This window comes from Cibotium barometz, chromosome 52 (genome assembly GCF_041138505.1).
Source record: "Cibotium barometz isolate CiBa-2024 chromosome 52, ASM4113850v1, whole genome shotgun sequence".
NCBI classification, from domain to species: Eukaryota; Viridiplantae; Streptophyta; class Polypodiopsida; order Cyatheales; family Cibotiaceae; genus Cibotium; species Cibotium barometz.
The window spans coordinates 18,896,007-18,968,095 of NC_141097.1; the positions used below are offsets into that span (position 1 = coordinate 18,896,007).

At 42.3% G+C, this 72,089-nt stretch overlaps 1 protein-coding gene across 2 annotated transcripts; it reads right to left on the reverse strand.

Annotated features, from left to right (window-relative positions):
• Nucleotides 1–3,262: 3,262 nt before the first annotated feature.
• Nucleotides 3,263–56,442, reverse strand: LOC147608912 (flagellar radial spoke protein 5-like). 2 transcript variants are annotated; one of them, XM_086788437.1, is made up of 9 exons: nucleotides 56,313–56,442; nucleotides 24,427–24,537; nucleotides 21,049–21,141; nucleotides 20,845–20,935; nucleotides 19,874–20,027; nucleotides 9,694–9,779; nucleotides 7,180–7,312; nucleotides 6,776–7,029; nucleotides 3,263–3,566 (listed from the first exon to the last, which is right to left on the reverse strand). In XM_086788437.1, the coding sequence occupies exons 1-9, from the start codon at nucleotides 56,377–56,379 to the stop codon at nucleotides 3,551–3,553; spliced, it is 1,005 nt and encodes a 334-aa protein (XP_086644563.1). In that variant the 5' UTR covers nucleotides 56,380–56,442; the 3' UTR covers nucleotides 3,263–3,550. The 2 variants fall into 2 exon arrangements, with proteins under 2 accessions (XP_086644563.1, XP_086644564.1); XM_086788438.1 differs by lacking the exon at nucleotides 56,313–56,442 and adding an exon at nucleotides 31,883–31,934.
• Nucleotides 56,443–72,089: the final 15,647 nt, after the last annotated feature.

Here is a 72,089-nt window from a genome sequence, read left to right on the forward strand (position 1 = left end):
CCTACAAGTACTTTCATGTTTTGCGTTGATAAAGCCTCATTTACCTTTTGCTCTAATAATGAGAAGACAATTCAAGACCCCATACTAAGCAAGCTTGCTTTCGTGAGACAACACTATGGAGATGAGATGGAGATTAGCACATGGACGTTCATCTACTTCAATATCCATGTTGTTTGGTGTGGATGAGTCAACAATTTGTATAATTGTGGGTGAGTCAACATTTTGTAAGTATATGGGTATAATTGTGGATATCTTGTATACATGTGCAATGTTCGAGAGACATGGTATTAGTGTACCACATGGTGACCGTGTAGAACGTATCATATCAAAGTTCAAAGCATTGATATCTTTGCCTAATATGTGTGGTGTTGTAGATGGTTCTCACATCAAGCTTCAACAGAAGTCACCAAAAAGGTATTTCCCCACCCCAATATATGTGTAGACATGGATTCCCTACTATTATAGTACAAGGTATTGTGTACTCTAGGAAGATATTCTCGAGTATCGTATGCAATGTTCTAGGGAGGATGTATGAATCAACACACTTTAAAGAGTGTAGGTTGAAGAGACTAGAGGTACTTGATATCCCTAGGTTGTAATTGCATGGAGAATCCATACGACCGTATATTGTGACAAATTCTAAATATAAGCCCACTACTTTCTTGGTCAAACCTTATAGGTCAAAGGGCTTGTGGGAGAAGAGTTAAGGTAGAGAATAAATTGGTGTATTTTAAGAGACTTAAATGTGGCCATGTATTTTGCACCAAAAGTAGTTGCTACATGTTGTGTATTGCATAATTTTGTGCAAATGCATGGTGAAGTTGAATTGCAAGATCAACGATATCCTCAATTTTAATGGATTATTGGGCTTAGTCTTCATGGAACTATTGGGCAACCTATATGATGTTACAAAACAAAAATGATAGGAGAAGAGATTGAAGCAAGATAATGGTTGATTTAAAAGGATATTTCTAGCTTTACTCTTAGTAGAACTATCATTTATCACCAATTTCTAATAGGATGAATGTATGTGAATAATTGAGCACCAAAAGAGGCTAGTTCAAGTACAAGACTTCTCTTAGATTTCTTTGAAAAGTTTAGTATTATTTCTCTTGGGTAATTTTCTTAGTTTTTGATTTCCCATATGTGATTACATTAGGAAGATTTGGATGTACTATTTGAAGGAAATGTCTTGATCTTGTATAGCATTAATTGAAATTGAGGAAAAAACCAATATGAAGAAATTTAGAACAAAATGAGGAGGATAATTTAAGTTCCATGAATTCTTAGATTTTTTGACATAAAGTGGTTCACCAAAGTGGATGATTCCATTGCATGCCCACTAGGGTAAGAAACCTTTTGTTGCATACCTTGAAAGCATTTATGTGTGAATATTGTGTACATATTACAAATGATCACACAACCAAGTTAGATCCCAAAGGGCACAAATGTTTCTTCTTGGGTTACATCATGGATATAAAGGGTTACTGGATTTATGATCTTTAGATAAAGAAGATTGGAGGTGATGTGATATATAAAGATTAGCTTTGTCAAATTCCTAGGGAGGAAAGCTTGGGCCATTTCTTCTAAAATGGATTTTCTAAAAATGCATCAAAAGGTTATGACATTCTTTAAGTGGTACAAATAACTTTTAGTTGGAGAAGAATCTATGGCTATCCATCAATGATTAACCTCAAGATGTTTTTGAATCTTGTAGATTAGAGAAGAAAACAAAGGATTGAGATTTTTGTGTATTATACTTCTTATATTAAAGGCAGTCAATGTTCAAGAGTCCACAACCCTTCCGAAAGTGCAAGGAAACTAGAATTGGACAACAACCATGCACAAACTCCAATGTCCTCAAAAACCACACTTGGAACCTTATGGATTGCCTTCTAAAATGCAAGGTAATTACCACTAGAGTACTTTGGAAAGTAGATCATTAAAAACTTTACATAGATTGGAATATTTAACTTTAACAAGACTTTTTTTCCCATGGTTAAGACTAATCATAATCTACATTTCTTTGGTATCACATCATGTACTACCTATCCATAAATGGACATTAAATAGACTATCATCAATAACACCCTTGAGGAGGAGCAATATGTAGAGCAAGCACTAGGCTTATGTGGTTTTTGGATTTTTTAAAGAAACATATGCATATTACAAAAGGCACTATATGTGATTAAATGGGACAAACCAGATTGTCACCAAAGAATTCACATAGATTGAAGGAATTAATCATTGTTCTCTATGTGCATGAGCTCATCTTCATAAGAGATTACCAAACACAAGTACTAAGTGTAACAATGGGGTACCTTGACAAGGGTTGACATGAAGTTTTTTTTTAGCCCTTCAAACAAATCTCATTTAGATGGTTGAAGTCAGATCATGGGACACATGCTTGTTTCTCACATGAGTAAATAGCAAAAAGTTGTATGCATTCATGTTTGTGGGCTTTTAATCCTTTTAATCTCTTAGAATCTTAAAAAGTGTTGGTTGTAAAAATACTTATGTCCTTCACATAAAAAAACCTAAAAGTAAAGTTGTAAATGTACTTTTAAGGCACAAAACTCTAGAAGGCAATGTATTAAATCCAAGGTTGTAAATCCTTTGATCCCAACACTCATGGATCTGGTACTATTGCATAAAAAAACAAACACATCACAATATAAGATCATCCCCAAAGTAAAGGAATATACCTATGAAATGACTTGAGTATGCTTGGATAGCATGCATCTACATGGCAAGAGTTTTAGAAGAAATGTCATTTTAAAAAATAATAGAGGTGGCTAAAAAGTTGATGCTTTGAATTGTGTAAGCACGTATGTCCTCCAATTGATGGAAGGTGCATGCTACCAATTTGCATGTATATGAGAAATTACATTGTGGTTGTTGCATGCTTACATACTATTTAATGCAAAACTTTGAAAATAACTTTTTTTACAAAAGTGTTTTAAGTATAACTTTTTTTACAAAAGTGTTTTAAGTATTGACTATTGAATATTTGTAAATTTCTGAAATTTTAAATTCCTATATTTTTCCACTACTATCATGTATTGAGAGCGTCTCCATAGAAGATTTTCTAACACCTTGTATTCAAAGCGAAATGATTTTAGTAACCAAAGTTTGTAAAAGCACTCCACATGGGGTGAAAATAAGAAAAATAAAAATAGAATCATAAATTACTAAAAATCATTGTGAAACAGATCCTTTGGATAAGTGCACACAGAAAGTTTCTTGTGGAGAGTGCAGAGTGTAGATCAAATTCTACCTCTATTCTAATATTACACTTATGAATCTTTGACCACAAGATATTCTTCCTTTTTAATTACTCTAGATTACAAGGAAAGAGACTCTAGATTACTCATATTTACAAATTGCCAAAAAGAGATGAAGCTGTAGACTCCACTACTATGATGCAACACAACATCTGTGTTGGCATATCAAAACAAATGTGTACAACACAACATCTGTGTTGGCATGGCATATGCTTACAACAACTTTATGCTGGCTTATGCAATGCCAAAAGAGCCTCACCTGCACCTCATCTCTTGATCATCCTGGTGAGTTAAAGCATTGGTCAAAATATAATTATAATCTCCATCAAACTGCCTCACATGCTCTTACACCACAACATACACTTTTAACATCTGAGATGTTTAAAGATTTGTTAGCCTTTTTGATTATCCATTACTAAAAGGAGCAATTTTCAAGATATTGCAATTCTCAACACATTGTAAAATCCCCTTTTTGACAGCAAGATTCATGCAGGCACACAAACGCACGCATGCACATGCGCAATTTTTGGCTCACGATGATGGGGTTTAAAGATTTGTTAGCCTTTTTGATTATCCATTACTAAAAAGAGCAATTTTCAAGATATTGCAATTCTCAACACATTGTAAAATCCCCTTTTTGACAGCAAGATTCATGCAGGCACACACACGCACGCATGCACATGCGCAATTTTTGGCTCACGATGATGGGGTTTGAACTCACACCCCCATCGAGGCAGCATGGTGCGATTGCCACGTGAAAAAACACATCATAAAAGTTTTCTTTTTTAAAAATGCCATGATTCTACCCAACACTCTTTATTCCACCCTTCGCTGGAGTGGAGGGGAGGGATAAGTCAAGATTTGAACTCGCGTCCCATGGACGGTAGCCTGGAGCTCTACTACTGGACTATTGTCCCCACCCCAAAAAAACACATCATAAGAGTTACCCAGCACCCTTGGTTCTTGCTTTCTTAGTGGTTGCTAAATGGAAAAATTGCTATTACAAATGAAGATGTACTCCATTAAATCGCAACATTCTCCGAAGTATTATAAACCCCTTAATGGACTGGAGTTATTTGTTATGTGCATGCATGCACATGGACATGCAAATCCCAGTGCTAATCCTGTAAGGGGCAGCAGATAAAGACCAGATTTTAGAGCTTCAGCAGCTAGGTAAGACATGGAAGGTATTTAGTGGACCAGGGCCTCTGTTGGTCCAGCAAGTAAGTATTTGGCAGATGTTGTCGGCAACAAAGGGGGAGGGATTTTCGAATTGGGCGACAGCAGGTCAGCCAGTTCATGTACTCTTCAAGAGCATATAAATAGCAAAGGCTGGCTCATTGTTGATCGTCTCATTCCTTGTTGGGGATAGCTCATAGACTAGGACTTTTTGGAGTCAAGATTACCTTTTTGTACTATATGAATATACTGAAAATATAGCTCTCTCTCTCTCTCTTCTCTCCACCTCTTGTTTGCGTTTTGCATCAGGTTGTTCCTATGAAAGGTGTTTAGGGGCACAGAGCTTCCGTGCATGTAACATTGGTATCAAAGCTTCAGGTTCAGCAATGTTAAACACTGATGGTGTCCTAGATGAAGGTGCATAGTCCAAGGAGAGTAACACAGGATGTGTCAAGACCCCCCGAAGCTGGTTGGTGTCAGGCAAACCCAAGGGGAGCATTTCATGAGAGTCCGTAGCCATTTGGGGCTGCCTGAGAGGCTCTTATGGAGTACTCCAAGAGATGAGATTCATCCAAGGGGTGGAGCCAAGGATGCCTGGAACCAGTCTTCAAGAAGAAGGATTCATGTTTGTGTTTAGGGACAGGGCAGGAAGGAAAGGGGGACAAAGTGGAAAAGATGCACAGATCTTCGTCAGATTTGGAGTGGATTTAGAGACCTAAGGCAAGGTTTTCAGTGAAAGGTTGCCAGGAAGGGAAGGACAACAGTGCGGGAGACCATATGTGGAGACAAGGGGATGATGATAGTCATCTAGGGTCAGAAGTTGGAATCCCACATCAAGTTTAGCAGAAGGGGATGTCATGTGCATGCACATGGACATGAAAATCCCAGTGCCTTAAGCGGCAGCAAATAAAGACCTGATTTTGGAGCTTCAGCAGCTAGCTACTTAGCATGGAAGGTCCTTGGTGGACCAGGACCTCTATCGGCCAGCAAATAAATATTTGGCAGATGACGTCAACAACAAAGAGGGATTTTCTGGTCCAAGGAACTGGCCGACAGCAGGTCAGCCAGTTCATGCACTCTTCAAGGGCCTATAAATAGCAAAGGCTGGCTCATTGTTGATCATCTCATTCCTTGTTGGGAATAGATCATAGACTAGGACTTTTGAGTCAAGGTTACCTTTTTGGGCATGCCTAGGGCAGCCAAGACATGTCCCTTTTCTACTATATACTGAAAATACAGCTATATCTCTCTCTTCTCTCCATCTCTTCCTTGCATTTTGCATCAGGTTGTTCCTATGAAAGGTGTTTAGGGCTGAAAGAAGACAGTTTCTGCTTCTGTGCATGTGACAGTACTGAACCATGCTCAATGCCTCAGAACTGGGATCCCTTACCACTGTGCTAATGTGCCATGGGTTCAGGACTTGTTCCTCTTGGTGTGGCAGTCAGTTGCACACAATAAGTCTTTGTTCAAGCAACTTCGAGTCTTTACCCCCTTCCCATCCAATGGGTGGGAGATGACGTCTTTTTAGCCCACCCAAAGAAAGATATTGAATACCATGACAATTGCACAAACACTGGTGGACGTGCAAGCAACTATGTCCTAGATACACTGTTAGAGATGCAAACAACTGTGCTAGACACTTCAGGGTTCACCGTTCCATAGAAGTATCTATACACTTTAGAATCTGAAGGTCCCCATACAACTTTCTTAGTCGACTGGTGGTAGAAGAGTAGATTGAAGTGTCTTGAAACCACTGCTGGGAGAGGAAGGAAGGGGGTGTCACCATTCAAAAACCCTATATATCACATGCATCAAAAGGGTATTTATTAATAAAATGCAACCTTCCCCACAACAAACCCCAACACCCCCCCCCCCCTCCATCCCCTCCTCCTCCTCCTCCTCTTCCCCTTTTGCTGGGCCCTTGGTTGAGTGGCCATTGCACTCCACTGCCCAGAAGGGCAACACATACACCGTAATAATAATACAGCTTACAGAAAAGGCCTCTTTTCTTAACACAACTGTCTAATTCAAATTCACTTAGAAATATCCCAGATGTAAATATATCTTCAAAACCTTATGTTGAACTAAAGTGCTATCTTACATATTCATTTAAGGACCCCTCAAGACCCTAATACAAGCACACTACTAGTAATGCACCTGCTCCTAAACAATTTGGCTTGCATTTACTTAACAGGTCTGATCGGTAACTTAGAGACCTTCCAAAAATGATTTAAATCTGCATGTAGTGCAAAAGGTGTGCTCAACTATATAAGAAAACCACTTCTAAAATGCACAGCAGACGAGCCCTCTACCTGTATTCATCTCCACAATCACCAGGCAGAGGATTGCCCTTCTGGACTACAGCATGTATTAATGACAGATCACCAGCATCTAACCCAGGAAAGGTAAAAGTTCGGAGATTGTCTGCGATATGCTCTGTTATGCTTAGTCGAGCTCCCAAGATGACGCTACTAACTGCTGGCTTGTCTGCAATGTACCTCACAGCAACATTACTGACACTAACACCATATTTATCCGCAATGCGCTTTAAAACCAATAGTAGCTCCTTCATAAATCCAATATTAGTTCAAAATTAATACAGGGGAAAAAAGAACGAAATTGTCCCTTTTTTGAAGGCAAACAAAAAACTGTGCATGATAGATTGAAACAAGATTAAGACACTGCTTATTGTTGCAAAAATGGGCAAAAAAGGGACCTGAAATAGACTCCAGCTACCCCATTGATCTATTGAGTATTTATACTTTGCAAGAGAACTTGTGTTCAGCTCAAGACGTTTAGGTTCAGGCTTTCCAATATATTTTTCTCCTAAAAATCCACCCAGCAGAGACCTGCATCCAAGTTGATAAGCATCTGATTAACAAACTCAAGACTTTTCATGTCACATGCGGAAGCCTTCGTCATACATAACCCAGTTAACTGTACAATTACTGTGGTACATCATACATTAGGTCCCAAATGAAGGGCCCCCACCTTTCAGCATATTTTCTTATATTATGGAATTGAAAATACATATCCTTGACCTTGATCACCTTTCCTTTCTTTGATGACTCTAACCTGTGGTATCCAGATTGACCAATAGCCACTCTTGCTGCTCCAAATGGTTCCTTGTCGGAACAACCTATCTACTAGGAACTCTTACCCCTGTCCTGCAGTTGTCTGTAGCAAGGCCCTTGCCTTTGTCCTCTGTTGAAGTGTTGATCTTTGATGCTTTCCTGGATGCTCCAGCTGATGTCTGTGGACCTGCTCCCTTGCTAGGAGTCCTGATTGAACTCTGATAAGAAATGAGGGGAGAGGCCTCAGCTATTTACAGGACACTTTTATACCCCTTTTGCTGGTCCGATCTGCCCATACAACTGCCGGACCACCTGCTTAGCCTGTCTCGCCACCTGCCTGAGACTGGTTAGATGGGCTCTGTGCTGTCTTGACCGGCTGCCCTATTGTCTTGACTTGGGCATTCTACCTCCTGCATGATCTACACTAATGTCTAGTGCCCAGCAGTTGGCCTAATAAGCTGCCAGACATCTGTACACACCCCTAACACCAAGTGGGTGACAAAACTGTGTAAAGTTTATGCATAGAGAATTGCCTAAACTTACCCAAGCCTACCTTGGTGGCAAATGGCTTGACATCTCCCTGGACTAGGGCTCACAACAGGGCACACTGGTCATCTCCCTAACCCAAAAAATTGGCACATAATGATGATTAGTATGTCCACATGGTACCCAAGTGCAAGGTGCACGTGACACTCACTCTTATTTAGCTTGTTGACGGAAGTCTGCCTGCTTTTGAGTGACCCGTCAACAAGGCTTACTTTTCACCAAACTATTGCAGCAATACTAAGGGCGAAACTGCATTGTACCATCCTTCTCCAGCTATAAACCTATGCCTCACTTGAAGGGCTTAGATTGCAGATGCTGACTTGCTCCTGCTATTGCTGGAAAACTTCCTTCTTCTCTCTACACCTGATTGTGCACATTTTCAAGGTATTATTTGCTCTTGGACTCTCCCTTTATCACTCCCAACAGACTCGCCCTGCCTACATTCTGAGCTCTAGCCTAGTTTAAAAAGAAACTTTTCTTTTGTTACCAATGTCACACATGGAATGCACAAGCATTGGTCTTGCCTTTTCTCTCATCTCCCTCAGGGTGTACCTAACACTCTGATATATCCAACAAGATCCTAGTTCTAACATACCTTAGTTCAGAGCCACCTCATGTGACTATTAATCACACATAGCTGAGGTAACTGTGCAATTTCTGTGCTGCAAACCCACTGAGAAGTGTGGAGGGAGAAAGAAAGGAAGAAAGGAAGAAAGAAAGTTATATTAACGTCTTCAAAACACCCAAATGGTCTATGAGACCAAAATGATGTATACAGTGTCCATGAAATCTTGTCATGGATTAAAAAAGAAAAAGCGAGAGAGAGAGAGAGAGAGAGAGAGAGAGAGAGAGAGAGAGAGAGAGAAAGAAAGAAAGATTTTATTAACGTCTTCCAAAAGACCGAACTCGGCCTATGAGACAAATCGGAGTACCTGTATGGGGTATCCTCTGTCATCCCAACAAAATGAAAAAGTACTGAATAAAAAAGCTGAATCTGGGTGTGCAGGGGATGGAGCTCTATTACTAGGAGAATGCAAAGCTATATGCATGGAGTATACAATCATGATATGCAACCTAGCTAGCTCCATCCTGTACCATACTGGGGGTATAAAATGGAAGACCCCAGGGGCCTATGAGACCAAAAGTAATACAATGGTCTCAAAAAGTATTGGAGGGCCCCCACCTTTGGTGTTTTTGAATCTCTCAATTAGGATGAGTACAGATACTGTGATTAATGAGGATCCTGTCAAGTGTGAAATGACCTCTACGCACAAAGCGTTGGCTGAGTTCCACCCTTACTTGAGGCATGACTGCTCATCCAAGCTGAACCTATGCTTGGGCGGGCTACCTGTTGATGGATCTAGAATGTTGGCACCTTGTTCAAAGACCTAACCTGACGGCGACTGGCGACCCGGTCCCTGGACTAGGATTCACAAAATGCTCATTGCTCATCACTTAACCTCAAAAGAAATCTGTAAATGTGCACTCTGTACACACGTGGCACCCTAGCGTAACACGTGCACGTGACATGGATACACATACATACACGTGTACCAGTTCGTTTTGTTATATATCATCAAATAACTGAGGCCAAACAGAGAAAGGCTTACCCATAAGCAAGAATTTTGACATTATTCTGCAAACACCATGGTACCATTTTCTTCTCAGGCCTAGTGTCAATGATTGAATATGCAACCTGCCATCAAGCAAAACAAGTACGCTAAGCAGGTTATAACATACAAGCTAAGTCCAGCAGGCCCTTGCAAGGAGAAAAAAAGAAAGTTGCAGTAAACATCATCAAAAGACCCAATGGGTCTATGCGACCAAAAATGGAAAAGTTTCATGTGGTACTGGGCCATGAAAAAAGACTAATGAAACTGAAAAAGCTCATTCAAAAAGATAGAGTAGCTGTATGTCTATCTCATCATCAGCAGCAGCAGCATGGTGTGCACTATGGTGAGCATGTGAATACATGTGAAAGACACATCTCCAAGTCACTACAAGAAAAGGAGGGTTCATGTGGGAGTGATATTATCATCCTCATCCATAATGAATATCCAGCATAGGCAGTCTATGACTACTGAGAGACTCACCAAGTCCACCCTCAGTGGGGGGGTGTCTCTATATCGCTGGAGAATCTCCCTGATCTGGAGCTACTGCATGGAGAGCTGTCGTGGACCTGGGGACAGTGGACAACGTCGAGTGCACTGTAGCTAGTGAACTGCTATCACCCGGATCTTCACCACAAGAAAAACACACAAAAGCATTCCTAGTAGCGCTCCATTTTCCAGGGTTGCCTAAGATATGACTTCCCTTTTCCATCCAATGTTGGACGCATGAAGTGGTGATGGAAGTAATACATTATTTGTGACCAACAGTGATCGGCAAACAAGGTACCGGTAGCTCATAAAGACTACATTCCAAAAGACTACTTAGGGACTCCTCCTGGTTGAGTACGTCATACTCCAGTGCCCAGATGCTGCCTCTCATCACCACCATATGAAGGCACTTGAGAGGGCCACTTGAGATAGTTTGTTGCAGGTGGAAACAACTTCCTGAAGGAGGCCAAAGGCCCAGTCCCAACCTCAGTCTCAGCAACAGCAGCAGCAGTGTTCTATTACACGGTTGTGGGCAAGGACCCCCCAAAGGGAAGTCAGCCTCACATGCACGAACTGTCCACTCTAGTCCTTCCCCCTCTTCTGCAAAACCCTTTGAAGCCCTACTCAAGGAGGAGGAGGAGGATGGTGATCCGGAAAAAACCCTTGCCTCTCCCCAAATGCTGATCCTCTTAGGAATGGCCTCCTTTCTCCATTTCTCTAGACCAACTTGCAGAGTCAAACTCATGTTATGGGATGTTGAGTGTAATAGTTGCTTGAAGGGACTCTAGATAGCCATGGACTCCTTTGGCACCCATCCCAAGACGCCGTCAATTGTCATTGTGACACACCTCACCTATTATACAGGTCAGCCAGCTTCGGCAGAATCGGACAGTGCTGGTGCCACCTGGCATGATGATGTGGCAACGATGACATAGTAGCAATGACGTGGCAATGATGGTGTGGCAACAATGGCATGGCAGGTTGGGCAGCAGGCCGCCCACAGCATTATGAGTAGGCTGACCAGCACTATGAATGTGTAATTCCATCAGTTGGTGTGGAATGTTTGGTTGAGCACAATGCTAATCAATACACTTAAATTCACTAAGATTTAATGGACAACAAGCACAATACAAGATGTAATTTACTGAATTGACAAGAGACGCACAATGAGCCGGAATGGCTGGCCCTCCCTCAAATAATGCATATTGATCTTGGGAGAATTAAGTACACAATATCATGGGCATTTCTAACCAGATTTGCATACAAATGCATATGAATACAATATTGCAAACAATATGGTTGTCGGTGAAGATCTTTAACTCACACATCCCTCTAAAGTGTCCATGTTCCCTACCATCTACTCTCTATTGTTCCACCCACACATGGTAGAAACAATCTTTAGGAGAGCACGTAGGACAAGAGACACTCCGAGTCTTGCTACTTGATTCCATAATTGATCATTACAGCTTACCAATTGCAAGTAGAGTCAATGTCAGTGGAAGTCTTCGTTATGGAAGCATTTGAAGTGTTGAAATTTTCAATTTGTCACACGATCCTTCACGACAAAAATCTTCCAGTCCCTATGGTTCAACTTGAGAAAGGAAGGGTTTTCAACGAAAAGGCCAAAAATTGCAACGAGTAAAAGGACTATTTTGCTGAATTTGAGCCATTGGGAGTGTGGAGAAGAGTGAATATGGCCTGGAAACACTCTTGAAAGCTTGGAAAACAACCTAACAAGCTCAAATATAGTGTAGGGAAGGAGAAAGTGCAAAAAATACCGCCATAAAGCCTCTTGAAGTAGGTGCCAACTTCTAGAGGGGGAAGAGAGAGATGATGAGATGTCTACCTAAGGTGTCAGTCTTCAAGTAGAGAGGGAAAGTGAGTCGAGGTCCAAGCTCGAAATGACACATGGCTGGTTGCTCGCTTTGAACAAAGGGGATAAAGTCAGGGCAGTGGACATTGAGCTTTGTCCACCTCAGGACATCAGTGTGTGCGAACATAGGGCTGGTCATAATTTATAAGTGAGTTTTGGTCTTCCCAAACTAAATAAAGTGTAGACACACTCACTTATAAATTAAGGCTAGATCCTAAGGCTCAACTATGAATGTAACTAGCCTCCTACTTTGTTCTTCAAATTGATCATTGTCTTGTATATTGAATTAATGATTGCTCAAAACTGTTCCATATGCGAGTTGGTAATTACCAGATAGCTCATGGAGCATGAATTGTGATTTGTATATCTTTTGAGTAGCTAGTTAAGCTAGAATGCTCGTTTCTATTTACATGTGGCCATTGGCCAGAACACCCAAAGTTTTCAGTTGGGTGGTCATAGACCAGATGCCGAGATGATTGGATTTAGTACTCATGTGGTCAAATTGACCCGAATGCCCAAATGAGTGATGAGTGGTTTCGAAGGCGAAACAAGATGCTCAAATCATTTGAACAAACCATGAACCGGCGAATCTTTACGATAAACCCTTCATGGACCCAAAACATGCAACTCCTAGATTTTAGGAGAGTTGCTATTTTTGGGAAAACTCCTATGGATATTCCGTTCACATCATAGTTGAACAAATGGGGACACTTGCCAAAGCATCTTCGACAAAATCTTTACTAGTTGAGATATTTTTAGAATAGAAGGTAATGGAAGAAGCACCTCTTAAATAAGGACAAGTGGCATCTAGAATGTGTGGTATCTAGAATAGGACAAGTGGCCTTCCACTTGTCAATTTAGCTAAGACTAGTCAATTAAAGTAGCCACTCGTCATTTGGAGCTTACTCTTTCCTTTCTAGAGCATCGAAGCCTCAAATCTATAAATTGGAGCACTCCCTCTTCATTTTTGGAAGCACTTCTTATCAATTTCAAGACTACATACACTTGATGCACATTGTCAACAATGGTCTACAGCGGCTGTCTTGGGTGGCCAGATTGCACCATATTTGATAAAACCAAGGTGTGGACAGAGAAGATAGCTTGCTGCTCGGAATGTGCAAAAATTAGGGTTACGGTTTCCATAGCCTAAAAATTAGAATTTTCAGATTTCACCCCACTTTATTGGATGTACCCGGCTGTGAGTATCTTTTCAGCTCTTGTTTATAGTAAAGGTTCAAGCACTTTGTGCCCGTGTTCTGACTCAATAAATTCTTGCAAAGGGAGAGGGGACTATTCCTCTCTTAGTGAGGTCTCGTTTCTCTTTTCTTTGAATCCTACTTTCTTTCATTATTTGTGATTGTTGATTAAGTGGGTTTGTTACAAGTAGTTCATCAATTTTGTCACTTTCACGTGTCCCTGTATTACATGCTATCAGAGCCATATCTTCTCTTGTGAGAACTTTCCTGGGAGACATAATTTTTGGCTAGCCCACAGATTACATTCACCATGTCAGGAGAAGGAGAGAAGAATATTCATGAACAATCTAGAGGTTCTTGACGTTCTTTGATGATGTCTTTTTCAGACTATGAGAAGATGCAAAGGTACAAAGAGCTTGAAGTAGATCCAAAGATTCAAGCTTTGATGGAGAGGAGCTGAAGCTAAAGTCTTTGAAGACTTTCTTATTGAGAAGGCTCAAAGCCTACCTCAACATAAAAGAAGTCTCCACTTCTGAAAAATCAAAGACCATGAAATTTACTTCACCCACCATCATCAAAGGAGGTAGTCAAGTTGTAACCTCAAAGTCCCACCGTACCCAAGCTACCTCATCTTGTCCTGAAAATCCTCATAAGGACAAGGAGAAAGCCAAAGAACCAGAAATGTCCATGGTGGTTGATTCGCCGAAGGTTGTAATGGCAAAAGGAGTAGCGATTCATGAAGTTGAAGCAAAGAACGCCAAATTTGATGCTTTTTATGGTATTTCATTAGGCAATTTGATGCTCCTTTTGGTGGTGAAGATTATTCAAAAAAGTCCAAGATCAAGATGGCGAGAATGCACTTGAAGGATGCTACCCTAAATTGGTGACTCAAGAGGAAGCTCTTTATAGCTTGGGGCAAGGTTGCCAATCAACATGTTCTTATCCACTTTGATACTGGTGCTACTCACCATTATATCCATCCTCAGATCATTAAAGCTCTCAAACTGCCTAAGGGGAGGTTTGGCATTCCAGAAACGTCAAGTGTTGACTTTGAAGGAATGCAATCCCAGACCACCCCAATCCTTGGAAAACTTAGGATTTGAGATAGACGAATATGTAGATCATGAGAACTTTGTTATGGGAATCTAAGCCATTGTGATGTTGTACTTGGTATGCCTTGGCATAGGAGAGTTGATGTAGCCATTGATTGGGACCGAAGTAAGTTTAGGTTCCCTTTCAAAGGCAAGAATGTATCTTTTGATGTGGGAGTTGAAGGAAACTCTATTACCATGATATTCCATGTACAAGTTTCCAAAGCTATGAAATCGTCTTTTTCTTCCTACTTGCTTTTTATAAAAGACTCTTAAAATAAAGAATCTGAGCCTAAAGAGCCCCTCTCGCATTTGGATACGGAGAGGATTGATTTCTTAAAGAGGTATGAAGATTTCTTTACCAGATGAACTACCACCACAGAGGCCATAAGATCATTAGATCGACCTCATTCCTAGGAGTTCGCCTCCAAACTTACCGCGTAAGCCTAGCCTAGCAGGAGGAGATTATGAGGCAGGTAAATGAGTTATTGAAAAAGGGTATGATTAGGCCTAGTTCTTCACCCTTTTGCTCTCCAGTATTGTTAGTCCAAAAGAAGCATGGGTCTTGGCGTATGTGCGTGGATTATAGAGCCCTCAACAAGATTACTATGAAGAACAAGTTTCCCATATCTAGAATTGATGATATACTAGACAGATTGGATGGATCCAAGGTGTTCAGCATGATAGACTTGAAGAGTGGCTATCATCAAATAAGGATTTCTCCAAAGGATGTGCACAAATTTCAAAACAACATTCATGATTACCTTTAGACTATATGAACTTCTTGTGTCACCCTTTGGTCTCACCAACGTTCCTGCCACATTTAACAGGATGATGGATGGAATCTTCACAACCCATAGAAAATTCACACGTACTTTCTTTGATGATATCTTAGTACATTCTCATAATGAGGAAGAGCATAAAAAGCATTTGGATATTGTTTTCCAAGAATTGAGAAAGAACAAGCTTTATGCAAATGGAAAGAAGAGTGAGTTCTTCCTATCAAAAATTCACTATTAAACATTGCATTCTTCATGGGCCATATAAAGTACACCTATAAGGCATGAAGTCGTTGATGGTTCCTCTCTAATTGTATGAGAGTTCATCCTCTTAGATACGTGCTCTTGTTCAACCACTTGTGGGGATACCAAGACACGTGGAATAGTTGCATTTTCTCCATATGCATCCTCATTATACGAGCCAAGTATGCACGTGTTGCATCCCTCGGTTGCATGTGCAACTCTTGAGCCATCACTGCCATGGCATGATCAATAAATGATTTAGCTTCCTTGCCCTTCAAATGATCATGTACCAATGGATCCAGGCAGTAGAGCTTGCATACAAGTAAGTCCAGCCCTTAAGGCTATGGACTCTCCTTCTTGCATTTTTCTCTTTACACAAGACAGCTGTCCCACATGTTTCTGTTCCCTAGTATGCACCACATGAGTATGTTCTCCCTATAAAGCATTGGAAGCGTGCATATCATTGTCCTTGCCTCTTGTATTGGCATCTTCAACATTCACTGTACAGCTGTCCACAGTGTTCTAAGTGTAGGGATAGCTAGTATTCGTGGGTATCGTCTTTCACGATAGAAGTCAAAGAGAACTGTATGCCTTGTCATTAGTGTAATTTCACCAGTCAGTGTGGAATGTTTGGTTGAACACAATGCTACTCAATACACTTAAATTCACTAAGATTTAATGGCCAATGAGCACAATACAAGATATAATTTGTTGAATTGACAAGAGAGACACAATGAGCCGGAACAGCTGGCCCCTTTCTCAAATAATGTATATTGATGTTGGGAGAATCAAGTACATAGTGTCATATGCATTTTTGACCAGATTTCCATACCAAGCATATGAATACAATATTGCAAACAATAAGGTTATCAGTGAAGATCTTCAACTTACACTACTCTCTTAAGTGCCCATGTTCCCTACCATCTGCTCTCTATTGTTCCACCCATACATGGTAGAAACAATCTTCATGAAATCACGTAGGACAAGAGCACACTACATAGGGTATGTGAACATGCGGGCTAGTCATAATTTATAAATAAGTTTTGGTCGCCCAAAACTTAACAAACTGTGTAGACACTCACTTATAAATTAAGGCTAGATCCTAAGGCTCAGCTATCATAAGCCACATAACCATGTCAACAGACAGCTTCACATGCACAATTCACGGGCGGGCGTCCCCTCACATGGAACTACACATTGGTCATGGGCGGGAGTCCTCAGGGAGTGCGTGGGTTGTAATTTGACAGCTTCAGTCTCAACCACATCATTTGTACTTGAATTTCACTTGTAAATACTTCTTTCTTGTACATATACAAAGTAGTAGTATAGGAGTCATGGCACAAGTGTTCTACAGTTGATATTAGAGCCTAGTGAGCTGCAATTTTGTTTTCTTTTCTCGCACCAGTGTGTGTTGACTACTTGGATAAAGTAGAGCCCCCAGGTTCCAGGAGCACAAGTCTAGGTTTGGGAAAAGTCAATATTTGGGTTCTTTTTGGTATCTTTGGTGTAAGGTTACTCCCCTTATGCCACCCACCCTTTCTTAGTACGGAAGGCTGCAACCTTCGACATCATTCTTATTCCTGGTTTCGAGCAACTTGCCATGGATTCACAGGCTTCTTAGCATGAAGGCGTCCTTGGAGGAACAAAAGGTTTGTTTGGCAAATGTGTCCTATTTGGATAGAGTTGAACGTACATCCCGAGCCCTAGTGTTCCGGATTTGGATTCTACCAAGGCTCAAATGCATGACAATTCTAAGGACGAATTGGTGAAACTTTCGAGAGAAGGGTGTTTTACTCCTTTGGATGTAGGTAAAGATGTACAGGATGAGCTTCACTCCCAGCTCGACAATCATCATTCTCCACCCACGTGTAGTCGGCAGGAGAAATGCCGTACTTGCCACCAATGGTCTCCTTCACGGAGTCCCTCAATACCGGATTCTCTAGACAATTCTTACTTGCCTCCACCAGCTCGTGACAACGGAGGACCATTGGTTTGCCGAGTTCCTCCTCCATCTCTCACGAGGAATGACCTTAGTTATTGAAGATTTTGAAGCCTCCGAAGTTCAACAGGAAGATGGACAACGAAGTTGTCACCAATTGGACCCACGAGATGGTTGCTGCCATGTTGGCGGAAGCAGGTGGTTCATATATTTTTTCATCTCCATTTGGTGCCTGACTTGCGGGATAATTGTCGCAAGGTAGCCTTGAAGTAGCCTTGAAGCAGTTTGTCCTTGTAGATTGCCAATGTGAAGTGAATATACAATGGGAGCATTTTATGCAGAAACATGGTGAATCGAAAATTGACTATCTCGTTCGTTTGTTGAAGCTTTTGCTCATGCTTTCAAGGACCGTATGATGTTCTGAGCAAGTTGAGTGTTTCGTAGATGGTTTGAAACCGTCTTTGCACCAAGATGTGCGTGTACTCCCTCCCCTTACTCCTTTGTAATAAAATATCAAGTGGGGGGGGGGGGGGGGAGGGGGGATCATCGGCCCATTCCAACCTCGTGTGGTACCCCATGTGCCAAGGCCACAGCCTCCCCATCAGCACTTTGAAAAAGCTTTTGGATACAGAATTTGAGGATGACACTACAGCCTACCTTCCAGCTTGGAAGGGGAATCTACAACAGTTTGCAGAGGCCATCAAGGTGTTTTGCCTCACTCTTTTGGAGCATAGATCAACTGGCACAAGTCGTATGGTTTTTGGTTGCCCGACTTGGCAATTGATGCTTTTTAGTGAATGCCCAGAGGCACTGATGCTACCTTGGATGCCAAGATAGCTCCCCTCCTTTTGAGCATTAGGAGAAAGTTGATGTACTAGATTTCAGCTTGCTTGTACCAGGCCAGCCATGTTTTTGTGGCCAACTAGGTTCCGTTGGCCACCGTGTGGTACATTGCATCTTGATTGGCCTCCTCTTGCTCGTGCATCCGTACAATCCAGAGGCTTATCTGTAACTTCTCATGTCCAGCAGCCATGGTTGTGCAACCAGGGCCAAGGTAGCCTAGTGAGTTTCACACACCCGGACTGACCTTAGGCCCAAGATCCTCCCCTAGTTATCATTTTTCACCACCCGTAGGCACTTTTCTATCCTCCCATAGGCAATGCTGCTGAGGAAGCACCTTGTGGGGTTTTGAACCAAGGACGACCTAGTCCTAGAAAAACACCTTTACCACTTGAGCTATCACCTCATTGGCTGCCTAGCAAGTTATTGTTCAATCCCTCCACAAAGCGGGGTATGGCATCATTAATCCGGTAGTTCATTGTAGATCCCTCATGGCAAGTTGTCAGTCCGCGGTCTCCAGCCAAGAGGAGAACCATGGAAGGATTTCCTCCTCACCTGTATCCTAGCCTGCACCCTCTCCCATGGTAGACTGTGGCCTCCTGGCACCAGATGCATCTTCTCAACAACTGACCCATAAACTTAGCACCCCCTTTGAGGATAAACCTCTTCTGTGCCTAGGAGACACTCCGCCTGGCCCTCTTCCAGACACCTCCTGCCTGTGGTCAAGAGCACCTTGGTCCGACCCTGATTTGGAACGTGCTCATCCGTCCCTCCTCCAGCCACTTCCTTGGGCCCGGAATCACATCTCCTGAGTCTGCATCTGCTCTTTTCCAGCCCAGCCGGTGGATTCCTGGCTTCACACCCCCCCCCCCCCCCCCCGCGGGGCCCGCCCACCGCAGTCCTCCGAAAAAAAAACCCGGCAGTAGCAGAGGCTTGCAGGTCTAAAGGGAGGGACCCACCTTAGTTTCAACATCAGCTCTCCCATTCCTCCAGAGTGGCATACTTCAGTGGCCTAGCCTAGACTCCATTTATCTAGCCTCATTTATGGAGTCAAATTTGATTCAGTGTAGCTCAAGTTATGGGCTTTTGAGTATACTAGTTGCTTAAAGGGCTTATTGACCTGTCTGTGCTCCATTAACTTGGCCAGTCCTGTCCTTGATCTTTTTCCACTGGAGGAAGCTGCTATTCACACAACTTCTGCCTACTGTTGTGTATCTACGTTTGCAATCATTTATGTATGTAGAACTTAATTTTTGGGACACTTCATCTCAGGAACTTCACAAAAAGATGAAGTTTTTTGAGTGGTTTAATAGATAAGCCTCTGAGTTAGTTGAATTCAATAGATAAGCACACAGGTGTGAGCAAGAGATTAGTTGATGAATGTAAAGGTTGCAGTGTGAAATTTGAATAAGAGTTTTTTTTTTTTCGGGAATAAGAGTTAGTTGGAGCAGCACCATAATGGCAATGGCACAGCCATGCTTGAAGGTGACATCACCTCTTTACCGACAATTTCCCTGAGACAAAGCTTAATGCGAAGGGGCCTGTGGCCTCTCCAAATTTGCCAACCAATCCTTTCCAGTGTTGTTGCTAATGACGCTTGAAAGGAATGGCTGGAAAGCTGTAATACAAACACATTGAAGGATTGCAGAGAGGTATCTAGTCTAAAAACACTGCATACTTTGAAACAACAAAGGGATGTAGCTGTGTAGCTTTATGAGGTTGAGATTTACCTGATTGGATACGACAGGGCAGCCTGAGGTTAGAATTTTATCCATGTAATGTGTGTCAAAATTTGTCAGTGCCACTTCAGCAATTTTCCCCATTTCTTTAAGCCGAGTCAAAGCCTTTGTTGCATCAAGATATCTTTCATCTTCATAATCCCACCTGTACAAAACAGGAAACAAAACTTTTATATATATATATACCTAGATGAATCCAGGAACATGCCCAAATTCACCTTTTAGGAACGCGCATTTTATATACTCATGGTAGTCAACCCACAAGACTATATAACTATCAACTCCATTATGCATAGTATGGACTAGATACAACATCCCCACTAATGTCATCAGTGCCCAATAGTGGGTGTAGAACTTTGTATCAAGATATGCTCTCACACGCGCACTCCACAAACACACACAAAGCATATATCTTACGTGTCTCGCTCCTTACAACCAAAATACTTTTCTGTACCATGGAGTTGATTGGCTCGACTTATCACTAACTACTTATTTATTAACTAAATAGGGGTTGGTCCCCTATGTACACTTTGGGTAATTGATCCCATTTCTCACAGTGGCAACTGAATTGATGGCAGCTTTTGCACCCAGCAGTTTTCATGCAACTTAATTAATCATCCCTTGATTAGCCATAATCATGTTCACCGTTTCATCTATTCTCAAAAAAAATTCATGAGGATATTTCTCCATACATTTCAATAAATAGTCCTGATTCATAATAGTTTTTGCAAAAATGTCAAATTTCTATACAGTGGAATTAACGGCATTGATATTTCATAGTGGAATTTCTACATAGTGGAATTTATGGCATTGATATTTCATAGTGGAATTAATGGCATTGATATCTCATTAGAAAATTGCAGTTAATCAGGCCTTAATTGCATGCCTAATCATCTACATATATAGCTTCAATATGCTTCAAATGAATAAGAAATTTGCCCACATTTAGAAACTCTTCTTACCAATGAAATTGCACCATGTCTAGAGTGGAAACACCCATCTTTTGTCTAGAGCGATTAATGCTTGCCTCCACTACAACTTGTGTCATAGGACCTGAAAAAGTCAACCCAACATTCACATGTATGCAAGTAACATTATCTCCAACTGACTTTTCCATCAGAATTTAAAGAAAAACACTGCAATACTACAACAGAAAAAATAAATACCTGGTCGAGGGACAAACTTTGTCAATCCATAAATGGGATTGACATCCTTGTACTCCTTTAAAAGTCTTCCATACATTTCTTCTGCCGGCCCATCTGGTAACAGATAATACTTTTTACAAAGGGAGATTTAAATATGAAACAGGAAACTGGTTTGAAAGTGGGAATCATCCATAAGTCAGACACAGAGAGAGAAAGAAACAGAGAGGTGTCTTCAAAAGACCCAAAGGGTCAAGAAATGAGACTCAGAAAGAGAGTCATCTTCAAAAGACCTGGAACGTCTTTGAGACCAAAGAGTAATTACAATAGCTCCATGGAAAAACTAATTCATGGGAAAAACTGAAAACTGAAAAAGAAACTAGCTACCTATACTATGAACATGTGTCCATGAATAGGTAGTACAGGTAGCAATGCTGCTAATAATCAATGCCATTAATTCCACAGTGGAGTGGGAGGAGTGTGGCTCCTCCACGAGGGTGCACACAGCTATAATATGTTCTCCTCCTTGGTGAGGCCTCTTTATGTCAGAAAAATAACGGGTAGAAGGTTGGGATCCCTGGGGGCCTCTGGCTCTCTGAAGGGATCACGATTTTCCAGAGAAGCTCTTTCTTTCTGTGTCAAATATCTGTCCCTGAACTGATAGAAGTTTGAAGCTATACTAGATCTAGGCAGTGCATAAAGGTTCCCTATGTTCCAACATTAGCAAGAGGGGATGTCACATCATTCACATCCCATCTCATCCATTCACATCTACCCCGTCCACATCCACATCACATCTCATCCATTCACATCTACCCCGATCCACAAGACATCAAATATATTTTCCATATAGTTTGAGACATTTGGATAACATTAGGAGTAAATGCCATTGTGAGCCCTAATAATACATGATTCTCACACACTCAATCCCTAGATGCATGTGCCATGCATACTTATCAAAGTATGAAAACATAAACGCAACGGCACCTCACCCAAAACACAACACAATGTAGATCTTTGAAAACAGGAACAGATAAAAATAGATGAAAATGCATGTACTTTTTTTCCTAAATAAGACCATGAGTACGTAACATACATAAATATGGCAATTGATACAGAAATCAGCATTGCATTGACAATGATATCACAATCTTTTGGGGCTTGCAAAGTATGTGTGGATGATCATTCAAGTTTGAGTCATCTATTTCAATTTGGTTTTGTTAATTAGATTGCTTCCACAAGGCTTACTTTACGTTGGTATCAGAGCAAGGCTTAGACTGCAAGTTTAAGCTTAAAAAATTTCCTTCGGATAGATTTTTGCAAGGTTGTGTTGTAGCCCTTTTATGGACAAGTCGCATTCTCATATAAATTAAGTCATGGATTTTTCAACACGATAGAATTCTGCACAAGAATCACCAGAGGCCAGAGCGATGATGCTCCAAATGGTGAAGCAACAACTTCAATGGATGACAAAGTACAAGAAGTGGGGGAGAAAGTACAATGAAGTAAAATGGAAATTTTGCGTGAACCAACTTGCAATCTATGAGAGAAACTCCACACAAGGAAGCCACATTTGCGTATTCCAATTGCATGGAACATAGCACCAACCATGTTTCCTCACAAGGGGTTAAGAGTCAACAAGAGGGAGTTCCCTCAATAGGTAGAGGGAAGTAGAGAAGATACGGTGTTTGAGAAAGAGCCTTTAGTAGTTAAGTACACACGGGAAGACCAGTCACAAAATGCAGTTTTAAATCTACCAGACAAAGATCAGACTGTTCTCATTGTGTGGATGATCATTCGAGTTTCTGTTGTCTATGAGAAATGCAAGTCAAACTTCAATTTAGTTGTGTTAAATAAATCGCTTCCGCAAGGGTTACCTGGCATGGATAGAGGCCATGAGTATAGTAGCCTATAGGGTAGCATATTAAGCTTAAGTGCATGCCCATGGAGGGATTTATGCAACAGAAGGCATTTCGCATTTTCAAAGCCTGAAGTTGGAAGCCAAAGGAGCAAGTTCAGGCAACCAGATCGAGCAAAAATGAGCACAGCCATGATTGATGGACAAGAGCCACCCCTTGCAGCTAAAAACCAGCCCCAGCTAAGCGTCCATGGCTACGCATCCGAGGCCGGGTGTAGCAGTCCACAAGGGGCCAAATGAGGCACTCAGCCCAATTTTTGTTTTTTAGAGATGCTAGGGGGGGTGAGGGATTTAAGGTTTTACCTTCGGAGTTTGGAATTTTGGGTTATTGAGGTATTCCTTTTTTGAGGAGCCAGGCAACCCAGTTGAGCATATAATTCAGCACCAAAAATTGTGTTTTGCAGCCCGGAAACCTCCAACACCCTAATCTTGTGAAGCAGAATTCAGCAGCTTGAAGAAAGAGAATCCAGGACAATGCATGAAGGATAACAAAAACCTTTTGTTTGCAAATGCAACTCTTGTGATGCCAATTATTGATGGCAATGAGCCAAAAACATACAAGCAGGCATGGGAGGTGGCTGACTTGCCCAACGGTAAGAATGTTGTAGGCGCATATGGATATACAAGAAAAGGTCAAGTCAGATAGCACATTGGACAAGTACAAAGATGAATACTTCACGTTACAAACAAGAAAAAGGTATGGACTTTGGCAAAACCTTTGTACTGGATAAAGTCATACTCCGGCCTCCCTATGCTTCTCCAAAAGCCTTCAAAGTTCAATTCTTAAATTTTCCAAATCTCCATTCTCCTCTCTCGAGCTATTATGGTGTGATCATCATTGAGAGGTTCTCACAATGACCATCTTATGTGATCTTTACCTTGGATGCCCCTGCTAAGTTTGCTGCATAGCTCATCACAATAACTAGGGCCATAGCGACTGCTGGAGGTGTTGATGCTCCAACCAATTTCTCACACTTGTTAAATGGAGGAGAGAGAAACTCATCCACAATTTCAATTTACCACTCCTCTTTGATATCTTTTTGCCTTTGGGATGTAGAGAAGATAGCCTTTGAAGTTTGGACTCCACCATGTATCCTAGAAGTCCCCTTCACTGCTCCTTGAAGTGAGCTTGGTCTGCATAGAGGTTTCCTATATAGCATTTGCATCAAAAAGCCGAGGATGTCATGTCAAAGTTTGTGACACACTTATCACATTTGTGGCCATCTTGTTGAGGATCTACGCTTTACTACATAAAGCTGGGGCCCAAGGGATAGCATTTTCCTTCAGCATACCTTCAAAGTTCACATGCACATTTTAAGAGTCTACAGTTTTTTTACTTAATCCTGATATGTATCCTGATTATCATAAGAAAAAAAATTCAAAGCGCAATTGACACGTATCATTACAAACCCACATGCCTATACACTCAAAAGCAAAAAAAAAAATATTACTGATTACTAAGTTTAACATTCTACAAAACTCACATATGTCTGCCAAATCAAAGGCATAAAATCCAGCATCTGCATATTTTTTCATCTCCTGTAGTGCCTTCTCCACATTGATTTTTCCATGACCCCCCGCAACCTGCCATAATCCTGAGTTGGTAGCAAGGGTAACTAAAATAAGTAGGATAGAAACAAAAAACACTCAGCCATGAATACAAACTTCTACGGATTTCTGAAAGGAAAACAAAATCCTTGGAGAGCCCACACTAAAACAAAGCAAAGATAGAAATAATGGCATGAACACATGGTGGTATCAAAATCTCTAAAGAGCACCTTTTGAACAAGTGATAAACACCATGCGTATTATCCTCGAAATACTTGGATCACACCTCATCTAACTTCTGTCTGCTTCTCTTCTTCTTCTTCCTTCCCCTCTCCTTCTCTTCACCGCTCCTCCTCTTCTCCTTCCTTCACCTCTACTTCTCCTCCTCTTCTTCTCCTTCCTTCCCCTCTTCTTCTCCGTCCTCTCCCCTCTTCTTCCTCCTACCTTCTTCTTCTTCCTACCTTCTTCTCCTTCCTCCCTTCTCCTCATCTTCTCTCCTTCCTTTCCCTTTTCTTCTCCTTCCTCAATTCTCCCACTCCTTTTTTCCATAATTCCAAAATTCCTCTTCTTAACCCTATTCTTAAATTCTATAATGCCTCGCCGCAACAAAAATGACAATACCCAGAATGTGTGGGATCAGGATGACATTGTACTCATCCACAGGTACGAGACCTCGGGCTCCAAATGTGTAGTGTGCAAGCTGTGTGGAGATGTCTTGCGGAGTAGTAACACCCGTGCAAGAGCTCACTTCACATGGGAGGACAAGAAAGGATCACACAGCGGCTATCGTGTGAGTGAGGCTATTTTTCTTGCTCATGGTGGTTTGGAGCGAAAATGGCAGGAAGTGCTCCCACTCTTGCGCCCTTCACTACCCCGAGAGCACATTGAGGAGTGTGTAAAAGTAGCGAGGCGATTCGAAGCCTCAAAGCAAAGTGCAAGAGGAGGCGGGCAACCATCGGTCCCAAGCTCACAACCACCAAGCTCTTCAAATGCTGGTGCTATGAGCTCCCAACCACCAAGTACATCGAGGAATACACCCACACACTCATGTGCAACTACGGCGGATTCTCCTCTTATGGGTGAGTCTCTATCAAACCTCCCCATAGATGAAAATCAAGAGACACATGTTTCGATGCCTTCTAGCACACGGTCCACACAAGTCTATACAAAGAAGAGGGCTAGGAAACTTGTGCATGGTAAAGACACAAATTGCGGAGTAACAATTTTTTTACCGATGTAATCTTCCCTTTAACATTGCTCGTGTGCCCGCATACCATAAGTTTTACAATGCTTTAGTTGTGGCGGTTGCGGCAGGAGCTACCGGCATGCATCCTGTCAACTCGGAAACCAAATCAAACAAGAGTTGACGTGATTGAGGGCATGTTGGCAAAGATATGGATGCTCTATCATCTTCGATGAATGGAGTAACCTGGTAAGTCACGACTCTCAAATGGTCCCTAGCTTTGATCTTTTGATACATTCTAAATCATAATTTGAGACTTGTATTATATTGTTGTCTATTGAATATTTACATAATCGATTTGTTTGTCCAATGTGGCAATCTGCAATGTAGAAAAGGTGGCGTAAGTCACAACTCTCAAATGGTCCCTTGCTTTGATCTTTTGATACATTCTAAATCATAATTTGAGACTTGTATTATATTGTTGTCTATCGAATACTTACATAATCGATTTGTTTGTTCAATGTGGCAATGTGAAATGTAGAAAAGGCGACATATGATTAATATCTAGGTCTCATCTTGTGCCGGTACGACATTAGTACGAGTTGTTGAAGCCTCAGCTCCGGGCTTGCGCATCACAGGGGAGTGGATCACATTCAACAAGCTATAGAGGATGTTGGGCCACAACATGTAGTCCAAATCATCACCAACAATGGTTCGAATTATGCAAAGATGGGAGAGTTTGTAGAAAGGGATTTTCCTACCATTGTATGGACACCATGTGCCTCCCACTCCCTTGACTTGATGATGGAGGATATTGCAAAGCTTGAGTGGGTTGACCCGGTGTTAGAAAAGGCTTTGGGCATCATCATGTTCATCACTTGAAAGCCTCAAGCTTTGTCACTATTTAGAGGCGTATGTCGCTACGACCTCGTGAAGCCGGCAAAGACACAGTTTGGTTATCTTTTTCTAGTGCTTCAGAGATAGTAACATTTAGACATGTCACGTTTCTAATTTGTACATAGTACTTACAAGCATAATGCGTTCCTAAATTCATATGCTCATTGCTCATATGAAAATGGACCTAGCCTCAATGCTCATACAAATTTAATGTTCATGTACAATGCCTTTCAAGATGGTGCAGAGTAAAGACTCAGAGTGGAGTAGGTGGGCTGGAAGCCGAAAGTCTGAGGCCCAAAATATCACTAATATTTTAAGTAATGATTTTTGGGACGAGACACAAGCCATAAAGCAAGTTGTTTCACCCCTCTACTTCATCTTGCATCTTTTTGAACACGAGGGGTATACAATGAGCTTGGTATACCACTACATGCAACGCTTGGGGCAATGCATGACCACGTGCAGAGCTTTGTTACTTGAGAGGTATGTACTTTTTACTTAGAAGTTAGTACTTACTACTATGATCTATCACGTAATCATGAGTCTTGATAAGCGTTAAAACATAAATTGGGCAATTGCTAATGCATGACTACGTGCAAGGTTTCAGATCTCTCTTGGATTTGGAACGAGGGGTGGATTTGATTTCATAAACCAATCCACATGGTTGCTTACATGCTTGAAGCCTTCATCCTCTTTTCAAGGATGCAAATCATCGGCATGATAGAAAGCTGGTTTGCCAGTGGATATCTTATTTGGATAGAGTGTATGCTACAGAGTAGCAGTCCACGTATGTATGAAGTATAAGCTTGTTACTTACATGACACTTGTCTCTTGAGTATGCAAAGTAACAAGTACTAATAACTATTCACTTATATATTTGGTTTGTGCTCTTCGAATAGCATTGAGGAAGAGTCACTTCTCTTCTCTCAAGATCGTGACCAATTCGCACGAGAGATCGCCATGAGAGAGGAGCAAAGACGTCAAACCGTCTCATGGTGGGAAATCAATGGGCGATTGACTTCCACTTTGAAGACCTTGGCTCTTCGCACTCTCTCCCAAGAGTGCACTAGTGGTGCCGCAGAGCGCATTTAGAGTATATGAGCAGACATTCAGACAAAAAAGAGAAACAGGTAAACATAATAACTTAATACTCAAGACTCAAGAGTCAAAGACATGATTGATGATTGTTTTATGTGTAGTATTTACGTGCTTGAATCTTGATGTTGTGGATTAAGCACATCCCAACTAGATAAGTTGGTGTATGTGAACGCAATCTTTGCCTACTTTGAGAAGCTCAAGGAAACCAATGGGAGCATTGAGGGAGGAGGAGTTCTCAAGTGGAAGGTAAAGGGGACGGATGTCACGTTCCTCACAAAGTTAAAGCGAGTATTGGAGCGGGGAGAGCAGATTGACCTTGCTTTTATTCAGAGGCCTAGTGACGAGGATCTTGCCTATGAGTTTCTTCGAGAGGATAAGGCATGCTTTAGGCGTGTTACACGAGCTCAATCTCAAGCTACTACTCTACTTACTGCTGCCAAGCCGGAGGGTGATGATCTTGATTTGCATTCTCCCCTAGGGGTGGGTACTTCTTCAAGCGCTAAGCCGAGACACTCAAGGCACCGGCCGCCATGGTGGCAGGGGTCGTGGCAGAGGACCTAGAGGTCGGAACAGGGCATGCTCTTTTGTCACGTAACAAATGATGCCATCAAATGAGGAAATGAAAATGAAATGATATATTAACGTCCTCAAAAGGCCAAAATGACCTATGAGACCAAAAAGGTTACAACAATTGGTGGATCTGATACAATGTCTGTGTAAGAAAAGCTAAAACAACTAAACAACTAGCTGAAACTGAAACAATAACTATGAGGAAAAGTAAGGTACTAGGAGCTCCTAATGGATAACATCTGGGGAGGAAAACTCCAGCAACAAAGGTAAGCATCATATACATCACTATCCAAAGATGTCTCTCATCGGTCGATGGCAGATATCCTCAATGTCCTCCATGGTGAGTACTCTAACTAGACGTCTCCCATGCCGTGCTAGTATGGTCATGATCCTCTGTTGTAGTCTCCGCCGGTGTCGAGATGGGCCTCTCATCTTGGGGCGCCTGGACCACCCTAGCTCTATAGCCGGATCAATCAGTGTACCTCTGGTGCGGCTATACTCTGGGGCTAGCTGCAATGCCTGCTGGCTTGACTGCTCAATCTCTGGTCGAAAGAAGTCTGTAATCTACCTCTGTAGGTGTCTCTCCCTCTCTGATCCCCTCCCTCTCAAGTCACCCTCTCTATGTCTACGCAGCTCTAGCAAGTATAATCCGAGGCATCTCTAATCCTGGTATTTCATGACTCTGGAAAGTGGTCCGAAACCCTCTCTGAACAGGCAGTGAAAACGACCTCGTATCTCATAATATATTGGACAGTGACATAAGTAATGTAACTCTGTCTCTGGCTCCATCTGGCACAACTGACAAATCCTGGCCTCAGCTGGTACTCCTCTGAATTTGCCAGTCTCAATCTCTAGCTGGTGTGAGGATGTGCGCATCTGACCAATAGCACACTGTATCCCATGAGAAAGATGAGTATCCATGTAGCTGGGTCTAATCACAAACCCATCCTCCGTGAGCTAGAGAAGATGATCTCTATAGAAAGCCATCTTCGTACCAAGCTCGTGTGTCAGCCGTATCCATGTCCTCCTAGTGTCCAGCTGAGTCAAGTCCTGCCTAATAAGTCTGGTAATCTCTGCCCGTGTGAGAGAGAGGGGGGGTGCATCCAGGGAGTACTGAAATGGAGGTAACCTGTCCATACTAAAGCCATGCAGATGGAACCAAGCTGTCATCTGTGCATACCAACATGATCCGTCTCCCTGTGATGCCAACTATCGTGAAGACTCCAGGGCTAAACGAGCATATCTGTCTCTAGGGAGAGCCCAAGTGCTATATATAAAGGAGACTGATCGAGTGAGTGCCTCTACTACCAATCGGGGGGCAGCCATCTCTGCACGCATAATATCATGTGGTACGGAGGCCTTTGCCCTAATCATCCGGGAAATCATAGAAACCAAGGGTCTCTCCATACATCTCTATCCATCAGTGCTACCAGCTCGACTGTGGTGATCCACTGAGGGTCTCCATATCTCCACTCCATATAGCATGGCTGAAGTGACCAAAGTGTCAAAGAGCTAGAGCTTTGTTCAAGGTTCTTGAAACTGAACCTGCGAACACATCCTCTCTAGTCTCCCCAATGCTGCATAAGCTCTGGTCAATCTGGTCTCCGCTGCTCTCCTCAAGGAAAATAGTGGACCACTAAAAACCACACCAAGGTAAGTATATGCATCTGTATACTCCACTGTCTCCTAACCATATGTAAAGGTGGGTACTGACCTCCTAACCCACTGTGTCGTGGTGTTAAACACCATCACCTTGGTTTTACCAAGGTTAACAGGCAATCCACTGTCCTGTGCAAACGTGTGCAATGCATCCAAATGACGCTGCATCCCCTCTGGAGAATCTGAGATTAGCACAATATCATCAGCATACAATAACAGCGGAATCCATGTCCCTGCTAGCTGAGCTCCTCTGTCACCCTCCCACTCTACATAGTCCGAAACCTCATCCACATACATCCCAAATAAGGTGGGAGAAAGGGGGCAGCCCTGCTTCACCCCAATAGTGGAGTGAACCATCTCAGATATACCCTGAGTAGTACGTACCTGCCCCACAATTGTCCTGTATAAAGCCATGATTCCCCAAATCAGCTCTGTGGTGGGCACTCCCATCTCCTGTAGTCTGCGCATCAGTCTGACTCTCGGTACTATGTCAAAAGCTTTGTGGAAATCCACAAAGCAACAATAAATCCTCCTGGCATATAATCTGCCCTCCTCAATAATAGCTCTGAGTGTCAAGATATGGTCAAGAGTGGAGAAACCTCTCCTGAACCCTCCCTGCCCTCATGCACATATGCCCTCTCTCTCTGCCCATCTACTCAACTCCTGCTCAAGAATAGATGCATTGGTACGATAATTCCCAGGAAGCATGGGATCCCCTGACTTGAAGATAGGCACAATCGTGGACATATTCCAAGTCTCAGGAAAACCCTCACACATGGCTCGGTTAAACATCATAGCAATAAGCTTTGCAAGCATATCTCTGGCATGAATAAAGTGCTCTACTACCAAACCATCATGATCATATGCTCTCCCAGTCCTCGTCCTGTCAATAGCTTTCCTTACCATCTCAGCAGTAAAGAAAGCACATGTCTCTGGGCATGGCTCCGATGGGTCTGGTAGGGGCGGCTGTCCTGGTGCTATGTACAGGGATGCTGCATACTCACCCCAAATCTATGTGGAGGTAATGGCTGGTGATGGTGAATGCTCATGGAATAGTCTCCATGCCTCGCCTGAGTCCTGACTCATAAATAACTGATACAAATCCCTCTCTGACTGAGCAAGATAAGCCCTTTTCTTCCGTCGCACTAAGCGCCGGAAGGTAATCCGTGACTGTCTGTGAGTGGTAACACCCATGAGCACCTCTCTCTGTAATCTGATCCTCGTCTCTCTGCACTCCTCATCATACCAGCTGTTCTGGGGCATGTTCCCAAATCGTCTCCGTGTAGGCTGACTATGGGGATATGCCTCTGATGCTGCAGCATGAAGCGTCTCTATCAATATCTGAGTGAGCTCATCTAATGGCCATCTCGGCTCCTCGGCACATAAGCGTTTGTATATCTCATCCGTGTACACGGTGTCAGTCTCCCTCGTAAAGGTATAACGAGTGTGTGTGGAGACCTGTCCCAATGGAGTTGTGCTGAACTGAAATGTGAGAGTGAAGGACAAGATAGCATGATCCACTGCTACTCCAACCGGCCTAGTGCCTACCATAAAATCCTGAAAGAGGGAATGACACTGGGCTGAGCCATAACATAGTCCACTGTACTAGCACCATGCCGATGTGGAAAGCTAGTGAAACCGCCCGCTGTCAGGAATCTCTGTAGGCCATTCACAATGGCCAATCCATGTGCAGTCCCCGTGTCTATCAAATACCGCCCATACACAGTATGTTCCTCATCCTGTGAGAGTCTAGATAGGCCCATATCCCTCCTGTTTGAACTCAACTGGCTCTCCATCGGGTTGAAGATGCTCCTCATGGTCCAATACGGTATCATCAAACTAGAGCTCGGCTTTCATAAATGAAGCGAGGGCAATAAAGTGGATGATGTTGCAAGAAAACTGTGTCAATTCTGAATTTCAGAAATTAAAGAGAAAAAACTATGCTTTTACACGAGAAAAGACAAAAAATTATACGGAAAACACGCCTCTACCGGTGCTCCATGCACGAGAGATGGAAGCCATGTTGTGAATCCATCCATTGGACCATCTCCAAAGTCTGTCGTCACGCCTTGAGTAGGATAATATGGGTGTAACTCCCCTAACCTTATTTTTAAAAGTAAAAAAACACTCCGTGTGCTTTTCACTTTTTAAAAAAACAATAGGAATAGGACTCATTTTCTGATGCGCTAGGGTAATAATATCCCCCCTATGTCTATGCTTTTTTTAATACCAAATTAGCAACATGCTTTTTCTTTTTAAAAAACCCATCCCCTAAATCAGCATACTGTTGTGCCTGCCAACTGACTTCTATGTGCCCCCCCTCCTCTCTTCCTGCCACCATGCTGCCGTCACCCCTTGCTTTTCTGCTGTACGGCCAGCAGCTCAGCCTTATGTATGGCCTGTGCATAGTGCCCCTGCTGTACGGCCAGCGGTTCAAGCCCCTACACAGCCAATGTACGGTTTTTTAATGCTGCCCGCCCTGGTTAACCTGTGCACTCACATATAAGCCATGTTATCCTTTCAGGATCAGCCTTTATGTAGGCACAGCAGCATACACAGCCTAGCAAATCAAGAATGACATCCGACATGACTTCCAACAACAAGGAAAGGGATTTTAGGGTTTCTGCATTTCAGGGTTTCTCAGACAACATATGTTAGCAATCATCTCCTGTCTGTACCATATTATTTAGTAGGGAGTGAGGGCCTTTGTTGTGGGTGTGTCCGCCCGAGTTAGGAGTAGTCTCCATTTTTCCTCGTCTTCCATGTTCTTCCCTATTTTTTTCTTGGTCGTGGGGGACTGTTGCTGTAGGCTGACTGTCTCTATGGCCGACTTCATGTTTTGTCCTGGCCGACTGGTCTTATCCTAATCGTGAACATTTATGCTATTGTCGGCTGTTTTTGGGCTGGCCAACCAGCAGCATAGGGTGGTATAAATACCACCCTTGCTCCCCACTTCCATTTTGTACCGGATCTTGATTGTATATAGCAAGGTTTATACAGCTTCTCTCTCTCTATACTTCTGCGTTTCCTTTCTCACAGCAATTGTCTCATTTTCTGTTGTACACTCTGACCAAGTATCAGAGCCCCAAGTGGCTTGAAGCTTGGAGACGGTGAGAGCTTGAGGGTTTGCTGTTTTTTTGGTGCTGATCGAAGAATTCTTAGGCTGTTTGGGACTTGAAGAACGGGTAGAAGGCGGCCATCACTGTTGGACAGCCACCTTGCATAGTGTTTGCAGTCTCTTCTTCATTTTTTTCCACCCACCCTCCCTTCACAAGACCTTGTGAACCCTTGAGACGGCAGATTTGCTTGAGATGGCTGAGAAGCATATGAAGATCCCCACTCTCTCCACATTCCCAGTGGATCGACAGTTGGACGGGACCAACTATGGCATTGGAAGGTAATGATGGAGTCTGTCTTGGAGTCTTATGACTTGGTTGATTTCGTTGTGGTTGGTGTTCCATGGCCAGAGTTGGTGGACGGGGAGCTTTTACCTTCTACTAGGAAAGAAAGGGAGGCTCGGCAGCACAGTTATTGTTGGTCATGACCACTCCCGGCTAGTTCAAGTGTGAACACAGCTTACTCACGGGCACTTTTTCCCTGTGACTGGACACAAGTTTTTTCCCCGTGTGAACACACTTATGTGTGTTGGGCACTTTGCCCCGCTGTAAAATCCCTGACCCCACTACGCAATGAATTTGGGGGCCCGGGGTGCTAGCAGCGGAAGGAGCACTTCTTGCGCGGAGCAAGGTCCCACACTCAGGGCCTCGCCCACGGATATCTAGACAAGAGACTAATCCATCGGTTCTTCCAAAACCGAACTCAGAAAAACTTCCCTTGCCCGGAAAGCACGGACGATTCCTCCAGGATAACTTTTCTCTAACATAGTCAAAAGCCTGAACTAACTGAATTGATCTGACCGAACCCGTAAGTCCCATAGTCAGATCAGGGAAAAGATTGTACTTGGATCATAGAGACCAACGCTTTTTTTCTCATTGAGAGACACAGCCGTTGATTCTTTTCCATAGAACAATTTTTATCCAGGATTTACCTTGTCTATCGTACTATACAGAAATTAAGTCTCGTTTTACGGATCCATCGGTCCAGCCTAACCCCATCCAGTCCCATGGGTTAGCCAACCGCCTAACCACTGTAGTGATGGGATCCAATTAAGAATTTGGTTAGGTTTTTTCCGGGTACTAGGGAAAAGAGTTCCCAGAGTCTCTAGCGAGATATTCATGCAAACATAAAACTAGTCACACCACTTACACACCTAATATGAACTTGCCTTTTGCACAGATTCATCTTTAAAACAATCATTTAATGAAACCATAGTATTATTGATCATAATCCTCTAATTATCCAGTTGAATCCTAATTTCCAATTCATTCCTTCATCGGTGTACTTAGGGCATCATTGGCAACCAGAACGCTCACCACCTGTTCACTCAGGGGCCTTTTCAATAGTTCCTAGCTCGTAATACCCAGCAATATAATCACATAAAAATATCCAGATGGAATCTCCGTTGAAGATCAGCAAGATCAACCAACAGATTCATATAAACGAGCCATGGACTCATCCGTTGAGGACCAACAAGGTCTATCAACCAGATCCATGCTCGAAATTCAAAAAACAACTCTTACTCCTTGTTCCAATATCTTCCCCGACGTACTTGTGGATATCTTCGGCGACCCAAAGCCCGAGTACCGTATGGTCAGCACCCTCTAAGATCCTTCACAAGTCACCTAGCGCTTCACTCATAGGCCCGCTTCCTTGGTCCCTCATCCACTATATAGGCCTTTTATAGACATTTGCAGGCATTTTGGGTGTTACAGGCAAATTCAGTTGACATTGGGACATTTCCCCCAAATTTTTGGGTGTTACAGCATTACTGCAACATTACTACTTGTTTGTACACACTTGTGACAGCCATGTCTGGGAACACTAGTGATTTATTTGGAATGCTCTCCGTTGAGGATAAGTTGGATGGCACCAACTATCCTATGTGGGTTTATGTATCAGGGGTTGATGTCAAGCCTATTGCTCTTGCACGAGCAGCAAGTACTTCAGGAACCATTGATGCAGGTGATGATATATCTTCACGTGGTGCTACATCTTCTGCACCTTTGCCACCCACTCCAGAACAGCTCAGATGGGATGCCAAGGATGCTCAGGCACATGCTTTAATTGCCCTTTCATGCAAAAGACAGGTTATACCGCACATTCGTTCATGCACTTCTTTTAAGGGTGCATGGGATGTACTTGCTTCTTTGTATCAGGTTCGCAATGAGACTCATGTTGCCTATCTTCGCAAGAAGATTGAGTCTGAGCATATGGATAAGAGGGTGATTCAATGGACAAGTTCCTTAACCGCATCAAGGATTTGCGAGTGCAGCTCATCAACATTGATGAGGTCATTCCAGATGGTTGACTTGTATCTACAGTGCTTCAAGGTTTGCCAGAATCCTATCAGGGTTTTGCTACTACTCTTTCTCTACTCGTGAAGGGTAATCCAAACTTGTATACCTTTGATGAGTTGGTGACTCTCTTATTGCAGGAGGAGCAATCTCGTTCTAATAGGACCACTATGGTTTTTGCTTATCAGGCATTTGGTGCCTTTGATTGAAACAAAGGTAAATCTGGGGCCGCATCTGGTGGTAAACCTAAGGGCAAACCACATGCCCATTCAGATTCTACCTCGTCTAAAGAGGGTGACAACAAGAAAAAGAAGAGATGCAACTATTGCAGAAACCTGGCCATCTTATTGAGGAATGTAGGAAGCGCATTGAGAATAAAAAGAAGCAGCAAGGTTTGGCTGCTACTGTGGACACTAAAGAAGAGGCTAACTTTGCTCATGAGGGATATGCATTAGTGGTTACATGCAATTTGCCTGCTTCTTGTATGTCTATCTCAGCTGGAGATTGGTGCTTTGACAGTGGTGCTTCTAAGCACATCACTTCTTGCAGAGATCTATTTGCCAATTTGTAGGATTCACCTCCAAAGAAGAGATGCAACTATTGTAGCAAACCTGGCCATCTTATTGAGGAATGTAGGAAGCGCATTGAGAATGAAAAGAAAAAGCAGCAGCAAGGTTTGGCTGCTACTGTGGACACTAAAGAAGAGGCTAACTTTGCTCATGAGGGATATGCATTAGTGGTTACATGCAGTTTGCCTGCTTCTTGTATGTCTATCTCAGCTGGAGATTGGTACTTTGACAATGGAGCTTCTAAGCACATCACTTCTTGCAGAGATCTATTTGTCAATTTGTAGGATTCACCTCCAGGTGGCATAGTTATATGTGCCAATGATGCCTCTTGCTCCATCAAAGGCATTGGCAATGTGGAGCTAGCAGCATGTAATGGGGATAGTTTTACTCTTTGTGACACTTTATATGTACCAGGCATTAAGAAGAATCTCATTTCTGTTTCAGCCCTTGCATTATCTAGGTTTAAGGTTCAGTTTTCTAACCATTGTTGCTCAGTGTATGACAGCAGAGATTCAACTTCTCTTATGCTTTTTGTTCTGGGACATTATGCAGTGGCTTGTATAAGCTTGATATGTATGACAAGAGTACTTATTCTCATGATGCTATGCTTGCATCCACCTCTCGTGTGTTGAGTGACACTGAGTTATGGCATGCTCGGTTTGGTCACTTGAATTTCCCATCTCTTGTACGTTTGCAGAAACAAGATATGGTGCATGAGCTTCCTCCTATGCAGGTTCCCTTCAAGCATGTATGTGGGGGATGCATCCTTGGAAAGATGCACAAGAATTCCTTTCCTAAAGATGGTGCTATGAGTGTTGTCCATCCATTACAGCTCATTCATAGTGATCTTTGTGGCCCCATGAGGGCTCCATCTTTTGGAGGACACTTGTACTTCATCACGTTCATTGATGACTACACTCGGTTTTGTTGGGTGTATGGTTTAAAAATGAAGTCAGGTGCCTCTGCAGCTTTCAGAGACTTCCGTCCCATGGCTGAAAATGCTTGTGGACACAAGCTTGTTGCATTGCGTACAAATCGAGGGGGGGAATATTTATCAAAGGAGTTCACAGCTTACATGCAGTTACATGGTATTTGTCATCAGTGTACTACCCCCTATACTCAGCAAAATGGAGTTGCAGAGAGACGTACTCGTACACTTATGGAGATAGCACGTTGCATGCTCAAGAGCAAGGATCTGCCCAGTAAATTTTGGCTTGAGGCAGTTATGTGTGCCAATTATGTGCTTGACCGTTGCCCCATTGAAGCCTTGAAATCTATGACTACCTATGAGGCATGGAATGACAGGATTCCAGTGGTGGCTCATATGAGAGTCTTTGGGTGTTTGGCATATATGCATGTGCTCACACAACAAAGACATAAGCTTGATGCAAAGGCAATCAAATGCATTTTCATTGGTTATAGTACTAAGAGTAAGGTATACAGACTCTATGTGCCTAATACAGGCAAGATCATTGTGTCAAGAGATGTTATCTTTGATGAATATGCATCTCAACCACTTGTCTCATGTAGTACCAAACAGCCATCTATTGGGCCGAAAGATGTGTTTGATACTTTGCTGCCTTTATTCAATTCAAATGTGGACAACGTAGAGCCAGTTTCAGCTCATTTACAGCCACCTATGCCTGCTGAAAACCAGCAAAATCAACAGCTGAACTTGCTCCAAATTGATCCTGAAATGCCTCGGATTGATCAGGATACCTTGGGTGATGCATTGGCAGAGGAAGATGCAGATACTAGGAAGTCAAAAACTGTTCCTAGATGGCTGGTTGACACTTTGCGTGGTAGCAAACAATCTACATATATGCCAGGCCGTACACGTGCTGCTTCTCACCATGCATCTTCACATTATGTGGATGCAGCTCTTGTTGCCACCGCTTGTAATGAGGAACCCATTTCTCATGTTGATGCATTGGAGGATGACAATTGGATAGCAACCATGCGTTCGGAGTTGGACTCTATTGACAAAAATGGTACTTGGGAGTTATGTGACTTGCCTCCATGCAAGCGTGCTATTGGCACAAAATGAGTTTTCAAGCTTAAGCATAAGCCTGATGGTTCAGTTGATCGCCATAAGGCTCGCTTGGTCGCCAAAGGGTATGCCCAACGTGGGGGCATTGACTATGAGGAGACCTTTGCTCCCACTTCACGTATGACTACCATACGCACTGTTATTGCATTGGCTGCCCACAAACAATGGCATGTACATCAGTTGGATGTCAAAACTGCCTTTTTGAATGGCGATTTGCAGTAGGAAGTTTGTGTTTCAACCTACTGGCTTTGTTCAAAAAGGTGCAGAAAGTAAAGTATGCCATTTACATTAAGCATTGTATGGTCTTAAACAGGCTCCTCGTGCTTGGTACCTCAAAATTCATGCATACTTGACTGCCAAAGGGTTTCAAAATAGTTCAGCTGAGAGTACACTTTATGTACGCCACATTGGGAACAATGTTCTCATCCTTATTCTTTATGTGGATGACATGCTCGTCACTGGCCTTGAAGAGGGTGATATTTCAGCTTTTAAAGCTGAATTGTAGCATGCATTTGATGTCACAGACATGGGGCATTTTGGCAGACCCAGAGGGGGTTTTTTGTTTCCCAGCAACGGTATGTTCATGAGTTGCTGGAGACCTTTGGGATGGAGAACTAAAAGCCTATTTCTTCACCAATGGACCCGAATACCAAACTTACAGTTAATGATCCTTGTGAGCAAGTTCATGCCTTCTTGTATCGGAAGCTTGTTGGTTCACTGATTTGGTTGCTGAACACCAGATTGGACTTGAGCTTTCTAGTGGGGCTGTTGAGCTTATTCATGCAGACACCTTTGAAGACTCATTGGGACGCAGGATTGCGAATCTTGCTCTATCTGTAGGGTGTGAAGGATCTTGGACTCTTCTATGACACTAGAGGGGAACGACGGAACGAGTCAAAATCCAAGGTTAGAGTGACTCAGATTGGGGGGGAGATCCTGACACGAGGAGATCTACATCAAGATACGGATTTACCCTTGGCTCATGAGCGATTTCTTGGTGCAGCAAGAGGTAGCCAACTATTGTCTTGTCTTCTACTGAGGCAGAGTATCGGGCTGCTTGTGGTGCTGCTTGCGAGGTTGTGTGGATGCGGAGGTTGTCGGCGAGATTAGGTTTCCACATAATGAACCCACGGTCATTCAGTGCAATAACCAGAGTTGTATAGCTATCGCTCGGAACCCGGTCTTCCATGCCCGGACCAAGCACATAGAGATACAATATCATTTCGTTTGTGAGAAGATTTTTGCAGGTGACATCTTGCCTGTTTATTGTTGAACGGAGGACAATGCGGTGGACCTCTTCACGAAGTCTCTACCTCAGGCGATGCTCCGTCAGCACTCCAACTCACTAGGGTTGGTTCCAAATCCAGGAGCTGAGAGGGGGTGTTAGCAGTCATCTCCTGTCTATACCATATTACTTAGTAGGGAGTGAGGGCCTCTGTTGTGGGTGTGCATGCCCGAGGTAGGAGAGTAGTCTCCATTTTTCCTCATTTTCCATGTTCTTCCCTATTTTTTTCTTGGTCGTGGGGGACTATTGCTGTTGGCCGACTGTCTCTATGCTGGCCGACTTCATTTTTTTGTCCTGGCCGACTGCATATGTGCTAGCTGACTGGTCTTATCCCAGTCGTGGACATTCATGTTGTTATCGGCTTTTTTTGGGTTGGCCGACCAGCAGCATAGGGTGGTATAAATACCACCCTTGCCCCCCACTTCCATTTTGTACAGGATCTTGATTGTATATAGCAGAGTTTACACAGCTTCTCTCTCTATACTTCTGCGTTTCCTTTCTCACAGTAGTTGTCTCATTTTTCGATGTGCATTCTGAGTCTCGACAACATAGTGTAACTTCCAAAGGGCCAAGGGGTTTCACAAAACACTTGACCATTAACACAATTAAACACTAAAATTGGCCACAACCATAAACATATGCCACTTACTCCACAAAACTTTAAAAGAGAGATGTGCAAAGCTAACACTGCATAGAGGTCAGAATGGGCCAACCCCCACTTGGAGTATTTTATTACCCAAGGATAATAACAACATGTACAAGCTTTTACGGCCTTACTCTCCCCACAGAAGATGCCAAATTATCCAATATACAAATGCCATAACACAGCCCAACATGAGGCAGCCATAAAATTAAACCGATACATAGGCTGTAGAAATGCCAAGCCAACAATATAATCCATGTACCTCCATGTGGGTAATGATTCTTCCCCAAAAACCATGGGTCTTCATGCAATAGAGTTGGTTCAGCCAGTACAACTCTCCATTCAGCGGGTACAGCAAGTACATGGATGGTACAGCAAGTACAATGGCCTTGCCTTTAGTATTTCTTCGCGATGGAAGCCTTTAAAACAGTCGCCAACCCTCGGTATACTTCATGGGCAGCCTTTTCAAGAGAGAGGGAAAGAGAGCACCCAGCATTAGGGCAACCTGTAACAGTGGTAGAGAGCCATAACCTTGGAGTAGAGAACCACCAAGAATAAAGAGGAGTTGCCAACATGGTAGAGGCTAGTTTGCAGCAGTAGAGCCTCCTCCAAATGAAGAGAGAGGGCTCCAATTTAAAGATTTGGGGCTCCCATGAGTGAAAATGGAAAGAGAAAGCTACGATGACAAGTAGAGAGTTACACAAGAGCTCAAGTGACAAGTGTGAGGCCACTTGTCTCACTTTGATCCATTGTCTTGCCACATGTCCCAATCGAAGAGATGGGTCCTTCCACCATAAACTTTATCACTAAAAATATCCCAAAAGTAGCCCATTTGTCATAGGTACTCTGGCAACTCTTGGTATTTGCTCAATTCCACACGTAATGACACGAACAGAATGTCCATCGGAGTTGTCACTCTCCTAAATTTTAGGAGTGTGATCCTTTGTATTCCAAGACAATCCCTCGTTCCCAAAGCTTGTACTTTCCAAATATTTGGACATCGTGAAGTCCACCAGACACCTTTCATACTAGAAAATGTCCAAGCTAGTAACACATTCCCTCTTGCACATCATTGTTAAATATTAATAGTGATTAATGTGGGAATGAACAAGTGCTAGGTAGTTAAGTAAACTAGCACTAAATGTAAGCCTTAAATAAAGCGGTTCCAATGTGTGAACAACCGCTAGTATGTATAAATAAAGCGGTTCCAGTCTCTTGTGTAGAAGCAGCCTCTTAAAAGGCATATGTGGTGGCAACATATTTGGCTTATGTGGTGGCATCATACTTAGAATATTTGGTGGAATCTTATTCAACATATGTGGTGGCATCAAATCAAGCATATGCTTAGAATATGTAACGAGGTCTCTCCTATAAAAAAGACCTACTTGTATTATGAATTTATGCTTTCCACTACATCTTGTACTCCCACAATCCCTTTAGTGTTGTGTTGATTATTGTGTTAATTATCATCTCATCTCCCTCTTCTCCTCAATCTATTGTGTGGTTGTAGCCATCATTTGGTATTAGAGCTGGTTCTACTGCAGCCAGACGATCTCCACGCGCAGCCACCGCAGCCGTCTCAAGAGCCACGCGCCGCCCATCTCCGCCGCCCCAGAGCCAACTGTCGCCCGTCGCCACTGATCCAGAGCCAGTCGCCGCCAGAATCTGGGCAGCGCTAGTGCGCAGCCAACCGCCACCATCAATGGTCAACTCGCGGCCATCGATCCAAGTGGTGTTTCTGCCTGCATGTGCCTCTCGCCTAGCTGTGCCGCTGCCAGTCCACCTGCACGCGCCTCTTCCTAGCTGTGCCGCCGCCAAGCCACCTACGCGCGTCTCTCGCCCGGCTCTTGCCTCCGTTGGGCTACCACCTACGCCCTATTTCGCTGGCCCAACACTCAGTCCTCTCCCGCCAGCGCCCACGTCCGGCTCCTCAGCTGGTTGCTCAGTTGGTGCTATGCTCAGACCTGCAAGAGCCTCACCTCGTTGTCCGCCCACATCTCCAGCTCCATCTCGGTCTAGTTCTGCACTTCCAAGCTCAACCTACTCTGTTTGATGGAAAGAGGAAGATAGCAATCAACAGCATCTTCCTCACAGAGGTTTGGGGCTTTCTTTTCATACCTTCTTTTTTGTCAAATACAAAGCCTTTGTGCTGTATATTTGGGGATTCTTGTTTATTAGGGGAGGTTTTCTAAGGTGGAAGCATCCATAGGCACTCTTGTTCTTGTGCACTACTCTCGGAGTCTTGTGTTAGCTCATTCAAGTATACACCCTCTTCTTGGTATACTTCTGCAATCACACCTTCAATCTCGTCATATCCCGGTGCCTTGTGTGCACACTCCCGTAACTCTCCTTTTCTCGTATTTTTCTAAGAGCTCACATCAAGGGGGGGCTTCCTGTTCCTAGTTCTCTCTCCAGCTTTGGAAAATCTCGTACTACTGTGAGGATGTCGCAAAGAGACACTTCCAATGAGCTTTCTGGATTCAGTGCCTTCATGACAACTGAAGATCGACTTGATGGTCCCAACTACTCATTATGGAGTTTCATGCTCAAGAATCTCTTAATTGCCAAAGGGCTATGGCAGATTGTTACGGGGCAAGAGCCTCGTCCTGTTGCACCAACTCTTGGTGCCTCGACATCAAGGACGACTCAGACTGTGGCACAAGCTGTGTCAGGCACTACCGCACCGCCTCCTAGACCCAGTGAAGACCAAAGACGGTGGGATGCTCGTGATGCTCAAGCAATGGCCATGATCGCTCTCATAGTCAAGCCCTCGATTGTACCTCACATCCAATCCTGCAGCTTTGCAAGGGCTGCTTGGGTGGTCCTCGAGACCATGTTCTAACCCCGTACCATGTTCTAATCCCGTAACGAAGCACAAGTCATGTACCTGATGCGGGAGCTGGACAACTTGACCATGAATGAAGGTGATTCCATTTCAGATCATCTTACCAAGGTAACAAACCTTAAAGAATAGCTACTAAATATAGATGAGGTAGTTGATAATAGGAAATTGATCACCACCGTTCTTAACTCCTTACCTAAGTCCTATCAGAGTTTCCATACTTCTCTAAATCTAACTATGAGAGGAGGAGGCAATCCTATATCCTTCAAGGAGTTGGTTGGATTACTTCTCCAAGAGGAGCAGTCAAGGAAGAACAAATCCAAGGGTGATGCAAGCAAAGGAGACAGAGCCTACTTCTCCAGGGACAAAGGCAAAGTGGACTCGTCACAGGGTGACACCAAGAAGAAGAAAGGAAAGTGTCACTACTACCACAAGCCAGGACACTATATCAAAGAGTGTCGGAAGAGGGTTGCAAAGCTGAAGGCTGATTAAGACTCTACAAATTCCGCTTCTTCTACCTCCGAAGACAAGCAACAACAGCCAGAATATAAAGTAAACCTAGTCCAAGATGATTGGGCTTTCTAGCCACATTATCACTATGGGGGGGGATGTTAAATATTAATAGTGATTAATGTGGAAATAAATAAGTGCTAGGTGGTTGAGTAAACTAGCACTGAATGTAAGCCTTAAATAAAGCGGTTCCAATGTGTGTGAACCACCGCTAGTATGTACAAGTCTCTTGTGTAGGAGCAGCCTCTTAAAAGGCATATGTGTGGCATCATACTTAGAATATTTGGTGGAATCTTATTTAGCATATGTGGTGGCATCAAATCAAGCATATGCTTAGAATATGTAATGAGGTCTCTCTCCTATAAAAAGCACCTACTTGTATAATGAATTTATGCTTTCCACTACATCTTGTACTCCCACAATCCTTTTAGTGTTGTTTGTTAATTATCATCGCATCTCCCTCTTCTCCTCACTCTATTGTGTGGCTACAACCATCAATCATCGCAATGCCATCTTCTCTCTTTCTCTCTCGTTCCACTTGAACCTGTCAGAAGGCAACAGAAAGATGTAGACGAATGACAAAAACGTTGAAGCTCCAAGAGAGAGATGAGAGAAAATAGCACAACACTAATGCACTAATCCTCAAGAAAAGAATGGACACAACCAGCCCGTAGGTGAGGAGTGGACTCCGTAGGCAGAGGGCTGAAGGTGCTCACCAAAGTGATCAAGGAATGACGGAATCTGAGGAAGAGGGCAGCACATATATATACTTCTATATGAGCTGGCTGACTGCATCCTAGTCCCTCACACGACCTGAAAATAGGTGAAAAACTCCATAAAAGGGTGGGCAACCCACATTAAAGGCCCATAAAAATAGGGGAAAAATATGGAGAATGCCAGAAGTAAACACCAGAAAAGCCACCAACAGGAGATGATATATGCTAACACCCAAGGAGCTGCCATGGACGCCAATAGTTGACTAAGATAATCCTTTGGTGAATAAGTTTGCAACGTTGTCCTTGGTAGCACAATATTCAAGGATAATGTCTCCCTCCAAGATCAACTCCTACACAAAATGGTATTGGATCTCGATATGCTTGGTCCACGCATGAAATACCGGATTCTTAGTAACAACCAAGCAACTCTGGTTGTTGTATGAGATAAGGGTAGGTTACTGCTGTTGAAAACCGATCTCCTCAAGTAGCCGCCGCAACCAAATCACCTCACAAGCAGCCGAACAAGCCGCTCGATACTCCGCCTCAGTTGATGAAAGCGCCACCATAGGCTGCTCTTTACTCATCCATGAAATGGCTCCAGATCCAAGAGTAAAGTAATACCCAGTGTAGGTCGTTGGAAATCCGCATCTCCAACTCAATCAAAGTCTCTCTAGCCACGTAAAGTGGCCCCCTCTCCATAGAAAATGCCAAAATCCTTAGTAACTTTCAAGTACCGCAATACGCGGAGTGCTACCTACCAATGAGTGTCCAATGGTACCTGCATGAAAGCACTGAGAGTTCCCACCACAAATGCACAATCATGCTGTGTGTTGAGCAATCAAATCAAGGAACCAACCAATTTCCTATACATAAGTGTATTTGCCACTGGATCGGATCTAGAAGAGAAGACTTTGATACTAGGATCCATGGGGGAAGTGACGGGCTTAAAATCTATCATCTTGAAAGCCTCTAGCAGCTCTGTAACATACCGCTGCTAAGAAATGAATATGCCATCCGAGCACTGAAAAACCTCCAATCCAAGAAAGAAGTGAAGCAACCCAACATCTGCCATCTCAAATTCCTGATTGAGGGCAACCTTTGCCTAAGCAATGTGTGCTGCATAGCTGCCTATGATGATCCAGTCGTTTACATAGAGAATGATAAGAGTATACAATCCTTTCTTGAGATAAATGTGGAGATTTGAATCACCCGCCGACTGCTTGAAACCCTTCTGTTGAAAGAAAGCATCAATCTTCTCATACGAAGCCTTGGGGGCTTGTTTCAAATGAGTTTCAAACCATATAAGGCCTTTTTCAGCCTGTAGACCATACCTTTGCAGCCAAGAACATGAAATCTCAAGGGCTGTTCTACATAAACTTCCTCCTTTAGCTCCCCATTGAAGAATGCCAACTTGACATCCATCTAAAAGATGGGCCAATGAGAATGTGCAACAAGAGCAAGAACAGTCTGTATGGTCGCCATCTGACCAGCCGGTGCAAAGGTATCATCAAAATCCATGCTAGCTTTCTAAGAATAGGCTTTGACCACAAGCCTGGCCTTGTGCTTATCCAAGAGTCCCATCCGATTTGTACTTGGTCTTATAGACCCATTTGACACCAATCTCCTAAAGGCGACACCGTCAAGCAACTCCCTAACTGATCATAATGACCAGATCCATGACATTCCCCTCATACTTGAGCTGTGAGCTCACCTGTGTCAGCCAAATGATAGCACCAAAAGAAATGTAAGCATCCTTCCTCATTCTTTCAAGGAGATGTGCTATCGCAATCCAAATCCTATGTGCTTCCCTGCACTCCCATAAGCAATGGAACCCATCTCTGAAGCTCTATGAAGCTCCTACACATCTCGAGCATGCTGGACTAGCACCAACAACCGATCTCCATTGGTTGGTGGCAAGACCATCAAGAAGAGAAAGCCAAATAAAGGAGGAAATATGTGTCCTCCTGTAAGTAACAGTGCCACAACCTCTAAATGTCAGGTGTGATACCATAAGCCTCCCAATGAGGTCTAAGAGTAGGGACTCTTTGAATGTATTCTAGAACAAGGTGCCTGGTGTTCTGCATAGTATAACTGAAGACACGCATTCTCTTCATCGAGTTGCTAGCATCCCTCCACACCCACTCACCGGGGTCCCAATGCAAGTACTTGATAGGACAACCGCCATACAACCAAAGGCTCCAAGCATCTGTCATTATCCCTGGGTCGAGATCAATATAAAAGAACTTCCTTGCTCTACCAACAACTCTCACAAGACACACCATCGGACCCTCGGTGATATCTTGCACATCACATCTCTCCAAATACCTATTGGATGAGGGAGTAGATGCTCTGCACATACACACAGACACACGCACACAGTCACACACAGTCGTATCAAGCTCAGAGAGCGAGAGAGACAAGATGTGATTGCTAGAAGTACTCGATAGAATAATATGAAATTAGCGGAGTACAAAATACTTGTGATCACAGGGCTGATGTGCCCAACACACTAGAGCGTGTTCATACGGGGAAAAATACCTGCCATCACAGGGTAAAAAGTGCCCGTTTATAAAACTGTTCACACCAAGACTTCCCAAAGGCCGGAGGCTAACAAACCCTCCCTGAAGTGAATGGTGTGAACGTGTACAGGGTGCCGCAGACTACCCTGGTAGCGGTAATAAGTTTAAAGCTTTGCGGAAAGCTTCAAACTTCTCTCTCGAAAGAGACTTAATAAACCCATCTGCCACATTGTTATGTGCACGCACGTAAGTCAAGGCTCTCTCTCTTGCATGGAGCCTCTCCCTGACATAATGATAATGCACCTCAATGTGCTTTGTTTGCGCATGAAAAACCGGATTCCATGCGATTGCTAATGCACTATGACTATCAGTGAAAATGGTGGTAGAAGACAACTATGTAATACCAAGATCTTTCAATAGACGGCGGAGCCATATACATTCCACAATAGCTCTGAATGTTGCCCTATACTCAACCTCACAACTAGAAGTGACCATTGTCGGCTACTTCGTGCTGAGCTATGAAATGCATGGACTACCAAGAAGGAAACAGTTACCACTGGTTGACACTAGTGTCATAACATCCTACCCAGTCACTATAAGTGTAGGCGGTCAAGTATAATGAAGACGCATTGCTATAAAACAATGCAAAGTCCTAAGCGCCTTTAAGGTCACGAAAGACACACTTCCCTGCTTGCTATTGTCGAGTGCCAGGGCAATGCATAAATCACTGCGTCTTCTTTATGCTTGACCGCCTACGCTGATAGTGACTGGGCAATGCACAAATCTGCTCAACTATGACACTGCATACTTAGGGCTAGTCACAAGTAAATCAACCCAGTTATTATCCTCCAATGCATCAAAAGGAGAAAGTGTCTCCTCATTTAATGTGGAAGCAACAAGGGCTATATTAACAAAATGAGATGCATGTCGTGAGGCAGCGCGTGTCCGACCTGACATAAGTGTAGATAGCTTGCTGTCAGTGAAGAACTCTCTATGAGTCACGAATGGCTGCATCCTCTTCAATTAATGCATCACCCATGGCATCCTGATCAAAGTGTGGCTGATCGAGAGCAATATGGGAAACTTCGGTTGTTAAATTGACTGATTGTCAGCAACTGCAGAGGGCTGATTTAGAGCCAAAGGAGGCTCAACGGATTCAACACCGGTACCAAATAATGACATGAACATGTAAGCCCTATGGACAATGTGCTATGGCACAATTTCCAACAGCAATGCATAAGTTGTCAAGGTCCACTGAATGCCAATACATCAACAAAGGAATCTTAGTCAATGGTCAAACCAACAAGGTGATAATCAAAAATGGAAATGGACTGATATAATAAATTTTTCATACATATTACATACACATTATAATTCACAAGATAGATGCACAATTTCAAAGACTTTCATGGAAGCTGCAAGCACAAGAATGACAAGTCACAAGGTTCATTATTCAAGATAGATTGAAACTTTAAAGTATCAAAGACCCTAGATCAATCATCATAGATAACATCATCCAAAATGCATAATACATATACCATGGACCATGATTCATGATGCATCAATGTCAAATGATCATATGAATCATGATATATCATCATATCATCGTCAGGATATCAAAATCAGCATAGAAACTAGAAACCAAAAAGATATAACAATACTCAAAGTCGTCATCTCAATGTCAATGTTAACAGTCATACTAAATAGTCAATGCTCAAAAAATCTAGGAGCTGGCTGCTATCCTGATGCCTCTCCCTCTGAGTCTCTTGAGCTACCAGTGCTGGAGAGACTAGTAGAGATAGAGCTCTCTCTCTCCTCATCTGATGGCATCATCTGCTGCATGACAAAAGAGCGTGCCCTGCCCCGACCTTTGGGTCCTCTGCCACCACGACCCCTACCACCATGGCGGCCGGTGCCTCCAATGTGTCTCGACTGAGCGCTCAAAGAAGTACCCACTCCTAGGAGAGAATGCAAATCAAGATCATCACCCTCCGGCTCAACAGCAGTAAGTAGAGTAGTGCTCGAGACTGAGTTTGTGTAACACACCTAAAGCGTGTCCCATCCTCTCGAAGAAACTCATAGGCAAGATTCTCGTCACTGCACCTCTGAATAAAAGCAAGGTCAATTTGCTCTCCCCGCTCCAATCCTCGCTCTAACTTTGTGAGAAGCGAAGATTTGCGTTCACATACACCAACTTATCTAGTTGGGATGTGCTCAATCCACAACATTAAGATTCAAGCACGTAAATAAGTTTATGTACATACTACATACTACATATAAAACAATCATCAATCATGTCTTGACTCTTGAGTCTTGAGTCTTAAGTTATTATGTTTACCTGTTTCTCTTTTTTGTCTGGATGTCTGCGCATATACTCTAAATGTGCTCTGCGGCACCACTAGTGTACTCTTGGGAGAGAGTGCGAAGAGCCAAGGTCTGCAACGTGGGAGTCAATCGCCCATTGATTTCCCACCATGAGACAGCTTGACGTCTTTGCTCCTCTTTCATGGAGATCTCCCATGCAAATTGGTCACAATCTTGAGAGAAGAGAAGTGACTCTTCCTCAATGCTATTCAAAGAGCACAAACCATATATAGAAGTGAATAGTTATTAGTACTAGTTACTTTGCACACTCAAGAGACACCTCTCATTTCAAATCCAAGAGAGATTCGAAACCCTGCACGTAGTCATGCATTAGCAATTGCCCAATTTATGTTTTAACACTCATCAAGTGTGACATGTGAGAGATTTACCGTCATAAACACAACCTTAGGCTAACTAAACTTCACTTAATGATGCTTAAGAGATAGACAAATAGTGTCAATGCAATGCAATGCAACTATATTAGATGAATGGGTTTACAATGAGATCTAAATAGATCTATGCTCCTGTCCTAGATGAAGATCCTTCTCGGGATGAGATGGATGGGGTGAATGCTGAAGATGAGGATTGTTCCTTGCTCCAATGCTGAGGTCCACCCTTCAATGCCGGCTTCCCTCTATGTAGGAGGTAGGAATGATGAACAATATGCTGAATATGCTGCCTATGGTGCTGAATATGCTGATTTGATGACTAAATGCTGGATGAACTGCTGTCCCACTGACTTTCCCTTGTCTCCTGGGAAGGAAACGCTGAAGGGAATGCTTGGAACTGATGCAATGCTGTTTGTATGCTGAAACGCTGATGAACTAATGATGAACTGATGCTGAACTGATACTCTCCTTGTTGCCTGGGAAGGAAATGCTGAGGAGAGGATAATCTATGTACTAATGAACTGAGATCTGATGGACTGAACTGATACTCTCCTTGTTGCCTGGGAAGGAAACGCTGAGGAGAGGATAATCTATGTACTAATGAACTGAGATCTGATGGACTAAATGGATGCGCTTCTTATATATATGTGAACCTGGCTGCTGGTCGGCCAGTGTGCTGCAGTCGGCCAGCCCCCCAGATGCTCACCACTTGCCATAAATGCCTAACTTTTGTCGGTTCGTCATCATGTGCTGTCGGCTGGTGCTAACAGCCCCGACCTGATGCAACTAAATGCCTTACTGCTCATGAAGGCTAAGGTACTGATGTTGGTGTTGAAATACCCCCATATACATGCTTATGCTGATATATGCCTGAATAATACTTAGATGTCCTGATTAATGCTTGATGATGTGAGGTGGGATTTCTATCCGAAGGGACATGGTGCCTTGAGGGTATGCTAGCCCGCCCCGAATAGTTTGCCTCTATATGGGGAGGAGGTGCAAGGAGGGGCAAAGCATGGACCGATGGTAGGCACCTTAGGAACGCACTCACACACCGGGTAGGCACGTTAGGCCTTCCCGGGTGCGGGGGAGGTTCCATGGGTGCCGAGTGCCCCGGGGGTTGCCCTCCCCGCCTTGACGGTGATCGGGCCGAACGTGGAGTCGGGACCGAAAACGGTGGAAAAACGGTCGACCGGCGGACCGGCGAGCCGTGCCGTGCAGTCCCGACGGAGCCGGGCCGGTGGATCATGGATGGAAGGCAAGACCCGAGACGAGACCGAGGGAGCCAAGCCGGGCACGAACGCAAGTGATCGGTGAGACCCGCAAGGAAAACGCGCGAGACGCGCTCGATGGGCCGATGGAGCCGTTTCATGAAGCATGGATCGTGGAAGGCCGCGTGCGGCAAAGGCGTCGCGGGACCGTTTCACGTGACATCAAGACTCATGATTACATGATAGATCATAGTAGTAAGTACTAACTTCTAAGTAAAAAGTACATACCTCTCAAGTGACAAAGCTCTGCACGTGGTCATGCATTGCCCCAGGCGTTGCATGTAGTGGTATACCAAGCTCATCGTACACCCCTCGTGATCAAAAAGACACAAGATGAAGTAGAGAGGTGAAACGGCTTGCTTTATGGCTTCCATCTTCGTCCCAAAAATCATTACTTAAAATATTAGTGATATTTTGGGCCTCTGACTTTCGGCTTCCAGTCCACCTACTCCACCCTTCACTACACACCAATCGGCGAAGAGAGTCTTTACTTTGCACCATCCAAAAAGGCATTGTACATGAACATTAAATTTGTATGAGCATTGAGACTCGGTCCATTGTCATATGAGCAATGAGCATACGAATTTAGGACGCATCATGCTTGTAAGTACTGTGTACAAATTCGAAATGTGACATGTCTGAATGTTACATATCTCTGAAGCGCTAGAAAAAGATAACCAAACCGTGTCTTTGCCAGCTTCACGAGATCATAGCGACATACGTCTCTAAATAGTGACAAAGCTTGAGGCTTTCGAGTGATGAACGTGATGATGTGCAATGTACATGCAAAGTATAACAAAACATCTCTAACTAACTCCCAATTGCGAGTTCAATCTCTTACAAAACTTAGATATTGTGCTTTTATAGAACATGACGCCACATATCATTGAAAGTGTAAACCGATAATGACTCAGAAAGTCCAAAAAACGATATGCTTGAAGGCGTCTCATAGCTTAATTTTCTTTCATGTCAACATTGTCTCTAGCCCTCCACCAAGGCATGAATATCATTAACAAATGTGTTGCCTAAATGGCTTGTCATAGTAAGCGGTACTGAGATCATATAAGACCATGGTCCATAGACAATGAACTAATTTTCAACTCAGAGAATAGTGTGAATACATCTAACCTTAGTTAGGTGCACAAAAAAGTCTTCCGAAATCTAAACATGGACAGATACCTTGAGCTCATCAAGATTCAACAAACTAACTACACTTGAACAATCGTCAACCCCACAACATCGACGGCTTTGCTAGACGTGCCGCTTCACTCCCCACAGAGGCTACCCACCGCTATTGTTTTGCAATCATACTTATCACACTTCAAACGCTTAAAAGTATGATAAGTATGAAAATGTTTAAAATGTAAGGGCCACCAATGATACTTATGTTACAATACGTGCTTCATTCTAATGCATGTGGATACAATTTCTTACAAAAAAAAATAGTCCCTGAACAAGTTTTCGATGCTTTTAAATCCTCATCAAGTTAAAACATTTAATTTTAGGGAGTAGAAGATCAACAGGTTGACTTATCACAAGCCGCAACAAGACACATGCTCCCAGGTGACCAATAAGCATGACAATCTGACTAGTTGATGTAATGGTTTAGCATGCTCTTTAACCGCACAGTGAATATTTCCATAATTCTTCATTGCGTATGGTCAAGCCTGTAAACATATTGCTTTCAGATGCTTCAAAAGCCCAATAGAAGAGCACATAACATACACGAGAATCACACATTTTTTTCACTCATTTATAAATGTTTTGGATGAGCAATCATACGAGTATGATTGCAACTACTTTACGCCAATGTTGCAACTGACATTACCTAATAGCATAGTAGCAACGGAACGAGAACGGGAACGGGACGAAAGCACCACCAAGGGAACGAGAACGAGAAAAAGGGGGAACGGAAACACGGAACGACCTAGATAATTCCTAGAAATGACGATAAATCTTAACATACAATGCTCATTTATATAACCAAATCAGAGACACACTAAAGTCTAGTGCACCATAATTTGCATAGCTAGATACTAACACTGAATAGATCTCACAAGTCAAAATAAATTAGCCCACATCATACATGACATAAGTGACAAAAAGCACAAAATGTGGCCCACATGGCACAGCCTAGATAAAAGAAACAATCCAAGTCCAAAGTCCAAGCCTCAAGGTGACATGCAAATAGTAAGGAGATATCATGCATGGCTACTGCCAGTGATGCCATCAAGGAGACTATCATCTATGTCATCCAAGAAAGCCATATCATCAAGACCAACATCTGCAGCATCCAAATCTTCAATCCCATCCTGACCAGGATCTGCTAGTCCATGTGTCTCCTCATCATCCGAGGACTCTTCATCAAGCAATATAAACTTCTCTGGTTTGGGAGATGCCATATCACCAAGCAAGCGCAAATTAGCACTTACAAAAATCAAGTCATTGACTTGTTTTGTCCCAAATTTGTTCCTCTTCTTGGATGCAACATGGCCGAACACACTCCATAGCTGCTCAATCGGAGAGGAGCTTGCACCTTGAGACAAGATCCTTACTGCCAATGATTGAAGCTGTGGTGTACGAGCCCATAATCCTCCCACCATAAAGCAGCCCCTATCTTAAACCTATCTCTCTGTGCATCAGCCGATCCAAACCTTCCCAACTTGCTGCGATAAAATCCAAGTTGGTCTTTCACCAACCTTCGTTTATCTGCATCACGAACCTGCCTAGAAAGCACTGTCTCCCAACCATCCATCACCTCATCATCGGCCTCTTGTCCACATCCTTGGAACTCGGGATCCAAGACATACGCAGCAGCATGCATAGGAGAATGATAACCATTCCATCGTGCTTCACATAATTCTCGAACCTCTGCATATTTCTCATCAGACAAGCCCATTTTTCCTATTTTCTCGATCATTCGGTCAGCCCCCTCATAAACCTTGCCAATGCATGGCTCCCGTCCATCTGCAATCCGCATCAAGCGTATGATCAGCTTCATCATAGCATTGATAGTATTGACCTCATCCCAAAATGTGAAGTCTTGTATGGTTCTTGCAACCTCTATGCCGGCTCTTGATCGAGAAAGTGCCCATCCCATCCACTCATTGCATACAACCAACTGCTTCAAAGGCAATTGCACTTTGGATAACCTCTTCATCATGAGAAAGTTATAACCAAAGCGTGTCTCTGAGTACTTCAAGAGATCCTTTTTGGCCGATCTCTTGCGGAATTCATTCAAAATAAACTGATGGTTTTGAATGAAGCTTATTATCTCCTTGCCTTTTTGAATGTGTGGATCAACCCATGGCAAGCTGCCAACATCCTTCAATAAGTTGCTCAAACAATGAGCAAAGCATGGACTAAATGTGATATGCAGATACCTGTCTTCAAGCTTAAGACCAGCTGCTCTATTTGTTGCCTCACCATCAGCTAAGAACTGAATAACATTCTCTGGTCCAACTTTCTCAATACCTTCGGCTCACTCTTCCACAAGCTGATCTGCAGTTTTTCCAGTCCCAGAAGCATCATGTGAGGAAATGAATTGCATTCTTCCTCGAGAATAAGCAACCATGCCATGAATGGACCTTTTTCGAGTGTCACTCCAACCATCTGCAATAAGTGACACACCATTCTTTGCCCAACTTTCATGCACAGACTCTAAAGCACATTCAATTGCAGCTTTCTCCTTTTGCAACAAGGTGGTGCGTAGTGTCTCATATGAAGGAGGCTTGTATGTTGGACCATACCATGCAATCTCCTGGACCATTTCAATGAAATATGGAGACCTGGCAACATTGAATGCTACATGATCATGATAAAAGAACCTTGCAACAGCTGCATCTACCCTCTCTTTCTTGCGGGGATCCCAAGCTGCTCCCAAGGTTTGCTGCAGGAACTTGCACCCATAGACTGCGAATCTTGGGAAAATGCAAAGCTCCCAAGTCCTCCATACTGTTGTCCATCTCCCAAGTGTCTTCCCCTTGTCTACTGAAGTAAGATGCATCAATTGCCAGTTTCTTTCGTGCACATGCTTTCTCCTCTTCACTTGGGTACTTTGCCAAAAGCTCTCTACGCATTTCAGGTGTTGTCCCTGGGCATTTGTTCACTTGTGCTTTTTCATTGTTTACATGGCATAGATGTGCTCTCACACGGTTTGCTCCTCCTGACTTCTCTTTGTTACATTGCTTGCATTTCCATCGTGTTGCACCTCCCTTAGATGAATACCTTTCTAGCCTTTCAACCTCGTCCCACCAAGTAGCATTCGAAGCCGATCGCTTTGAACCCGAGTAAGCCATGATTTCTGCAAATTCGGGCAAAAAGTTGAATAGGCTTTCAAAGTTAACCATTACAGAGAAATGAGTCCCTTTTTTTTCTTGTGTTTATGGGAAAGAGACTGTGCAGTGTGCAGTCCAGATTGTGACATAGGTAATTTTTAAAACACCAAAAGTTCAAGCAAAGAAAGAGAGAGAGAAGAAAGAGAAAAGCTTGCTGCCTTGCCTTTTAGATGAATGTAGTCACTATGTGTACAGTGTACACTGCAAGTCTGCAAGGGCTGGGGGCCTGGCTGGGACGACTGTACTATGTAGTACAGAACAGTACGCCATACGGGCAGGACAGTACGGGCAGTGGAGTCGTGGACAGCAACGGCGACTACAGTACACTGGTACAGGCGTGAACTCCGAAAAGCGACGGGCGAAAGGCGTACGGGACCCGGGTGCGAATTTCCGAAAAGCGACTGGCGTAAGGCTTACGGGCTTCTATTTTTTTTAAAAAAAATCCACGTCATTAGCGTTCCCACGTGGGGGAACGGCAGGCTCGCGTTCCCTCTCCCGTTCCACAACCGTTCCCTGTCGTTCCACGTCTTTTCGACCACCTCAACGTTCCACTCCCCGTTTCCAACGTTCCACTGGTTCAGGCGATGGGGGAACGCGTTCCACCGTTCCCAATGGGGGGAAACGGAGTTCCCCCGCTACTATGCCTGATAGTGCCCACCAAGTGGGTGATAAAAGGTATCCTTAATTCAGGGCTATGGGAATTTACATCTGCTAAATTATTTAGATATAGCACCATACATGTTCATAGATACATGCCATGGGCTTTGTGCACAGGAGGGTATAGTACTATGTTACTATATACATATATATACCTAGATGAATCCAAGAACATGCCCAAATTCACCTTTTAGGAACATGCATGTTATATACTCATGGTAGTCAACCCACAAGACTATATAACTATTGACTCTATTATGCATAGTATGGACTAGATACTACGACATCCCCGTGCCCAATAGTGGATGTAGAACACTGTTTCAAGATATGCTCTCACACACACACACTCCACACACACACACGAGCATATATTCACACAAAGTCCTTCGTACTGAGTTTCTGTCGAACCTCCAGAGATGCAGGGCAGACTCAGCCATAATGAAGCCTAGCAATAAGGGAAGTAGCAAATAGAAAGAATTAGTACTATATACCTTTGTGTGTACAAACAAAAGTGTCCCAATTGTGATACTTAGCGCTATGTTGACGATCTTAGTCTTGCAGCATGCTTGCAGGTGAGTTTACTTTGGCTATGGTGTCTATTTGGTACAGAGCAGTCCCCGCCCATCAGCAGGGACCCATCTGGGCGCCCACCGTTGGGAGATGGGCGGGCATAACGAGGATTGTTCTGTACATGGTCTTGGTCTAGGACCATGCTCCTGCGGGCAGTACAGTGCACAGTGCACAGTGCACAGTGCATAGTTCTTTTCAAGAGATTACACTAAAATGAATCAGTTTGAAGCAGCTTGGAGGAAGGTGCATTTGACAGGGTAGTGATGAAGAAGCACTTACCGATTATGATGGCCGGTACTTGGAGAGCTCCAACAGGCCTGCAGGGAATCGTGGCGTCGTCGGCCATGGTCGACGCATTATAATAATACTGTGTTTGAGACGCTCTTGGTAAGGTTGTGTTGCTTTGGGTTTTTTCAGCCAATCACATAATGACAAGTGGCTCCATCTGTTTCCACGCTTTTTGCGGGTCACGTGAAACATTTTTCTCAACCAATCATAAACCTTTCGACTTCGAAATTTTGTACCTCCACTAAAATTTATCTAAATCGCCCAAATTTTTTGCTCATTTTTTTGGAATTGGAAAAATGATGTTTACAGGTTAAAGTAGAAATATTGCAACTTGCAAGTCCCATGCATGAGGTGCTGGGTTCAAAACCTGCTGGCTGTTGACTGCGGCATGAAAAAGCGCGCACACACACACACAAGCACAAAGATCCCCAAATATATATATATATATTGTTATTTTTCTACCCCAGCTTTGTTGTGTTTATTGGGTAGTTATCATTAGAAAGGCACCATTACTTCAAATTATTTTCTAATGATGTACTTGGAAAGAGTTATTCCTTGATGTGGTCTCAAGTATATAGAGACAGGTTTTAGTATGTGAAAGTTTGGGATAAGGCCATCTCATTTCATCTATGTAGGATTTTATGCTATTTCTCACCAGATGGCTCACTTTTTGCTCAGGGGAAGCGTCATAGAGATCAGATGGAGGATGTAGAGGAGCATGAGGATGTTATAGCAGAGGAGGGGGAGATATTCACACCATTGTCGGAGGGGATAACCGAGTATAAGAGGAGGGGGGATATTTTGCTAGTGGGAGACTTTAATGCTAGGACCCAGAGTTAATTTGGGGATCTTTGTGCTCGTGTGTGTGTGTGCGCGCTTTTTCATGCATATATATATATATATATATATATATATATATATATATATATATATATATATATATATATATATATATATATATATATATATATATATATATATATATATATATATATATATATATATATATGGGGATCTTTGTGCTCGTGTGTGTGTGTGCGCGCGCTTTTTCATGCCGCAGTCTCAACAGCCAGCAGGTTTTGAACCCAAATGACACGTTTTATGAGAACACCGTGTTCCTTCATTTTATGCAAAGGGCCACTCAGCATAGAAAGGAAAAATGTATGTGTGTGCATGTGTGCATGTGCATGTGTGTTATATTTCAAGACCCATTACAACATGGCATTTTTAAATGATGTGGGTTAGGCTCTTTACATACATGGGAACAAAAGAGATCGCCCAAATGATATGTTTTAGGCTCTTTACAAACATGGGAACAAAAGAGATCGCCCAAATATATTGAAGTTCCATGGTCAACATGCAACTTTTTCTTTGCTAGGTGGCACTTCCATAAATCCTCTAAGGCTCACATCATAAGAGATGGAAACATGCACAATAGCCTTGAGTTGGCATTGTGGCATTCTTGTAAGGTTGTGTGATTGAAGCAAAAAGTTGGGCAACAAATCAAAGGTTGGATGAGGGGTGGACCTTGTAGCCTAGCTATTTTTTGTTTACTGCTTGTGAACACAATACCCAACCAATCGAGTTCTCCAACCAATCTATCCATGTTTGTTGTCATGGCATAGGTTGCGTATGTCATCTTCTAGACCTAGCATTAGGGACCTTCACACACACATATGCATGGTACATAGCACATACACACGCATGCACACGCACTATGTAGCACACTATCATGAAAGCTCACATACTTTCAACTACAAAGTATAAGAATGATAGATTAGTATGTGAAATAAGAAAGGAGATCTATTGAAATACAATGAAGGTATCTATTGAAATACACTGAAGGTGAGAAATACAAGTATGAGTTTTACTAGCTTCTATTGTTGCACCCTCTCTTAGCTTGCTTTTACAAATTGTAATCTATACATAGGTGTAACTACCTTCTGCTAATGTAGATAATCACATTAATCTACCTTGATGAGTGAAAAAATTGGGGGGTTGTCTCTTTGAATCAAGTATTGGTCCCAATGCAAAGCAATGCTTGAACATGGATATTTGATTATCCACACAACACCATTCCAATTACAATGTGAATAGCCATGTATATGATTCTTGGAACACCACACTTCCCAGAGACAAGTATATACCTAGAACACCACACTTCCTAGAGACAAGTATACCTACTAATGACACAAAAATTAAGTTACACTCAACAAGGTGACTTATGGCGGTGGAAGAGAAGAAACACGAAGAAGTCGTGGACAAGAGATAAGATAAAGTATTTTTCGAACTCATGAAATGATTATTACTTACATTAGTTTAAACTATTTTTCAAGCTCATCAAAAGATCATTATTTACATTAGTTCAAAGCTAACTATAATGCCTCATCAAAAGATCATTATTTACATTAGTTCAAAGCTAACTATAATGCCTTATAGGCTTTATGGTCTCATCCAATCCAAACTTTACAAACTTCCCACCTGTTAAACTCTCCTACAATGCCAATCGAAATCACACAACTTGATCGTTCAAAATCACACACGCATATGCTCCTAGCATTGGCTCAAATTATTTTTTCAAACTTGTCAAAAGATTATTACTAGGTTCTATGGTCTACTCCAATCCAAACTTCCCACTAGTCAAAATCTACTACAATGCTATTCCCCAATCAAAATCACACAATTTGATCGTTCAAATTCACACACACATACAGTCCTATTTTTAACACTTTCCCTAAAAGAGAAAATCAGACACACACATCATCCCTACATCCCTCCAACAATCGGTGAACCATCATGCCACTCTCCCTTAATTATGCAACCTTGTCACAACTCTCAACATAGTGAGCCCTTATCACTTCATTTTACATGCCACCCTTTGGTAAGTCACACATTGTTACAAGTATATATTTATTCATATTTTTTATGAATTAATCATCTTACACAAATATGTTTAATTTGTGCAGGATTCAGAATGTGTAAAGCAATACCCAAAAAGTGAGAAAAGGAAGCCCAATTTGTACGCTCACCTATTCTTAGCTCCTTGGGCTATTTTTATGAAATAAAATTCTCTGAATACTCATGTCATGGAAGTGGAGCTAGGGGGGAGATTGCACCCAATCTTGTCTTGATGGTGATGTTATTCTTGATACATGTATATATTTATTCATATTTTTGATGAATTATAAAAATATGTTTAATTTAATTTGTGTAGGATTCAGTTTAATGGAATGTGCAAGTTGGCACAAGATTAATGTATAGGTGTACATGTGCACAAAGTCATTTTTTGTAACAAGGCCCACTAGCAATTTTATTTGGGCAAAGGTTTTTATATGTAAAAACCTTAGGAGATTTCATATGGTTAAAAATATGTAAAGCAATACCCTAAAAGTGGGAGAAGGAAGCCCAATATGTACGCTCATCTATTCTTAGCTCCTTGGGCTTTTTAATGAATTAATAATCTTACAAAAATATGTTTAATTTGTGCAAGATTCAGTTTAATGGAATATGCAAGTGGGCACAAGATTAGTGTATAGGTGTAAATGTGCACACAGTCATTTTATGTAACAAGGCCCACTAGCAATTTTATTTGGGCAAAGGTTTTTATATGTAAGTATAAACCTTAGGAGACTTCGTATGGTTAAAAATGTGTAAAGCAATACCCAAAAAGTGGGAAAAGGAAGCCCAGTTTGTACGCTCGCCTATTCTTAGCTCCTTGGGCTATTTTTATGAAATAAAATTCTCTAAATACTCATGTCGTGAAAGTGGAGCTACACAGCATGGGGGGGAGATTGCACCCAATCTGTTTCCATTGTGTGGTACTCTCTATCTTATCTTTTAATGATGATGATGCTATTTTATTTGATGTTATTTTATTTTCTTTGTTTAATGATATGTTACATTATTTGATTTCAAGTCTCTGTTTTAATAATTGATGTATTTTGGGGAGTATTTAACTATTTCTTCAAGAAGTACAAAAAGGGTCCCGTGACACACATAAAACATCTTTTACAACAAGTATCTTATCATGGATACTATAATAAACACACCCAACCAAAATGCCACATCTTTGGGCGTCAAACTTATGATACATGACCATGTCAAACCAACCTGTCTTTGTCCTCTTGAGGAGCTTCTTGCACCTCCTCGTTTTTGTCTTCCATAAAGTTTGCCTTGGATGTGCCCTAGCTTCCCACAATAGAAGCATTTGTCAAAGCTCTTCTTGGTGAAGTATGCTTGTTCTCCCATTTATCATTGGTCATGATTTACCTTTGGACATTGTTTTCCAAGTTGTCTCTTCTCTTCTTCCATGAGATCAATGCAATGACTCTCTCGTGTGTTCAGTTGGGTAAATTACTTAATGTGACCCTAACATTATCACTCAGCATAGAAGGGAAAAATATGTGTGTGTGCATGTGCACGCACATGTGTGTGCGTGTGTGGGGGGTGGGGGGAGGAGTTCACTTATTGATGGCTTGCATCCTCTTTTGCTATATTTCAAGACCCATTACAACATGGCATCTTTAAATGACGTGGGTTAGGCCCTTTACAAACATGGGAACAAAAGAGATCACCCAAATGATGTAGTTTAGGCTCTTTACAAACATGGGAACAAAAGAGATCGCCCAAATATATTGAAGTTCTAAGGTCAACATACACCTTTTTCTTTGCTAGGTGGCACTTCCATAAAGCCTCTAAGGCTCACATCATAAGAGAAGGAAACATGCTCAATAGCCTTGAGTTGGCATTCTTGTAAGCTTGTGCAAAAAGTTGGGCAACAAATCAAGGTTAGATGAGGGGTGGGCCTTGTAGCCTAGCTATTTTTGTTTGCTACTTGTGAACACAATACCCAACCAATCAAGTTCTCCAACCAGTCTATCCATGTTTGCTATCATGGCATAGTTTGCTTGTGTCTTCTAGACCCAGCATTAGGGACCTTCACACACGCATATGCATGCTACGTAGCACATACACGCATGCACGCACGCGTGCACACACACACACACACACACACACTATGTAGCACTCTATCATGAAAGCTCACATAAAAATGATAGAATAGTATGTGAAATAAGAAAGGAGATCTATTGAAATACAATGAAGCTAAGAAATACAAAGTATGAGTTTTACTAGCTTCTATTGTTTCATATTCTCTTAGCTTGCTATTAAAAATTGTGAAATATATATATAGGTGTAACTACTTTCCACTAATGTAGGTAATCACATTAATCTACCTTGATGAGAGAAAAATTGTGGTGTTGTCTCTTATTGAATCGAGTATCGGTCCCAATGCAAAACAATACTTGAACGTGGATGTTTAATTATCCACACCACACCATTCCAATTGCAATGTGAATAGCCATGTAAGTGAAAATCACCTCCTTTAGTGGATTTTATCCAAAGGTGCTAGTACCTTGAGGAAACTTAAAAACTTGCATAGTTTTTCTCTAATGTGATACATGCATGATGTTTAAAATTGACTTAGCAACCCAACTACATACGAGACATCCAACCTTGTGTCACATAAATAAATAAGGTTTCTTGCTTTCCAATACAAGTTAGCATCTACCATATCTAATGTATAATCCTTTCCAAGCTTGAGATTGCTCAATCGGATCAATTGTTGCTAAGTTTGTTTTCCTTCATGTTGAATTTTAGTAAAAACTTTATAGCATACTAAAAATGCCTTTTGTAATTTGTTAATACTCAATTCCCAAATAATAATAAAGTGAATTAAGATTTGTCATGTCAAAAGATGAAGGATGAAGACGATCTTGAAGATAAACCCAATTTAAGAGCTACAATCTTCTCTTGATTGTTATCAAAATGAATGATATCATCCACATAGAGAAGCATTAAGACTAAATCAAACGTTTCATTGAGTACGCATAGCACATATACTTAATATGATTATCAATGAATTCTTTGAAAAAGGAAATATGCAAGGATTTTAAGGCACGAAGCTTTTGTGCCCTTCATAGATAAGGTTCTTTTTTTGGGGAAAAGGGATAGTGTATTAACACCAAGGGTAAGATACACAAGTAAGTCAATTTACATAGGCACATTAGATATTGGCCCTTGCAACATGCCAAGCAACACAAGTAAATGCCAGAGTTCTTAATGAAAAGCTAAACATAGATGTTGTTAGGTATCTACATATTGTAGTATATGTGATTGGCTGCTAGCAATCTACATATTGAAGTATATATATGCACAAAAGCATCCCAAAAATTTAGCACAAAGTGCCACCATAGCAAAAGATTCACCTAGCAACATATAACCTCCATTCAATATTCCCATGAGAAGTTAAGGCCGAGCAACACACAACTTCCAATGAGGAGAGAGGAACCCATCTATCATCAAAGTTCTTGTGGTGGTAAGTGTTGGTAATAGAATCTTTAACTAATACACCAACCTCCCCTAATGGATTATATCAAAGTTTGATCTTCTTTCCTTCCAACTAGAAAAGGGAACACCGTTTACAAAAAGAATAGACCAACCCATAAGACCACTTACCAGTCACATAGCTATAGACTAAGAATATTATACTTACACTCTTTCTTCAAAAGATCTTCTTGTAAGTGTAATCCCCCAAAATATATATGATTCTTGGAACACCACACTTCCAAGAGACAAGTATATACCTAGAACACCACACTTCTTATCCATTGGTTACTCTTTGCTTATAGGTATTAATTACTCTCTACTTATAGGTGATTTTTTAAATGAAAACAAAAGATAAATTGATGATTTGAGAAGTTAGAGATAAAATCAAGCTATAGACTTGATATATGAGCATGAAGCAACTATAGCTACACATTCTCATAGCTTTAATTGCATAAAAAATAATGATTTATATTAGAAAAACATTTGCTCGACGCTCTACCCTCGTGTCACTCTCTATGGGTGATGGATGTGCTCTATTTTGTAAGGCCGCCTACATATGAGGAGTAGCCATTGTGATGAGCACTCTTGCACTTGGCAATTCCCAGTTTAGACACTATGGATGGTAGCCAAATATAGCTAGATGTTTAGAAGATGGCTTATGTAGACTTAATACCTTATGCATGCAAGTGCAAGTGCAAGTCAATGGACCATGCTCTTGGATAGAAGGAGATCCTCTTGAGATAACTTATCCTTGGTTGGTTCATGTAACCATGTATCAATTGGGGGCATGGTCGATAATAGTCAGTTTGGTACATTGCCATGCCCCACTAGGAGACTATATACAGCCTAGTGGTGGTTTCTACATGTCATATCTTATCTTGTAGAGGTTAAGATCTACCTTAGTTACTATAGTAGTGCACCATTGTATGTGCAATCCATCCCCTTCATCCATAGTCACTCTAGATCGCCATTGAAGATCTACCTTCATTGGTATAGTAGACTTTGTATGTGTAGTGGTGCACCCTTATATGTGCAATCTATCCCTTCAATCCATAGTCTGTCTAGATTACCATTAAATCTCCTTACCTAGAGCATATAGGGAGGGCAGATAACCATCAATTTTATAATCAAAGTTTATCGGAAGTGATATTGTGTAATCTTTAGACACTTCTTTTTGTAATTCAGTGCTTTGTGTTGTGAAGATAATGCTTTTGTTATTGTGTATTCTTACATGGTATTAGAGCCTAGGCTCTAGGCAAATCTTATTTTGGTAGTTTGCTATTTAAATATAGATTTGGAGAGATGCTAATGTAGCTGCTTGTACTCACCCTCCACCTTTTGGTGTGGGAAGTTAAATGAGACAAATTAAACTCTTTAGAAGTTCAAGATTAGGTCCATTCTTGATTCATATGAGTTGTGGAAAAATGCTATAGGGGTTGATGCAAAGCTAGGTCCTACTTTGGATTCTTACTCTTGTTTTGGCGTGTATGTGTTAACCATGTTGGCTAACATCACTCCATGTGTGATAACTTATTCAACCACATTCTTAAAGCAATGAGTTTCATATAAAATGATTATGGAGAATCTATGAGCTTACGACGTGTGTAATGCTAGAAGATAGTAAAACACTAAGCTTACGACGTGTGTAATGCTAGAAGATAGTCAAACACCAAGCTTACGACTTGTGTAATGCTGGTGATGTATATCTAGGCTAGGAAATTAGCATTAACTAGATTATTAGGCCCTCGAACATTAGTGGGAAAGCATGTTTGGCCTGCTTACCAAGTTGGCATGCTTCACATACCTTATGCATACCGTCAACCTTAAACTTTGGCAAACCTGCAACAATATTTTGGGCCTACATAGACTTCAGTTTGTTGTACATTCACATGACTAATGCGCTTGTGCCATATGTCAATATCTGCAAAATGACACCTGTTCCATGCGCAAACATGGATGCCTTTATCTCAGGCATGTTCACATCCAAAGTAAACATCCTGCCATTTCTGTTACCCTTTGCAACCAAGCGACACTTATTTTTGAAGTCTTCCACAAAATATCCTTGAGGATTAAACCCCACTTTCAGACCCTGCTCAACTATCTGTCCAACAAAAATCAGGTTCTTTGTAATATTCAAAACATGAAGTACATCAGCCAAGTACTTCATTTTGCCATCCTGCATAGACAATGGCACTTTACCAACATGCGCAATGGGATGCATAGTATCATCACCTGTTTCTACATAACCTGGTTTTTTCATTTTTGCATATCTCTAAACCACTTAGCATGATTGGTCATGTGGTTAGAGGCGCCAGAATCCACATACCATATATCTTGAGATCCTGACACATCCCCTATTATGGAACTAAGCATGTGCTGCATCACAAACAGGTGCTCACTTCTGTCATCACCTCCATGTTTGCTAGATGATGCATAGTTGCCTTGCTGCAACTTTCCACTCTTAATTTCATTCTGCTTTTTGTAGCAATCCTTTGCTATGTGTCCTGGTTTGCCACAATAATAGCACTCTATGCTATTTATATTTTGATTTCTTTGCCAACCACCTCGGCCTCTTTGGCTCTCCCTGCCTCTAGACTGGCCTCTTCCACCTATGTTGCTGTGAATCATTGGACTGTTGTTGTCTAGAATTCTGATTTCCTTGTCGGTCCACCACCTTGGCCTCGAGCACGGCCTCTATCTCTACCTCTACATGAATTAGAGTAGAAGGCTTGTTCTGATGTGTTCTTGTTTTGTGAAGAAGTATCCTCACCTAAAACCTTTTCTTCTATGATTAGCATAGATATCAAGTCTCGAAAGTTGGGAATATCCTCCCTAACTGCAATGGAGGTCTTGAATGGCTTGTACTCTTTGCCAAGCCCATTCAGATAGACACTCACCAAATCATCATCCTCCACTGATACGTTGATAGACCCAAGGGATTCAACAATGCCATTGATCTTTAAGGCATATTCATTGATGCACATGCTTTTCTTTTCCATAGTATGCAACTCTTGCTTTAACTACAACTTCCTTGCCTTTGTGTTAGTCTGGAACATCATCTGAACCAGATTTTGTCATACAACTGCTGGAGGGTTTGCATCATGTATGTGTCCTATCATAGTGTCTGTGACACTAATTGAAAGCCAGTACATGACTTTTCTTGCACCTTGATTCCAATCCTTGAATGCCTTTATATCTATAGGAGTGGCATTCTCCTCATATAACTCTGGAGGCTCCTCATTGTCTCCTTCTACATAATCCCAAAATCCTTTACCCGCCGTTTTAAGAAATTGGTCATTCTGAACTTCCAGGCATGGAAGTTATTCTTATCCAGCTTCTCACTAACAATCTAATTAATTTCGTCGGACATGTTTTCCTGCAGCAACCTGCAAATAGACAACTTCTATATACAACATGTAATACAGCAGTATCTCCTATAATTGCTGCAACAGCGGTACTTTAGCACAGCTTATGTGTCACCAAATGTGACCAGAGTACATGTACATACACCCAGTATCAACAATACATGTACAAACCTTGTCTGCACTTCCAAAATCACTGTTGCACTGCAATAACTAGATTTTAAGCAGAAACAATTCTCTACTAGAACTTTCAGAAAATACCATGCAGTGACGAAATAGGGCCCGTAACATACCCGAAACGCGAATCTAGTTGAAAAAACTTCGTCCAATAGAACATTATACCTGCCCTGTAGCTCCGCTCCCGCGAAGACAGCTCCTCAATCGGAGATGTGTAGCTCCCAGAGCTATTGAGGGGGTGTTGTACCTTATCCAAGAAGGGGAAAGAGATGATAGTGCTCTTACCCATGTAGTACCGCTTCCTTCCTTGCTTGTTCTTGCCTCTTGCTTGCCTCCTTAGTTCTCACACGAACCAAGCTCTGATATCATAAAGAGAATGTGGGGGAGAGGGAGAGCTTCAAACCCTAGCAAGCAAACACACACACACAAGAGAGAGCAAGACACAAGAGAGAGATGGATAGGTGAATTTTCATCTATTTTATTCTTCTCTACTCAACCAATATAACATAAAGATAAGAGTACACACTATATGGGTTAGTACTCACATACAAGGGTCGGTCCATAATGTGAACCCGACTAAATGAGCTGGTGCAATATCTATGCCAGTCTCTAGTAATCCAAAATGGCTGTTACACAACCTGTCATCCCACTGGCCACATATCACCCATAATCTCACCAACCATGGCAATGGTGTAGATGCGGAAGTTATCACCCAACCGGGTCATCAATGTCCGTCGTAGCACTAGTTAAGCTCAATATCTCAACAAATTAAGGACTAAAGTAGAGATAAAAGATAAGGTATCTTCTGAGCTTACACAAAAGATAGCCGTGCTAGAAGAACACCTATCCAAGTCTCACAAAATGGTACAACAAAAGATTCAAATAATCATGCAGCATGGATTTGGTAGAAGCATTCTCTAGGGCTAATTAAATGTAAGTTAAAGTGGACGAGATACAAAGAGCCCTCGAGTAGAATACAAAAGATATGTTGTAGCACTGAAGGTCAAGGATGACTGAGTAAAGTCCATGGAGGAGGAGAAGCAGTTACAATTCGCCTAAAAGATGCACAAAATCAGGTCAAAGAGCCTTCAACACCTTGCACCCTTGTTTGTGATAGTCTCGTGGAGAGTGATAGTCGTTGAGGAGAGGGATACAGCTTTAAAAGATGTAGCTTTAATGCTCCTTGACCTCCTATTCACGACAATGAGAGCCCACGTAATTGTATGAAGTTGATTAAATGTAGCTTGGGCTACTTCAGATTTATTTGCCAAGGTATGTCACTCGACAATCCCCTCTCCCAATTGGTAGTTTGCCATGCGCTATATAGGTAAGTACCCCAAACACAAAAAGCTCATGTCACCATAATGTTCTTTCAAGGGACCTTAGACCTAAAGCTTGCGAGGAAGCATGCAAAAAAAATCACACCCTTAACCCCATTTTGGATTAACTTTGCATCTCTATTACATAAGAGAGATAGCACAAGAAGTGTCATGAAATGGCTCTCTAAACATTGTAATTATGAGAATAGTTGGCTATGCCACAAAACTATGTAACTTGTAAGCATCTAGTTCATCTTTCATTATGTTTTGGGTACCTAAGTGTGAATAAGGGCCAATTTATAAATAATAACATTCTCATAATGCAAGACATAATTCCCCTTTATACCAATTGAGTTTAGTCTTATCTCCTTGCTCTCTTGTGTCTATGGTGTAAGAGAGAGAGAGAGAGAGAGAGAGTTGAGAGGAGAGAGAGAGAGAGGAGAGAGAGCTACATTCTTGGTGCATGTTCCTCTTATGCTTGTGTTCTTGAGTGCAAGAGTAGAGAGGAGTAAGTGTCCTTGTATGGAGAAAGGAAACCTCATGGGGTGATAGCTTGAGGATGAGGCAAGAGAGTGGTGCTAGCTACCACTAGTAGCAAAGCTTAGAGTCTATACAAGCTTAGACACTTGGTAAACATTATCTATTACACTAGGAGAGGGATGGTGTAGCCTACTGTAACACCAACTTTTTTCTCACTTCATCATGAACATGCACATATGCAATACACCTAAACACTTTTAAGCGAGAAAAATCTAGTTTTATGCCTATAAACATATGTTCAAGCATCATACCATGAATAGCTATAATGGGAGTCATGTTCATAATGTAAATAGTAGTTGCTCCTACTTTGTGGCTAAAAATAATCCGGTATATTCTTTTAGACATTAAGCCACATGCCACTTCTGCAATGTGCCTATTTTTCCTTTCTATAGCATCATTCTATTGCAGAGTGTATCTACATCATGTGAATTGTCTCTCGATTCCCTGCTTTCTCAAGAAATGGTTGAACTCATTGGAAAAATACTCTCCCCCATCATCCAATCCTAGGCATTTTATCTACATATCTTTTTCCTTCGCAACCAAAGCTCTGAATCTGTGAAAATGAGCAAACACCTCCCTTTTCTCCTTCATAAACTAAACCTACACTTTCCTAGTGTGATCATTAATGAATGTGACATAATACATGTAACCTTATAATTGTTGTAGTTTTGGTTAGTCCATATACAGCTGAATGTATAACATCCCAATGGCCTTGCATTGACATGATTTTCATGTAGGAAAGCATGATTGGCTTGCTTACCAAGTTGGCATGCTTTACTACCATCAAGCTTAAACTTTGAAAAACCTACAAAATAATAATTTGGGCATGTATAGACTTTAGCGCTATATATTCACATGACCAATGCGCTTGTGCCATATGTTAATATCTACAGTGATACCTATCTCCCATATGGTTCACCTCAAGCATATTCACATCCAAAGTAAACATCCTTCCATTTCTGTTACCCTTTGTAACCAAGTGAGGGCACTGATTTTTGAAGTCTTTCAGAAAACATCCTTGAGGATTAAACCTCACTTACAGATCGTGATAATTTAACCTCACTTGTTTGCAGACCCTATTCAACCATCTATCCACCAATAGAAACCAGGGATTTTATAATAATTGGAACATGAAGTACATTTGCTAAGTACTTCATTTTGCCATCCTACATAGACAATGACACTTTACCAACATGCGTAATGGGATACATAGTATCGTCACATGTTTCCATATATCCTTGTTTTTCCATTTTCTACATATCTCTAAATCAATCACCATGTCTAGTCATGTGGTTAGATATACCAAATATCTCTAAATCTTCATAGATCTATTGTCATAGAACTGTGCTATGGAACTATGCTACATCACAACCAGCAGCTACTCACTTTTTTCATCACCCTATTTTCTTGATGATGCATAGTTATCTTGTACTTTCCACTTTTGACATCATTCTACTTTTTATAGTAGTCCTTGCCATGTGTCCTAGTTTGCCATAGTAATAGCACTCTATGCTATTTGTACTTTGACTTCTTTACCAACCATCTTAGCCTTTCTAGCTCCCCCTACCTCTAGAGTGGCCTCTTCCACCTGTCTGTACATTTGATTCCTATTGTTATTGTTGCCCATGATTTTTGTTTCTAAACTGGCCTCTAGATGATGATCTCCCTTTGCATCTACTTGTATTTGAGTAGAAGGCCTGCTCATTTGAATTTCCAAAGGATGAACCTCCCCCGATATTGATCTTCTCATGGATAAGAAGAGAAATCAATTGAGTAATTTCCTAAAAATCAAGAAAGTTCTCTTGAACTCCAATGGAAGTCTGAAACTAGTTGTATTCTAAGACGATTCAAGGTCACTGAAACTATATCATCAATTATCTCCTAGTGATCCAATACAAGGAAGGGCATATGTAAGCCCTTTAACCTTCATCGAGTATTCATTTATACTCGGTTTTTCTTTGGTCACATTATGTAGCTCTTGCTTTTTCTACATCTTCCAAGCTTTGACGTTTGTGTTATATAGTAGTCGAGGAAAAGGGATCCATGGAAAGTTAAACTGCAACTTGGGATTCTTCTCCAGCTCTTACTCAAAAAGGTGGTCCAAGGCCCATCTACGTTCTATTAGAAAGTATAAAGTGGGTTAATATTGAGATACCATAGGGCATAGTAATACACTTTCCAACATCTGGACTTCAAAAGATATGAACATTACCACACAAGTTGCTCTCCCATAAGATCATGCGTGATTGGTGTTGTGCTAGGGCCTATGGGTATTTATAGCCTCCCCTATCCTTCTTATGCAAGATCGTGATCGTTGATGGAACTTCTATTCTAGATAAAACTTGACATGAGGTTAATTCCAAGGTGAGGATCGGTGATCTTGTTATTGTTAGGGGTAGGGTTCAGGCATTACCTTTCATCCAACATTCAGAGGATGCGGTCAATATCTATCCCATCAAGAGGATCACGCCATTTAACGATGGGTGGGGTGCATTTGTGCTATTGTTCTCTTCCATGGGGGCTATGGGGGTCTCACCTTCTTTCAAGAGCTATGGTGGGAGAAAGGGATTGTCAGATTGCAAGGAGGAGGCCTTGGTGAGTCCATTAAGGATGTCCTCAGGAGGAGTAGTTTTGGTGATGGGGATGGCTTGGGAGATGAGGGGGGTGACGGTGGAGTTGGAGAGGCGGGTGGGGATATCCAAGGAGGAGTGGAAAGTGGTGAAGTGAAAGTAAGGAGAAGTGTAGTTGAGGTAGAAGGTTGGCCAAGGGGGAAAGACATCGAGGTTTGTTCCTTCTCTTTGCCTCAAAGTAGGTGCGGTGGAAGAGAAGCCACCTGATGGTGAAGGGCCCTAGGAAGGTACACTTTGGGACCACCAGCTTCAAGGGGAGCCTTCTTCAAACAATTCTTTGCTACTACCGGATACATCATCGTCTCGTTGTCCCTCCCAGTGTCTATAGTGTCCTCTTCCTCATCCTTGACTTGAAGTGAAGGCTTCATAAACCATGAAATTCTCAATGTGGTTGTCAACCTTGAGTTTAGATAAAAGTTTCTCGAGATGAGAAATGATGGTGTCGCTAGTGTCTAGTCCCCTCCGGAAGTCTTTGCGCCAAGGCGGTGCTCAAACATCTGGTTATGGACTTCGTCCACACGAGCTATTGATAATTACGGGCCATGGTCTCAGCTCTCTAAAGTGCAACTGTGGCACGGGTGAGCTCTTCTTAGGTTTGGGGTCGCAGGTCTTGCCCCTTCAATCTCCATGTGAAGGACTTTGAGTTCATAGTGTAGGTGAGCAATTATGGATTCAGCCTCTAGGGCCTGGACCTATAATCTATCATTGAGCGAAATGGCCACATTTTTATTAGGTATCTAGTTGGGTGAGCTTGGCAGTGTGCCAAGAGGAGGGCTTGTTGCACACTACATCTATTTGCTTCTTTTGCCTAGCCATATAAGCTATCATGTTACCTGCCAAAAGTTCTAGAGAAGGGAGGAGAAGGTAGTTGGGAAATATGGCACAAGCGGCCCTATGAGTTAAAAAGTGCATGTGAAAAGCTTTCAACTATGCTGAGGTGAGGTTGACTTGCTGGATCCAGCAGTGTGCCTCTCTATGATGTTATGTGCCTCATAATGATGTTCTGTGCCTCATAATGAGATGTGAAAGTGGGCCCACTATCGAAATGGATAACTCTCCTATCACTTTCAAGGACACTGTGGGATGGGCCACTGAACGGGGCTAGCTTAGTGAGGTCGTTGACTAGCACTCGGGCCTGTAGCCTCTACCAGTTTAGAGAGATATCTAGGAGGTTGGTCTCTAAAGAATCTACAAAAGTCTCGCTCACAGTGACCTCTTGGTCCGATCTCTTGGTCCAACTTTGACTTCTTATGGGTTATAAAGTTGGCAAGGGAAGGAGCAACTGGGGTGGGGTGTGGAGGAGGTATTCTTATTAGGGTGGTAGCACTTTGGTAGCTATAAGGTTTGGGGAGC

Excerpts from the sequence above, each read along its gene's own strand:
- LOC147608912 (XM_086788437.1), bottom strand. The coding sequence starts at position 56,379 with ATGGCCGACGACGCCACGATTCCCTGCAGGCCTGTTGGAGCTCTCCAA. Across the intron at positions 21,142-24,426 it reads CTTTGATTTGGCAGACATAT|ATGGGCCGGCAGAAGAAATG; the intron begins GTGAGTTTTGTA and ends ATCTGTTACCAG. Across the intron at positions 7,030-7,179 it reads GTAGCTGGAGTCTATTTCAG|GAGCTACTATTGGTTTTAAA; the intron begins GTCCCTTTTTTG and ends GGATTTATGAAG.